Here is a 72,089-nt window from a genome sequence, read left to right as displayed (position 1 = left end):
CCAAAGATTTGTAAACGATATCACCCTGAATCACGTATCAACTGTGTGTCTATGCCCTCTTGACCATATTACCAAGGCCCCAATTCTGCTATCTACAACGGCCGACGAATGTATGACATTTGGCTTAAAATGACAATTTTCATATTCTCTTAGGCATTTTTCTACACAACAATTGGAAATTCAGTACGGGACGGTACACTCAAGGTCAATAGAATTAACTTCCAATTATTGTATTGGCAAAATTCTTAAGAGAAAAGGAATAATTTCAAATTTAATCCGATTACCATTCATTCATCGGCCATTGTAAATAGCAGAATCGAGGCCCTGTTTCAAAGTTGCTACTTCTTTGCGTATAGTTATTATACAAATACAGACAAAATTCAGCTATTTACAATTAAATACTTAATACTCAATTATAATCATTTATTGCATTCCATATGTTACAGAGATGGTAGAAAAAAAATACATATAACATAATATTAGTCGGGCACGCAAAAATTTAGGAAAGAGGAAAAGGGTGGAATAGCAATTTAGTCAAATTAATATTTTTATAAATTATTAACTGTCTTTCATTTTGTAAATAATTGTGTTTGTGTATTTTGTATTGCATAATATACACGGTGATTTTTTAGTCGTCTTACAAAAGGAGCCCAGTTCATGTATCCGATGTAAAATACCCTCAGGCGCGATTTTTTTTTATCATCAACTAGTATAATAAGTACGAAGAAAAATTAAACAAGAGAAATCTGAAAATACTCTTAAAAATGATAAAAACGCCGCCGCCCGCGCCCCTCACCATTGTTACAAGGCTCGGACCGCGCTCGCAACAGAGCTGTTTCTAAAAAACTACGAATCGCATCATAATATTGAATAAAAATTGCATTTTAAATTTATTCAAATCTCATAAATACCTATTTTTTTATCATGAACGTGTTCTAGTCATTGGATACATGAACTGGGCTGCTTTTGTAAGACGACTAAAAAAAATCACGGTGTATGTGAGCATGTCAGTGATGCAGATTTTTTTTATTTTTGCCATTTTTTCTGTTACTTTCTTTTCATTAATACTTTTATTTGTTGATAAACGTCAAGGTTAAGCAACAGATACAACCGATTAGTACCTACTTCTTAAACCTATTTTTCTACGAATCAAATAAGACTCAGACTTGACCAGTTTCAAATTTTCAAAGTATTGAGTTTACAATATCTCCTTAAATACTTTCACTAATAGAAACAGTCACAAGAAAACACATACAAGTTAACAACTCTTTGAGATCTCTCGTAAAATCAGGCGAGTCATCTAAAAAGCATGGATTTATGTTGAGACAAGAGAAAATCTTCGGAAAGTGAACATAGACCACAATTTAGTTAGACGGTGAAATCTGGGCTCACACGCGAATACATTTCTCTATAATTTGAAATACGACGTTTGTGTAAACAAGTATTTGTTGGTATTTTCTACTAAAAATCAAAATTATACTCCATTTGTTAAGGTAGGAATTTTGAGTGCACGGACGAAACCGTCGTATCGTGGGTTCGAACCCCGCGTATGACAAGCATTTTTGAGATCCACAAATAACTGTTCCAAGTCTAGGTCTTTGTGCATGTTATTTGTGTGTTTTCGAAAACGACCGCGACACTAAGATTAAATTCTGCATGAGTCGTTTTTTAAAAGGGTTAAAATAAAGTGAAAATACTACGTTAACTATATTTATAGAATCTCCATTTTCACCTGTAGGTGTGTCAACAAAATTTTTAAAACATTCATTTAAGCTTCTCGGTAGTATCAAAGGAGGTTAAGTAACTACCCTTTCGGAATTCTATCAATGACGTGATATAAAAAACAAATTAAAAAAGAGCAAGAAAATAATAAACGTTTTTCCTTTTCCAGATTCAAGAAAGTTATTCGGCGGCTACAGAATAACACCGACCTACTGCAAAGCTTCTCGAGCCGCAAAATACAACAGGGGCAACACGATATGCATGTTCAACCATGAATGCGTGCAACGCGGCGGCGAGGTCGTGGGCGCATGCATGGACGGCTTCCTATTCGGAGCATGCTGCCAGCTGAAATCAGACAGCCAGTCCCACATCCCAAAAGGCCCTGGAGTCATCATGACCAGTTACTTAGACTACCCCGAAGCCACTGAAAGTGATGACTATGATGTTGAGGAATTAAGCGCTTGGCATAATAGTTATAAGCCTGTAGTAACGCCCGGTTATAAACCAGCTGATAAATCTCCAACAACAGCCAAACCCGATGATTTAAGTACTGAAGGTGAACACGCTGAAATGATCTCTGAAGGGTTGACTCAAATAACGAATACTCTACTTAGTTCCCCACCTAAAGATAATGGTTTCATTTATATGAAACCTAAGCCTGATTATTATACGCATAGTACTATAAACCATGGTGGTCCAGACACTATCCTTGTACACACGAACGGTACTGTAGTAAACGATGTTGTTAGACCGTCAGATTTTAATATACAAGTGTCTTCAATGCAGACTAAGCCAACAGTCAGTCCTAGTACTTCGACATCGGATCCTCCAAAAACAGTATCCACACATCGTCCAGTTAAACCTATATTTAAACCTAAACCTTCGACGTCAACTGAAAATTATATTGCAATATCTACGGTGACGAAAGACTCTAAAGTCCCAGAATTGTCTTCTATTAATAGTATAATTCAGATGTTGAATGATAGTACGCCGAGTATGGGTGATGATGTCACTCCATCCATCGATGTTATGGAGACAAAATCTTCTCCGTCACCGTTGTATACTTATCCTAGCTTCTCAAGTACCGGTCATTACGTCACACTAAAGCCTACATCCTATTCTACATATAAGACTAAGAAACCAGTGCCAAGCAAAAAGCCATCTTATGACTATCTACATACGACTCCGAATAGTTTGCCTCAAGATGACAAACCTTCATCATATTTCTCTTCACCAAGCCCGAGTCAGTCTACAAGCCAAGCTATTGAAGCTTTTAACAGATATCCAACAGATCCGACCGATTTCGGAGATCTATCAACGTTTAGTTACGTTAGTTCTACTACAACACCAAAACCGACTACACCGAAAAGACCCCCGTCTACTAGCTATGTGACTGGTGCCAGCCCTGTGAGAAGACCACCACCATCTGCCAACGTACCTTCATATGAAGACACTTTCTCAAGTGTAACACCAACTGTCATTGTTCTAAATGATATCCATACAACCAAAACACCTTTAGAATCTGATGAAACCCAATTCGTCGAAATTTCTCAAGAACCTTTCAAGAAACCGGTCAGTCAGATTACTGTTAACAATCACATTGAATCCACGAACAACATTTATATGGGTAAACCGACCTACTATCCGTCATCATCATCACCAACTGTCGTTATAACTCCAAAACCAGGTCCAAATACGACTCCGTACCCAATCAAAGCATCTACAAGACCTGTATCCAGTTCAATAAGACCTTTGCCAATTTCAACTACTCCAAGTTATATAGCCGATGTCCCGACTACAAATAAACCAGAAGTTCAAACTTCACCTGATGATTCTATAAACTTCCCTCCTGTGAGGAACCCACTTCTAAACGCAACCGGTGCTAACCAAGCGCTTTACAACACTAGTGTTTCTATGTCAGATAGCGAACTTGACATTCTCCACGATGTCGAATTCACGACTCCTACTTGGGAAGTCGATGAAAAACTCGACGAGAAGATGAATGTATTCGTTAGCAAAATTGTTGGAAACCTACAAGGTACTTTCCAGGAACTACACGATATTGTCATTCTTGGCAAGAAACCTAACGACACAGCTATTCGGACGACAACGACGAAACCGAAAAAGACTCTTCCAACAACTAAGAGACCATTTTTGACGACCACGAAGAGAACTACTAAGTTTACGACGACTAAGCCTACGACTAGAAGGCCTACTGTGAAGACCACGAAAAAGCCGACGAGGCTGACCACGCAGAACCGAAAGCCGACCACAACGCAGCCTCCGACAACCACAGTAGTTACCACCACAACAACTAAAAAGACGAAGGTAAGATTGTAAATAACGTTATTTTTTCAGGGAAGAATCGATTTCGCAGTGACAGTGTCTCCCGACTCTCGACAAACTATTTGTGCAACCATTTCAACAGTAGAACCCCTCGGATAAATTTCTAGAAATAGTTATTTGTTGTAATTTATCTCGCACATAGAAATGCGTTATAGTAATTTGTACAAACATGTTGGTGTGTCCAACATTTTGTTCAGTAAGAGTACCAACATTTTATACATATTTACAAAAAGAAACCAGGAATGATAAGATAAAAATAAGCAGTTTGAATGTCAGATTTGAATCAAAATAAACGATTAAGTTTTTCAACTGATATCTACAGTAAAATTTCATCTTCTACAAAATGATAAGCAAATTATTATAATTTCAGGTGACAACCACAAAAAAGACGAAGCCGCCTAAGAAGGGGACGACCACGGTAGCCGCACCGTCGACCACGGAACTGTCAGATGAGATCACCACAGAAAACTATGTCGAAAAACCCATTGACTACAATGATAAAAATTGTAAGTATTTGTGTGATGACTAGATGAAAATGTAGCTGGATATTAAAGCTTAAGGACGTCAAGAAAATGTCAAACTGAGAAACTCGTGGCTAAACAACAACTGCACAAGCGTAACCTGTGATCGATCAACGATCACAGCTTGTGACGTCACAGGTCACAGGATCCTAAGAGTAATAATACTATTTTATTAAAAAATATCATATCTTTTGAGAAAGTTTCATATTTTTTAAGGACAAATGACAGCTATGCGATATAATAATATTCTAAGTTTGAGAAAATAATAAACAAAATTGGTCCAGTTCAAAGTCACAACAAAATAAAATACAGACGAATTGAGAATCTTCTCATTTTGAAAACCGTTTGAAAAAGCATTTGTAATAGTACCTTCATCATTGAAGTCTTTTTGTATCCGATTTTTGGCGTGTATAGGAAGTCTGCTTCCTTTGGAGAGTTTTGCCAAATATCTATAATTTTATCTCCTTTTTTCCCGTTTTCCAGTATGCGGAGTCCGTCCCCTTGCAAAGACTGGTCGTATCGTCGGTGGTAAGAACACGAAGTTCGGAGACTGGCCTTGGCAGGTGCTGGTCCGTGAGTCCACGTGGCTTGGCCTCATCACCAAGAACAAGTGCGGTGGAGTGCTGATCACCAACAAGTTTGTGACAACAGCTGCCCATTGTCAACCTGGGTGAGTTTGGAAGGTTGTAGGATGATGGTGTTACTGGATAGGAGAATTAAAGTAATAGGTTGATGAAAGATAAAGACCTAAAATCGTGTGGCACAATCATCCTCACATAATATTATGGTTGCCATTTAAAAGAAAAAAAAACATCTCCCAAACTGCGGTATTTAATACTTGTGTCGCCAGGTGTGTCACAAACATTCGAGTTACAATACATGACATCCACAAAGACACCTAGTATCTTTTTCTAAAAAAATATTCTTTTGTAGAGCTCTTCCATAATATAAACTTATATATTGTGCTAAGTCATAAGAAAATCAAAAGTACTTTAAAATTCAGGCGTTCTGTCGAGGTAACTGCGTGGTGTAAACTGCGGCTAGAAATGAGGTTAAATTACACCCAGACACAAAACAAATGACTGTGTCCATCACACAAACATCAATCCCCTGTTCGAATCAAACCCACACCAGTACCCAGTAGCATTTATCAAAAATTTAATCTACTTCCAGTTTCCTGGCATCTTTAGTAGCGGTCTTCGGTGAGAGCGACATTTCTGGAGACCATGAGCCCAAGAAGCCGGTGTCGAGAAACGTGAGGAAGGTCATCGTGCACCGCCAGTATGATGCAGCTACCTTCGAGAACGATCTCGCTCTGTTGGAGCTGGATACACCTATCAAATTTGATGCTCATATCGGTATGATTGGAGATTATGACTTTTATATTATTGTAGATATAGAAAAAATTGTATGGGATGAAGGGTTGTCACAGGGTTGGGTCTGAAACTAGTCGGGCAATCCCGATAAATACGCGTGAGTAAACCATTGCATCATCAACTACGGCGGAAGGCTTAGGATCGGGTGTTAAGGTGTAACTTAGGGGAGGGCTTTGTCTAGCAATGGACTTCAATAGGATGCATTGATTGGTGGATTGAAACCGTTGCATCACTTAATAATGAATCATCTTAACGATAGTTATTATAAAAATGTGGAGGACGAAGAGGAAGTGAAGGACTGTTTCCTTCAGGATTTACAAGAACTATTAATGTTGTAGGAAAGATAAATCAGCACCTATTGATGGCCTCCATTTTCTGCTATACTCCAAGTAAGCCCATTATGCGTTGGGTCACTTAAGTAGGCTGTCATTCCAGCTATCCTAACTCCCTTCAGAAGCACATAAGTAGAGGAAAAACAACTCAGTCAGCTTATAATAAAGGACCTCCGGTTGGTTTCGAAATTAGTCAATTATCTTATTCCTGCATTTTGACATCTTTCATCTTTATACCTTTAAATTTCACATAATCCCACATTCCCTATAGTTTCTTTAAACTTTTAGGTTTTTTTTATAATTTTCCTCATGTACTATCTTGTCATATTTTTCTCCATTTTCACATGTGTCATCTTATCATACAGTTCCTATCTGCATGCCGGCTGATGACTCGGACTTCACCGGTCGTGTGGCCACAGTTACGGGGTGGGGCCGGCTTGAATACAACGGAGTGGTTCCCGCTATACTCCAGGAAGTACAGGTAAACATTCGAAGACTTCAAATGCCCTTAAATGTGAGGTATAAGAGATTCTAAATATTGGAAGCTGAAATCGCTATTATGCAGTGAGCTAGCATGGTGATTAATGCTCAAACTGTCCCTTTACAAGAAGAGACCAGCCGTGGGTCATAAACAGGCTTGTTTTATTAGATTAATTCATATAGAGAGCCTTTTTCGTTTTGACTGTGCAGCGTTTATAAATTCGTTAATTTTCCTTCAATTGAGGACCTTTTTTTTCATTTAGCACCATGACTACGATCATAAAAAAATCTTTATTCAAACGAAAAAGAAGGTCCTCCTCTAAGAGAGTAGACCAAGTTCGAATCCGGCTGAAGTTAAGAAAAAACAGAAACTTCATCTTATTTAACTATTTCTACCCTCGTTCATTTCTAGGTCCCTGTGATCGAGAACAGTGCTTGTCAGGAGATGTTCCAAACAGCTGGTCACCTGAAGAAGATTCTTAACTCCTTCATCTGTGCAGGATATGCTAACGGAAGAAAAGACTCCTGTGAGGTAAGTAATAAGTGCAGGGGGTCAATGAATACTTCCTTTTTCTGGATTTCAAGTCATCAAATGACTTATGTCACTTTGGGTTAAGTGGAAGGGAGTGTCAGAGTTTTACCGACTACAACCTATCTATGTTCCTTCCTATGCTCTTCGTGTACCCGTGCTCCGTAACCTTTTTGGACAATCCCACTGCCCCGGCAAGCAGCAGGCGTGGAACGCCAACGCGCCGTAGCTATCACCCACCGCTCGCAGGCAGTGGCCTAGCATAGTCTTCACGTGACTTTCGATACTCGGAGCGTTTCCGCTTGTGAACGACTTAATCCACCTTCTAAAGTAGCGCTAGTCATGTGCTAGTGAACTCTACAGTGTTCTTCAGTAAAACCATCCTCAATAACTCTGTGAACACATTCATAATAGAATAGGAAACCCACTGGGCGCGACATGTCGCAGGCTCCATCCCCGTGTAGGACAAGAATTAGTATGATACACGAACGCTTGTTCTGAGACTCGACGTCTTGTGCATGTGACTTGAATGTTAGTGAAACCCAACGCGACACGAGGATTAAATTCCTTTATCATTAAATTACCTTATCTTAAATATTTTAATGCGCAGAAAGCGCTGCGAATCTGATAATAAATTGCAATTAGATACAAATAATACAATGAAAGAATGCAAACCTCAGACATTACTCGATTTGCTACTCCTCCTTGGTCAGTGACCTAGTAGCTTAGTTGTTTTAACTGGCACATACAGCCAGAAGTGGCTGGATTGAGACCTGTCTAAGCGTTGAAATTTTTTACTGTATTATTTTTTATTGTGATTGAAATCAAAATGTTGTGAATTTTTCCTTTTTTGCTTAAAAAAAAACGAAGTCCGCTGTAAGGAATTAAATCCTATCCGCGCTAGGGTTTCATAAACACACAAATCACATGCCCAAAGACATCCAGACACAACAAGCATTCCTGGATCACACAAACACACACACTTGTCCTACGTCGGGATCGAACTAACGACGCAATAACTTTAGTGTGGTGACTATAAATGCAATCTTTGTACCCGAAAGTCACTTGTTCTCAAACCCCGTTCCTCGCAGGGTGACAGCGGCGGTCCGCTGGTGCTGCAGCGTGACGACGGTCGCTGGCAGCTGGTGGGCACCGTCTCGCACGGCATCAAGTGCGCCGCGCCCTTCCTGCCCGGTGTCTACATGCGGACTACATACTATAAACCCTGGCTTAAGAGTATCACTGGAGTGCGCTGATAGATGGCGCTAGAAGCGTTTGTTGTAGCATTGTATATTTAGATTTTATGAAAATATTTGATGTAAATTTTGGTGTCTTTGTTGAGACCGTTTTCAATTCTATTAAAAACAATTGTATTATACTGTTTAAGGTAGGGAAAACTTTAATAGTATGAATGTCTGTCACTGTAAAAGTCTGAAAAATGGTAAATCTTAAGTCTGACCAGTAAAAATATAGAAAAGGAAAGATTTAATCGGTCTTTTTACTATGCATTTTTTGGAAATCTGTTTGACGGACTAGACAGATGCTTTTGACAAATACCTATTTTTCAGTGTCAATTGGATGTTTACTGATTAATTAATATTGTGTAAGAAATGGTGTTTCTTTTTGTTAAATCAAATTATAATGCTACAGACAAATTTAAATTTATAAACGCGGTTTTTGTAAAGCGTGAATGAATGGGATGTATGTATGGTGAAGTGTATGCTGTAAAAATGAATAATTGGTATTCGAATCATCCAATCCAATTGTGGAAACGGAAACATTAAAAAAAAATCCTCAATTTTTTTTCGATTATTTACCAATACATTTTTTAATTATTATTATTATAAAACAATTCCTATGTTTTTGTTTCCATGAAATAATTAACACCTAGGCTTTTGACTTGTATTTGTTATTGCATTTAAAATTTTAATTGAAACTTAATATTTTCAGTTACTTCCAATTATGTCCCACCCTAAGCAAAAAAGATTAAAATACTTTTCCAAAATAAAATACTTTGCTTCAATTAATGTACAGTTAAAAAAACATGTTACTTCCTGCATTTAATAAGAGTTTAATAATGCTTAAAATAGCGCCATTTATCGACTATTTACATATTAAAATACATAGTTATTACAATTAACAGCTCTCTAAAACACTAAAATAATGTAATTCTGAACTTTTAAATATTGTCTTATTTTATCGTTAAAAATTAAAAAAAAATTGACGCTAAACCTGCTGTCGAAATTGTTAAGGTCATTGCATACTAGAGCAAAGTTAAAGTAACGTTGTTAATTTAAACATCGTGTGTAAAATACGTATGTATGTAGATCAATATTTTTAGAGAAAAATAGTCGAGAATACTACAGAGAAAGAAATTGGATTTACCATACAAAATTGTTTTCTATGTAAGCTAATTTTTATCATATCGATTTTTTATCAGAGAAAGTTGTACATCAAAACAAGGTTGTAGGATCAGTAGTTTTTTAAATTTAAATATAATATATTTCGACATTGTCCTAATGTGTAATGGCCCTAAGTTCTTAAATAAAATTGTATATTTCTTAGTTTAATAACAATGTAAATTATTAAAAAAACGCATTTATTTATTGTTATATAATTTAATTTAATTTAGCATTTAAGACTGAATTGTAGAAATTATAAATTATTTTGTTTTAATTTAATATTTAATAATGGAGCTTTTATTTTATATTTTTGTTGTTACGCTCAAGTAATATTATTTGTCTTTTAACCATATTTTGGGCAAAGTTTGCAAATACTTAGATCAGAAAAAAAATCAAAAAAAGAAATCGTGGAATATGAGTTACCTTAAAAATATGTATAAAAATTATTTTTATAAATTTTTCCCCTAGAAGCACCCCACTTTCTTGGAGTCAAACTTCATGTCTTATCAAATATGTTAATTTATTAAATAACATAAAAAACAGGCATAAAGAAACCGACAGACAAACGGAGAGACTGTCTTTCGAAGTTGTTGCACATCTATAAGCAAAAACAATCGACCAATAACAAATCTCGTTTTTTGTTAACTATTAAATAAAGATACTGCCTATAACAATAATTGCTTCCATTGCCCAGATAAAAAGCATCAAAATATAATTAAAATAAGGAATAAACGCTCAATTAAGCTACCTAGAGAAATGTTTATACTGTCAGTTACGCATTTATTAAACATTTAAGTATTAAATAAACTTTTATTTTTATTCATTTACTATCTGAAAAAACAGTCTCTTAGTGTTTTATCAGTACCAGCTTTAGGTGTCGCGTACCTACCTACCTTAAATGGGCAACACATTATACCCAATGTCAAATATCTTGATTAGCAATAAACCAGTAAACCAATAAACCAGAAAGAAATAATGACCCCTGAAGTTATTTCTGTGTATATTCTGTGGCGCGATGGCTTCACAAACTAACAAGTCATGATAATAAGCACTGAGATGGACAGACTCAGAACAGGCGTTAGTGGTCGTTTATTATTATTAATAGAAAGTTCATCGAAATATATTTTGAACCAAGGCGAATAAACATAAAGAAGTTTCCTAATTTTTACGGCCTTATCCAAGTATTAAAAACTGAGAGAATTCGCTTGACCTAATGTGCGCCGATCCTTATACTTAATCATCATCGGCCTAGCCTTTTCCCAACTATGTTGTCGGCTTCCAGTCCAACCGGTTTCAGCTAAGTACCAGTGTTTTACAAGGAGCGACTGCCTATCTGACCTCCTCAACCCAGTTACCTGGGCAACACGACACCCCTTGGTTAGACTGGCTGTCAGACTTTTCAAACTTCTGAATACCTGTAACGACTGTCAAAGCTGTGGGAATAACAGCCGAAACTCACAATTTAACGTGCCTTCCGAAAAACGGAATTTTATACTTAATCTTAATACAAAAAATAAAACAAAAGCTTTCAATGCTGCATAACATATTTATTGCATACCAATTAAAACTACAATACATTTATTATACATCACCTAATCTATGAGTACATATGATACAAGTATACATTTTAAAATAAATGTATTTATAAACGAAATAATGACGGAATGTTAAACCGGTGTTTTACAAAAAGTAAAGCCATTATAATACTTTGGTTCAACGTAAAAAAGTGGTTTTATAAGAAAAATAAAACTGATATAGATGAATGGGCACTTAACACTTTAATCCATTGATGGGTGATCATTTAATTTGTAAGAAGATACCACTCAAGTTGCTTTTTAAATACAAAAAGTGAATAATAATTTTAACAATAAAATTATAAACCTAATTTAGATAAAAACTACAACCGAATGGCAGCTTTTTCTCGTCAAAATGAAAAAGACAACAGTATCGGTTTATCTAATTCGAAGTTTTCTGTTAACAAACATGTAAAATCAAATATAGGTAAATTGAGAACCTCCTTCCTTTTTTAATCGGTTTAAATATATGTTTCAAATTATTTCTATCTAGAAGCAAAAACTATATTTTGATGTAGGTACTTTAATTTACCTTTCTCTATGCATTTTTAATGTTATAATCTCCTACTCTACTAGTTTTCTATTAATTATTTATAATAATTATATATTTTTAATACACTTTTATAATACAATGTTTAAAAGTCTACGGCGAAAAATTTAAGCAAACATTTTTTATTGAATTTGCACAGCAGTATAAATGACTTTTATTTTATAATCTAATCTAATTTTATTGATATTTTAATTGCATCTTAATATCACAAATAAGCGCTTTATTTGTATTTGATAAATATTTCTTTTTAACATAAAAATATTTTACATATGTAAGCAAAGCCATTTTATTATAAAAGCAAAGCATCAACTCTATATTATGTATACTAATATTGCTATAATTTACAGAAAAAAACACACAACTGCAGTTTAAAATATTTGAAAGCCGCGAATATATTTTTAAATTTTCACACCTAATTTAGAAAGTTACATTTTAAACATATTTTGGTATTTAATTATGAGCTTCAAAGTATAATATTTTGATTTTAAAACTACCATGAAACAAATATATTTTTATCTTGAAACCAATAATAAATAATTATACAAATTTCTGAATTTCAAAACGATTTTTGAAACTTTACCTCTAAATTGAGTATTTTATTAAATAAACTTAATTTATACAATAACTGTATCTCATATAATACAGGACGAAAAATCAGACACAATTATTTAACGCGAGCTGGCAACGTCGCATTTGATGTTTTTTTTTATTTGTACAAAATCAAAAATATATCTTTAAATATACGGTACCCAATAAGAAGAATCTAATGATTTTCAAAAAGACTCATATTTTATTTCCATTTGAAACTTTTCTAGCAAATGTGTAACTCAATGATAATAAAAAAAAAGCTAGAAAACCATCGAGTGAATATTTTACAAATAAGATGTGGCCAGCACGACTTAGACAAACGGTTTTTTTAACAATTAAATTATTGTGCAAAACTTATACAGAATCGAACAACAAGCATTTCGAAATCAAACATTACAAGCACACTTAAGAACAAACAAACGCAAACACATACATACATATTTTATCGGTAATTCTGACGTTTATAATCAAAGTGACAAAACTCCGACTTAGTCAACTGTCGACTTTTTAAGTGTCAAATCTACCAGCGAAGTCGAAAGACAAGCTTTAATTTAATAAGCATTATTACTATCTGATTAACAAATACTAATTTCTTTTTTAAATTGCACAACTTTGAATTTAGACGCTTGAGATTATGAAGTAGGTTTAATCAGAACGTGATTTCATCAAAGTTATATGTGTGGTCTTAATTATTCAATGACACCACAACGGAGAAGGTAAACATCTTAAGTTAACTTGGATGCTAAATAGTTAGCTTGATGATCAATGCTCGCTCAAACCTTTGCTATACGAGAAGAGTCCTGTGCCCAGCTGTGGGCTATATTGCTTTTGTAAATGGGAATATAGAATATTCACTGTTGACGCTTCGAATACAGTTGTACGTCACTAAGACGTTGAAGAAATGTCACTTTCATTATAAACCCTATTTTAACTAAGCTAATATAATTAGTAGATACCTATATACAAACATGTTTCACATACTAAAGCAATAAGCTCCTTAGAAAATTGTCATTTCTACAAAAACGGATAAAATTGCCCAAATGTGTAGAAGTAAGTAGTCTAACTCTCTTATCGATGCGAAGTGTCATTTCGTTATCTGAGTAACTTATACTTTTATTGACGACTGTAGAAATGTCACTTGTCTAAGGGGCAGTGTATCTAACATTTTTTTTTCTAATATAACATCTACTTTAAACATTTTAAGAGTCGTTCCATTCAGTATTAGCCAAATCTGATATTTTGATCGCATTATTATACACGTTAACTTAATTTTTATATGAGATATACCGTTAAATAACTAGCTTAAATAAAATTAAAATTTAGCCTTATTTAAAATCATCACCTTTAAATTTGAGAGCACAAAAGAAGCACTTCAAAACCAAATTAAAAATCCATCAGAAAATTAAATACCACTTCGCCATTTTGTATGGAATTACTTGGAGATCTTCCCCTTGTAATGCAAGCACTTTTTACAAATAGCATCAGCCCTATCCTTGATAGATTGAGTCGACATCGCCCTCTCTCTCTCTGACTCAGGTTTAGCATCTTCTGTTTCAAATGGTCCTTCACTGAATTGTTGAATCAACTTCTTGATGTAGCTGCCAGGACCCCTTATAGTCAGTTTAGTATTGGAATCCTCGGTTTTCTCAGCGTTGCTTTTATATTCACTCAACATTTGCAATCCGTCTTGAAAATTTTCAAAAGCTTGAGTGATTTTATCTCCAATGTTCAATTTTTCTTCGATTTCATCATAAGCTTTAGAAGTCGACATCTCTGCCACTACATCTTTGCATCCAGTTGGCGTGATAATGATCTCATTATTTTTAACATCAATTGTGATTTTAGCGTCATCTAGTGTTAATCCCGAGAGAGCAACGTCAACTGATTTCGACCTGAATTGCCTAGATGGCGGTAGTGGGACTTGGAGCTGGTTTGAATCTGAGTTAGGGTCTTGCTTAATGGTCCCGATAGATGTCACTGGTGATGAAGAGAGTGATGACTTGTCTCCCGGGCTGGATCCTGGAGTTTAATTAACTTTGTAAAGGAAAGAGAATATTTGTTTTATTATTTTTTATAGTTAGACAATGGTGATGAAGTTAGTTAAGGAAGTGATTAAATAATGAAGTTAATTTGTAATTTTATTGTTTGAGAAAAATTGAGATATGTATGTCAATAAAAAAGAGCAGTATTCTTCTTCATATTCAGATCTGACTTAAGGTGTTAATAAAAGTGGGTATTTTTTTCAAATATTGCCATGGCAAAATTATTACTAGAATATTTTAATGAAAACCAAAAACAAAAATGGTGACTTGATCCGTTGATCGGTATGTAGCTTTATTATAATTTAATTTGGGTCATTGAAATCAATAAAAATGCAATGTTAGTATGAACTTAAACATAAATTATACCCAACACCCAAAATAATTGTACACAATTACCTCTTATTTAAAAAAGAAAGGCGATGGGGTATTCGATCCTAAAAAATAAATAAAAAAAATATTAAAAATTCTCACTTTCAAGATTCCTTCAACATATTTACTTTACCTAAACGAAAAAAATGAGGGATGAGTTAAAGATGAATTCAACCCCTACAACACAATATTCAACCCACCGTTAGAGATATCCTCCCTTTCGTCTTCACAGCACTGCGGCAGAGACTGTTCCACCATCAGACCCTGGACCATGTCCATGCAGGAGTCCAGGGAGAACTTCTTCCCACACATTTTGATGCCCCGGATGCGTCGACGCATTTCTGTTAGTGTTTAGTGAGTTAGTGGGGATGAATATGAAATGAGTGTGTGTTAAGTGAGGTTGAATTTCTTATTTTGAATCTATTTCGACTGCATGGAAAGCTTAGTGGTTGAGGTCACCACGCCAAACCCACTTTGTGTGACATGCCATTGGATCAAACCCCCTTCACGAGACTACGTGTTTTGTGTATGTGACTTGAATGTTTGTGAAATTACCCGCGAAACAAGGATTAAATTTTTAAGTATCACAGGATTTATTTAAAAACAAAATATATTAAGATGAGAAAATTTACATACCTAATGTTTTTGCTTATATTTATAGCAGTGCGGTAAGTTAAATGAATAATGAAGTATGTTTTAGATGCGTCGAGAAGTAATACTTACTTACTTCGAATTATTTTTTTGTTCAAACACATGTAAATCGTTATTAAATAAGTAGGGCGATAAGTTAATAGTGTTGTAAAAATGATGTATTAGGTGTGTAAAAGCACCGACACTTAGTCTCCAAGGTATTCATATCCATACCACGTATTTTCTTAAAACGAAATGATCAAAAACCATACAATATTCAACCCCCATCATTCTACAACTAAAATTGACCATCCTTTTCAAATTCCCCTCAAAATTTATATCAAATGACTCACCAGGACTATCTTTCGGCTCCATCTTAAGTTGCGCGAAGGTTTGGGCGCATGACGTGAGCACTTGCTCGTAATCACAGATAGCGGCGTGGGTGCCGTTCACGATCTTCGGGCTCATTGGACTGTTGGCAAGGAGTAGGCTCGTACCGAATGTGGCGTTCAGTTCTCGCGTTTCTAAAGAAGAGAAAGATGTAGATAGTATGGATTCTGATGATGATTCAGATGTAGGAACATATAAATTGAAGATGGCTTTTGATGGAATTATTATAATAATAATATAATTTTTCCTGGGACAACTCACACACGGTTATCTGATCCCAAGCTAAGCAGAGCTTGTGTTATGGTAACCAGACAACTGATAAACTTACTTATATATTTCTAAATACATACACATTATTGTAGATAAATTACACCCAGACACCAGAACAAATGATCATGCTCATCACACAACATTTGTCCTGGGCGGGAATCGAACCCACGACCTCTGGTATAGCAGTCAGGGTCACTAACCACTAGACCAACAGGCCCGTCAAATTCCGCAGTATGTATTAAAAACATCAACATCTGATCAATTAAGGGTTTGAAATATAGCGTAAGATTATTAAATGGTAATTATAAATACTCATGGATGGCGTATGTACCGGGATTGTTCGACTCGCGACCCCACGGCGTCAGCTCATGATTAAGGACTCCGGTTGAGTTCGGAACTAGTCGGAAAATCCCGATTAACGCCGTGAGTAAACCGTTGTATCATTGAATAGTGTAGAATGATGATAATATATCCATCAAGGTTGTTTTTAAGGAATAAATGATTTTTTTTAATGTTGTCTCAATTGATGGAAAATAGTTTTTTCTGAAGATAAAGCCATTAGACTACTGGTATACCATTTTACCTTTTGATGTAAAGGTTTTCTTTTCTTAATATTTCGGCTTCCAGTTACAGAGATTAGTCAAATATATTATATTGTGGAGCGACTATCTGATCTCAATCAACAACCCCTTTTACGTTACTACCACAATTGAAAAGAATACCAGTGACAGATATTTCCGGAGTATCACGAGTTAAAAACTTTGTTTTTACTTCTAGGCTTGGGTAGAAATTATTTGAAAATGGATGGACTAAAATTTTCGAATTTTGATACCAGGTTAGTAGTGGCACTGATTCTGTTAAACTCGAACTGAATGTATTGCTATCTTTCTCTAATCTACTTAATAAGAAAAGGATAGAAATAATTTTGAAAGTTAATGTTTAAAAAAGATAGCAATCTTCCAATTAAGTTTCCAATACGAATCAGCGCCAAAATTTTGGTTAAAAACATAGGTTAAACACATTTCAAAAAAACTTCGGACAGTTTTCCATCCTGAATAGAGTTAGTGACATTAGGGCCCAGACAACGTTACATCGCATTAGCGTATCACGAATAGAAAGGGCACGTGACTTGTATGAGATTGACATTCTCTACAAGTCACGTGACTTTGACTTGTCAGTTCAATACATTGAAGTGATTCGTCTATCGTCAGTGTTAGCGCTCGGACGAATGTAACTTGTCTAAAGGCCTTTATCCACCTCGGAAGTCGCTTTTCGACTATTTTTTTTAGTAGTTCCTCTACAGCTAGGGTAGCTTCCTCAGAGAATGGGTCCGCTTGGTATAAAACTTCGTAACGTTTTAGTTGCTCAGCGTAATCACTCGATAATCCTGTAATTTAGTAAGTCCGGTTTCATTTTTGATGACCACTAGTGATGTACTGAACCACTGGTTGTGTGATGTGGTATCATCAGCTAATGTCCGTATTCAGTAGAAGAAAAAAAAATGTTATAAAGTTAATCGAAAAAATTGTGTTCAAAAACTAATTTTGTCTGACTAAGTACAAAATGTATTGAAATTCCAAAAAGGTGCATATAATATCAGATAGATCTAATTACAAAAATGATCTTTTAGATTCTTATACAATTGATTAGAAATTAACCAGTGACCAATATAACTAGGCCCATAGAAAAAATATTTTTTCGTAAAGTTAGCCCTAATTTAACAGCTCACAACAACACAATTTTACAATTTGAGTCAGCGTTAACACTCGGCAAATGTCACATATTTTTGAGTCAGCGTTAATCCTCGGAAAATGTAATTTATCTACAAGTTCTCGACAGTTGAATCTGTCGATCGCTCTCATGCGTTTCCAGTTTTTTCACCTGTTTGTTTCTTCTCCAAACATTCTGCTTCAATTCAACCTATAAATGTATAGTTAGCAACAAAAGTCGGTTAAATTTAGAGTCACGCTATGACTACACCACGCCAAATAAACTGAGCGCGATGTGTCGCATTTTGAACACTCGACAAGCAGTTGTGTCCTCAAATATTTGCTCTGTCTGGGTGTCTTTGTGCATGTGACTTGAATGTTTGTGGAACCCCCGCGATACAAGAATTAAATTCCTTAATGCGAGAGTCAACCTTCAATTACAAAAATACGTAAGTATACCTGTATTCAATCAGGCCACATAATAAAGCCACAATATTTCTTGAACACATTCCTCCAAATCACAACTTTAGAAGAACTAAACTTTTTGGTGTTTTGTATATCTCATTGTGTTAACCAACTTTTATTGCTGACTATACGTAGACATCTGAAGTTGGAAGCATTATAGACATTACCTTTGAGAGAAATCCTGGGTCTCTTGGGCACCGCAATGTTCCCATTCTCAGAGCCGAAGACATCCATCAGTATTTCGCCAGCTACTGTCTTGATTTCGTTCCAGTCATCTGCAAAAAGTGTGATTACGATAAGTTCGAGATCTCCGTACTCTACGCCGTCTGGTAGTACAGAAATGTAATCAATCAAAAGAACTTGGCAACTATCTGAACTTCAGGTTTGTTTATGAAAGTAAATTTCTCAAAATTCATTTTTTCGTTAATTTGTGTTAAGCCTGTGCTAAATAAATATTTTTGATTGACCTGGACTTCGTTAATATTTTTAGCAAGGCTGGCAAGTCACTTATATCAATATGTCCTTGAACAATCGGACAGGGATTTTCATACATCCCTACTAATATTATAAATGAGAATATTTTTTTGATAATTTCAATACTTAACCGATCATTATGAAATTTTTTATCTTATGCTTTTGAAAGGATTAGAAGAGCATAGGGTTTACTTTAGTCGAATTAAAAAACAGGATTATGGTTTACAGCGATATACCACGCGAGCGGAACCGTGGGCGAAAACTAGTACTGTTTAATTATTTTCTACCAAATCACTGTTAATCTTCGCAAACTTACCCACAATATCTTGATTGGTCGTCCTCTGTGAGGTGACAGTGAACCTAATGACGTAGACACCTTTGAAGCAAGCTGGCACAGCGTGGATGTATCCACGTCCATTCAGACGCTTTAGAAGACATTCGGTCAAGGTATTATCACCCTTAAGGCGGAAGACTACCATACCTGAAAGATAGATAGAAATAATTACAGAAAATAAGGAGTACATAACTGGTAGTAGATAAAGATAGGTAAAACTGCACGGATAGCCAAGTTGTATAACAACCAAGTAATAGTGGATCACACAAGCATGTGATCCACTACTGAAGCTTTTTTTTTGAGAACGTGGTCAAAAACCTTCGTTAATCAAGTTACAAACACCACATTGCGTCAAAAAAGTTTTGGTTGCTAACTGTAAATCGTAGAGGTACGGGTGTCGTTTACTTAAAAAAAAAAGAAACATGAATTTTAAGTGTAAAAAAAGGGAAAAAACAATTAGGAAACTGTTAAAAGATAACAAAACAAAAATCCTAATTATTTTACCTAGAAGTTCTTAATAAACAAACTAATACCAAAGGTGATGAAATAGTCTTGTTAGATGATAAAAACATTAATGTGGATACAAACCAAGGTTCCTTGTCTGCGGGATCTCAAACCGAGGATCGGCAAGAACTAAGGCTTCGAACTTCTGAGCGAGACGAACACCCTTTAATAAAATAAAAATAACCTCCAAATTACCTTGACATCTTGAAATAGTAAAGCTATTTAATTAGGTAATAATAATCTTACTTAAAATACAATTTGGAAAAAATAGAGAGGGTTTTTCAAACAGTAAAAAATGACATAACCAATGACCATTTTGTGAGAACATTTTTCAAAATTTTACTTTGCGCCTATACGTAATGCCTTTCAAAGTATAAATATTAATTTAAAGTTACCTCACGAATATGCTTCTGGATGCCCGAAACACCGTAGTTGCGAAGTACGAACCACAATTTCAATGCCCTGAAGCGACGACTCAGCGGTATTTGCCAATGCTAGAAACAAACCAATATTAATAGAAGAAAGATTAACAAAAGAATATTTGTACTATGAGTTCTTTAAGCATGGCCATTGCTACTGTGGAAGCAAGACATCTATACGCAGTGCAGATCTCTATCTCATTCTATCTTCGATTCTCGGATAGCCGAGAGCCGATAGCTTGAGGTCAAGCCCGAACCAACTGTGCGCGAGGTGTCAAGAGTTCAATTTCCTAACGCAAATATTTGTGTGGTCGTCGAATGCTTGTCCTGGGCGTCTTTGTGCATTAGACTTGAATGTTTTTGAAACCCCTCGCTATACATGGATTGTATTGCTTACTACGGGTGTCGTTTTTTTTAAAAAAAAAGGAAAAAGAAAACCTCATTTCTGTTTAAAGAACTTATAGTACACAGACACTTATTATCATGCAATTCTTATTTCAGTGCAAACCCACAACCATTTTCAACGATTAAACAATCACCACCACCACCACCACCAGAATCAAATCACCGACACTTAACATAAATAAACTTCTGCCGTCACCAAAGGTTTCTGAACAATCGGTATACTTGCATCTACATCCATAGTTAGATATATTTTCTCTTTACCATCATCTTTTATATTTTCTTTAAATACAAAAAAAAAACATAAACACTTATTAAATCAATGCATCAAAAAATTCATCGGCATCGCTGCCGGCTGGGAGTGTGCCCAAAAGGCTGGCAGCATTGCCACGTTGAATGGCAATTCTAATCCTCTGAGCGAGGTAAAAGCCAGCCTTTGGGTCACGAGAAGTGTCAACGAGACGCTTTGCTAGGTCTTTAAAAAGCGTCATCTTCAAATTAGATTGACCTCTAGAAAGCCAAATTTCAGATTGTGATATAGTTATTTTATAGTATTTTTGTGAGGATGGTCCATTATCTGATGATGCAACACGTATGTATCGGGATTTCCAGACTAGTTTTGGACTAAATCGGAGTCCGTTGGGTTAGTTTAGTTAGATTACGGTCCGAAACTAGTCGAGCAATCCCGATAAATACGCGGAAGAAAACGTTGCATCGTTTAATACTATAATAAGTGCCTTAAGCGATGTTATTTCCATTGTAAAAGCTAGATTCTGCTATCCCGCTTCCAACACCAGCGGCGGGACTCAAGAACCCCTAAATGCAGGTACTTATTTCATCACACTAGCATCTATACAACCCATTAATTCCTTTCCCCATTATGACTTCCACCAAATCATTTCTAACAAAAAATCTTACAAGTAACTCTCTTTTATTTGGATCTTCGAGCTGTATCTTCTCACTACATCCCGGTGATATCTTATTATACCCATGGAGATTTCCATCATCATCATATAGATCATCACTTTCATGATTTGCATCAACTTCATCATATTCAGCTGCTTTTGGACTCTCTTCATCACTGATCTTATCACCATTAGTGATGTTTGTGGTTTCAGTACCAGTTATGTTGTTATTTATCTTTTTTAAAGGTTTTTGCTTTATTTTTGTCTTTCGCTCGCCGTCCTATTGTGAAGTGATAGTTTATAAACACATGTTTGGTTATTGACATTTTAAGTGCAATTGAAAAATAAGAAGAAGATTTACGGAAACTCCAATTTCAATGGAGAATTATTTTTATCATTAAGATCTACTTATTAATCAATTTTTAACACAGGAATTAGGGTTTTGCTTTTATTAATTACGTAACTTTTTAACACATAACTTACATTTTAGTTAAAAAACAGACAAATTGACAACAACAAACAAAAAAAAAACAATAGAAAAAACTGTTATTAAAAAAAAACATACAGACCCAAAAAGACAAGAGACACATAAAACATGGACTAAGTATATTTAAATTAAGTACTTACCATATAGTCAATGGCCTTGCCTGTAAAAGAAACAAAATAATTAGAAAACAGAAAACCATTTCACATCATACAAAAATTAAAGTTAATTTTTTTCTGGTATCGTGTTGCCTGGGTAACTGGGATGAGGAGGTCAGACAGGCAGTCGCTCCTCGTAAAACACTGGTACTTAGAGGCATCCGGTTAAACTGGAAGCCAACCCCAACATAGTTGGAAAAAAGGCTAGGCCGAAGGCGAGGTCGAACAAAACTTTCTGCACTTAATGCAGTTTATACAGTAAATGCGGACAATAATAAATAAATAAATTCGGACAACATCACATACATTGTTTTGAACCCAAAGTAAGTTGCTAAAGCACTTGTGTTATGGAATTCAGATACAACGAAGGTACCACAAACACCCAGACCCGAGGCAATGCAGAAATGTGAATTTTTACATTGACCCGACCGGGGATCGAACCCGGGACCTCAGAGCTAGCGACACCTTGAAACCGGTGCGTACGCCACTCGACCACGGAGGTCGTAATAAAAGAGCCAGCACGGTTAGCCGAATGGTTACGTCAAGCCTACTGAGGGCGACATGTCGCCGGTTCGATCAATAAATGCTTGTCCGAGTCTGGGTATCATTGTGCATGTGACTTGAATGTTGTACAACGCGACAAGAGGATTAGGCCCATACCTAAGGAAGGAAGTCATTTGAAATATATAATACGTTTGTTTGAATCTTGTGACGAACATTTGATAGTTTAGCCAAGTTCCTAATTATAAAAAAAAAATTGTTACCTGAATTCTCATGCCTCAAGTAAATAGGATTGACGTTGAAAGTCCTGTGAAGAGCTGTGCTGTCGCGAACCCTGAAACAAAGAAAAAGAGTACTTTATTCTTAATCACTTTGCAATAAATAAGCAAAAAATCTGGAATTATATTTAGGGGTGATAAAGAAGACTTATTATAAGCTTAAATATTTTAAATGATTTTATTGAACAGAATGTATGAAAATATTCATTATATTGTACATACTGTAAGATGCTATTTTGGTCAAGATTTTTTTCGAAACTAATATTGTTGTAATACTTACCACATCGCTGTACAGTCAAAGTTGATCATTAGCCATTTTGAGGGGTTGAAGGCGAAGGAGTCTGCCTTTTCGATGCCAGCCATCCAGTGCCTGAAAAAGACATGGAAAAAGTGTTAATATGAAATAGTATGGAACGATTCTAATAAAATTCGTTCAAGTTGCGAGTCAGAGACTTCTGAATAAAAAAGGGCAAAGAAAGTAAATTTGTCACAAATCAAATTTTTAACCATTAAAACCAATATGTGTCTATGTTTTCATCGCGGTTTTTCAGGGGTGTCTGAGAATAGTGTCTGACTGAAAAGTCAAAATGGCATTTCGTAATTAGCACATCGTGTGTTCAGATCCACTTATAGTAGGAAGTATTGAAAATGCCTGTATAACGGTCTATTGGAAATAAAATCTTTTGATTTTGATAATTAAATCTAAAGAACGAGCCTATTTTTTATAATAACTTTCGAAAGACTAATTCATTATGAAATAATAAAACGGTTTACTCACGCGTATTTATCGGGGATGCCCGACTAGTAGAGACAGTTCGACTCGCGATAACACCGCGTCAGCTCATGATTAAGGACTCCGGTTGGGTTCGAACCTAGTCGGGCAACCCCAATAAATACCCCTGAGTTAATCGTTATACCATTTAATAAAGACCCTTTTTTAGTATCACCTGAATTCAGGGCATACGAAGGCACTGCCGGCATACGCGGCATCCACATGCAGCCACGCGCCGTGCTTCTCACACACCGCACCTATCTCACGAAGGTTGTCGAATGCCACGGATCCCGTCGTGCCGAGAGTAGCACATACCTGTGGAATATTAAAGATTATGTAAAGTATATTATGACAAGTAAATAAAATAGGGATGATGACTGGGTATAAAAAGAAAAAATCTCATTAGTCCCTCAGTTATATAATTAAAAAGAATTAGACACGTATTTTTTCCTTTTTCAGAAAAACTAGAATTGACAAAGATTAACTGCTTTAAAGTTTAGGAGACCCCTCTCCTCTCCGCTTGTGACGTAACGATATGGTAAAATTTATACTCAATCGTGACGTTACGCGTAAGTTTCATTCACTGTAATTTGGTCAATTTATGTTTGCGGGAAAAATTAAAAAATACGTATCCATTATTATACAAAAAACTACAAGATGGACACTGCAAAAAAAAAATTGTCATCATCCCTATTGTATGGGAGGTGAGGGACGATCTATATCAATACCGCATGGGTTGCATATGGCCCAGGATAGAGAATGGTGGAGGGATTTGGGAGAAGCCTTTGCCTGGTAATGGCACTCAGTGGGCTACATAAGGTAGAAAGGTTATTTAATACAAAATTTCAAAAATAAAATCTCGGGAAGAATGGATTTCACTAAATAATTGAGAACTTTAAAACAAGAATCAAAGTTCCGTGAATTATAAGAAATTTCAATCCATTAAGTCAAAATTATTTAATTTGTTATCTATATCTATACTAATATATAAAGCTGAAGAGTTTGTTTGTTTGCTTTAGGCTATAAAACATCACGCTGCGACTAATAGGAGCTAAGATACAATGGAAAATGTGAAAAAAACCGTTCAGGTATACCTAAATTATAACTTATATCTTCTACCCACGGGGACGAAGTCGCAGGCAACAGCTAGTTGAATATATAATAATGAATCCGCCTCACGGCAATTAGCCATTTTGACCTGTCCAAAATACATCAGCGTCATCAATACCGTCTAAACACACCTCTGCTTACCCCGAAAAACCCCGGATTGAAGATGGATGAGTGTACAATACACTTATGGAGCTAATGAAACGAAACACGAGGGCTCAGCGTAGGTGCGCCTATTAAAACTTGATCGAAATTTAAGAGTTCCCTCAGTGTCTATAATCAGCTTATAAAGGAAGTATAGATGACTAGAAGCGACCAAATTTGGGATTTAAGACTTATTTTTTGTTTTGTGTAAATTCAGGTTTAGAGTCCCACTAATGTTGATTTTTGATCAATGCTTTAAAAAAAAACATTTTTTTTCTATTAGTTTCGCCGTGAATTGCGTCTGTTTGTCACATCGTACCTCTGAAACCGTTGAACCCATTTCGAAGACAAAATTATTTTTTTCTTGTAGGTACACGTTTTAACTCCAATATCCATAGATTGACTCCTAGTGAAATTCCTGCAGTATACATAACAAATAGTAAAAGTTGATCAACCCCTGTCAACATTGTTTTGAAGTCCGTTCTGAATTTAGACATCAATTTCCGGACTTCAAAAAATAAGTTTAAGTTTTAGCGGTGAATATATTTTCCCTATTATGTTATAAAGAGTCTTCCATTTTTTTATTCCCTCGGATACATTTTTTTTTATCTCAAGGTTTGAAAAAAGATTTTATTAATTATAGTATTCAATACTAAGGCCACATCTAGTATTAAAACCTCTTTGGTTGATCTCTCGCGTTTCACGTGTCAATAATTACATGAGTATCACAGTAAGTAGATTTATAACTTAGGATACATCTCAATTAACCTTTAAGAGGGCTACATAAAACGGAAGATGATTATAATTAAAGTTTATAATTATAACCGATAAAAGTAAAAACATTAAAGTTTATTTTCCGAAGGCGAAACGTCTCTTGCAATAAGGATTCTTTGCCTAAACATTTAAGTGACATGCCAAAGATATTCAAAAAGCTGCTAATTAATTAATCTATACTAATACATAAAGCTGAAGAGTTTGTTTGTTTGAACGCGCTAATCTCAGGAACTACTGGTCCAAATTGAAAAATTCTTTTTGTGTTGAATAGACCATTCATCGAGGAAGGCTTTAGGCTATAAACCATCACGCTGCAACTAATAGGAGCGACGATACAAAGGAAAATGTGAAAAAATAGTGCAGGTGTAAATCATAACTTATATCTTCTACCCACGGGGACGAAGTCGCGGGCAACAGCTAGTTAGTCATAATTTGAATCATCATCATCATCGAATTCTGATCCTTTAGTAGTCCACTGCTGGACATAGGCCTCCCCCAATGCTGGATGCGGCAAGCCGAAGACAGGGCGCTATGGCGCACATTGGGGGAGGCCTATGTCCTAATTTGAATACATGTTAAAATATTAACTGGCAGACATCTACCATTTCATCATCATCGGCCTAGGCTTTCCCAAATATGATGGCGACGGCTTCCAATCTAACTGCATGCAGCTACGAAACCTTGTTTTACAAGGAGCGACTGCCTATCTGACCTCCTCAACCCAGTTACCTGGGCAACACGATACCCTTTGGTTGGACTGGTTGTCATACTTTCTATAATAGCTTTTGACTTTTCATAATGACCGACACACATGTGTAAATAACAGCCGGGACCAATAATGTAATGTGCCTTCCGAAACACGGAGGAACACGTTATTAAATTGATGGTAACCCATTCACGGACCGACTGTATCAAGTGTAGCTTAACTTGTGATCGTTCAACTTCTGAAGTTATAACTTAGCCACAACATCCTTGTAGGTACTAGAAGTCTACTATGTCAAAACAAATAAACAAAATATTAATTTGAATAATAAAAGCAAGCATTTCATTAAAATATTGTAATTTATTTCTCTTGAGAAATAAACTTGAGTGAATACTAAATAAAAGTGGTACTTATTAATAAAAGAACAATATCATTACTGAGGTTTTAAAACAAACGTAGGAAACAACAAATTGCACCGCAAGGAGCGTGGTCCAAGTTAAAAGATTTTGGGGTACCCTGATTCGTTTAAATTATATGAGTTTCTTTTGAATAGGGGTGATGACTGAGTATGAAAAGAAAAAATCTCATTAGTCCCTCAGTTAGATAATTGAAAAGTATGAGACACGTATTTTTTCCTTTTTCAGAAAAACTAGAATTGACAACTTTAAAGTTTAGGAGAGGGGCTTGTGACGTAACGATATGGTAAAATTTATACTCAATCGTGACGTAACGCGTAAGTTTCATTCACTGTAATTTGATCAATTTATGTTTGTGGGACAAATTAAAAATACGTATCCATTATTATACAAAAAACTACAAGACGGACACTGCAAAAAAAAATTGTCATCATCCCTATAATCTGTGGTTTGATAACAATGCTTCGAGCATCTTGTTTTTGGAAAGCTTTGATTAATATTTCATTCGTGTCCAAAATCGGAAAAGGCAGCCAGTGTCGACTCGCAAGACAACAGCCAGTTGCACGGTACTATAGCTGCAAAAGGGTTGATTTATAAACCCAACTTTGATTAATTTATACAATTGAAAGTCATGCAAAGATATTACATAGAAAAAATACCTATAATAAAACGTTGTGTTAAGTTAAAATCATCATTATTTATCCGATTTATAAGAAAATAATAAATACATTTGATAATTATCGAACGCAACTTGTTCAAATGATTAATTTCAATATCATTTCAAACCTTATACCTACTACAAAAGAAAATATCAAACGCAAAACCATAAAATCTCTTCCGCTTATATCTTAGATCACATTTTAAATCTTTAAGCTGCTTCCGACCGATTTGTTGGACGGGACAAATTGGTCCCAGCGCGTCCAATCCGACTTAAAAATCAGACAACTAATCTTAAGATAATGAATGTTATCATTTGAAAGGATTCCGCCATATTTCTTCGTCTTACTAAATGAAATTTAAATCTATAGGGAAATAGTAAATAATTGGTTGTTGTATAAAGAGTTTTTTTGCTTTGTAAATTGATTGTATATCTCTTGATTGCACGGAATTATTAAATACAAACGGTTTGTCATAACTTTATCCATTTGGTTGAGTCAAATGATTTGTCCTGAGATACTTAAATACGAAACGACGATAATCTTATGTTTTAGAAATTAAGACAAACTGGTACTTACAAGTCAGAATCAGGACGCTTATCACTAGAGAAAAATAATTTTGCAAAATATCATTGTCATAGCGACTACATCATACGTGAAAACTTTAATAATCTAGTTATCACGGTTCATGGGATAGAGCATTGTGTCGGACGGATGGACAGAGGACACCCAGTAGAAAAGTTCCGTTCTTTTTAATTTCCTGTTTACATGCTTGGGTACGAAATCCTAAAAACTATTTTAAAAAGGATTTATTGCATCAGATCAGAATTCGGCGAAGAATAAACTCAAATTCATATTTACACACTACATGTGCAATAAACTTAATAGTTTCAAAATTCGCAAATGATTTTAAAGTCGGGCTATTCCGGAAAATTAAAAGTTTTCCAAACTTGTTGCTTCGGGCAGTCAAAATAAATGACATACAATAAAATATGAAGACCGGACGATTAAAAGTTTCGAGAAAAGCAAATATGTAAGTACTTATTTAGTTTTTGATTCTGGATCGATTTTTAAAGGAATCTTTAAAAAAATCATTGTTTTGTTAGTGGTGACTTCGTGATAGATCAAATTTTATTTTTAAGCCAATTTTATTTATGGCATTGGTTTAGAAAGGCCCGACAAAATGCAATGCAAAATGCAAAGCGCGCAAATGGATTAAGCGATCTTAATTAAGCCTGTTATTTAAGTGTGATAGTTTTTAGACAAGTTTGATAAAGATCTTTTTAGTGTCGGAGGTTTATTATTTTGTAGTTTAAATACATTAAAAACCTTTTGTCATAGCGTATTTTTTATCGACGCCAATATTTTTTTTAGAACGAGCAACCAAATATTTATTTTAGTCAATCTATTGAAAAATACACCTATCTCCATTTTTTATTTTGTATTTCTCAAAATGTTTCTTCTTATAAATCCCATCACCCTTTTCCCGACTACAACTGAAAGAAGGATAAAGTTAAACACTTACCCAGAACGGAACAAGTCCCTTCTCCTTGTCAGCCGCAATGGCTTCCTCCAACTTGTCTCCACGCATGCTCTGATGCGTATCAGACTCGATGTACCGCATTCTAACCAGACCTGGACAGAAAAGCAAGTTACTCAATTTATAAAGCTAAACCCACGGCTTCGATCCCCGCGTAGGACAAGTGTCAAGGTCAAGTTTGTGCAATCCATGAATGCTTGTTCTGAGTCTAGGTGTCTTTGCGTATGTGTTTTGTATGGTCGAAGAACCCCCGCGCCACCAGTATTAAATTTCGCAGTGCGGGAGCTGTTTTTTTTAAATACCAGTCTTATGTTGTCCTAGCGTCACCTTTGAATTTATGAATGTGTTTCTTCTCTCTTAACCTAAGCGCAGACTTGAACTGCTTCACCGGTTTCTCTACTCACCAATTAGCCCTGCCTTCTCCACCGAGGAGTGAGCCTGGTCAGAGCAGTAGCAGATGAGATGCCCCAGCATCTCCGCCGACTGGACCTCTGGGTTTAACTTAGAGAGCTCCATCAACGCCCGAGTACGAGCCGCTAGCAAACTCACCAGGGTCGCTTCACTTGCCGTCGTCTGGTGAGGAAAAGGGATGTAAATATATTGATATAGGAGAGGAAGCAAGAGGGCACTACAATCCAATGCTTTTACGCTTTCATGAACACAATAATAGATGTATTTTGTTATAGGTGATAATGATTTTATTTTGCATCAAAGGTGAGATGTGGTTATTTGTGTATAATTGTGGATAACTGTACTAGGAGCAACGCCTGTCTTTGCCTTGGAAACTACAAATCTGTTATTGCGTTGAAGTTTCATTTAAGTTTTTGGAGAGAATTAAGGAAAACGACTCTTCCAGTCCTATCAAAACGACGCTCATCAATATATCACCTACAACTGTCATTTATCATTTTCAAGTGGAATACAAAGACAAAAATACATTTAAAAACGATACCATTGTGAGAAGAATATTTCAGGTCGCAAGTCAGTTCGACTCGAGACTCGCGAACCGCCGCGCCATGTTTATGATTTAGGACTCCGCTTGGCTCCAAAACTAGTCGGGTAATCCTCACGACAGTACCTATAAAAAAATCTAAGAATAGTTCTTGGGTCAAGTCTTCCTACCTGTATAACTCCACCGCCTGGACTATCATTCTTCTCGTTGAGGAAGCAGTCTGGTAGGCCAAGCAGCTTGCCGAGCCAGTTCATGGCGATGGTTTCCAGCTCAGTGCCAGCGGGAGAGGAGGCCTGGACGAGAGGTGGAATGAGTTAAGTACAGAGAAATAAGAATATTTTGGCTTACTCCGGACCGATTTGAGTTTTATTTTATGATCGATTTGCTACTGTAGAACCTGATACTAGCCCAATTCGTGCCATAGCAGGAGTGCGAACTATGCTCGACTGAGAACGGTTTCGTCGCTGTGAACGCTCAATCGCAATTCGATCTTTAGTTTGATAGTATCAAATTGTTAAACACACAGTAAACACTTACTACTGTTAGTGGTTTGACTTTAAGAAAAGGCAAACAATATTCAAATAAATATTTAAATAGCAGCCGATAATTCTTGAAAAACCTAAAGTCACAACATGAATCACCGAAATAAATCAAAAGTCGGTAAGATAGTTTTTCCCTTGCAATTGAAAATTTTAAAGATGTTCACACTTACCCAAGTAAAGCAAAGAACGTTGAGAGCACTAGCTAGCATGTCCCCCATGATGGAAGGATATGACGTCAGAGCTGGGAAATATGCGTGCATATGCGGAGACTGCCAGTGGACCAACTGAAATAAAACAATGCGTCAATATTCTGAATAAACAATAGCCAACGCCATAACCATAACGTGAGCAAGGTGGGTTGACGATATAAAGGTCTCGGGTCAAGTCTGGATGAGGGTGGCACAGGATCACGAAAAAGAAATAGAAATTGTCACGAAAAAGGGGAGGCCCATGTCTACCGGAGGTAGAACAAAAGTCAAGGCAAGGTCTAGGGTTTTAATCCCTTTTTGTTTTCAAACGGATAGCAGAGTGGTTGAGGTCACCATTCATTGTGACGTGTTGTGCGCGGGTCCGAAAGTTTGTGAAGAATTTATTTTATCTGGACTTTATGTTCATATTCATTTTGTTAACCCCACCCCCCCAAGGGGAGGAAATGGGTAGTGTCAGACTCTTACTACGCCGTGCTACGTCATCCGCGTTCCATACAAGACTTGATGTCCCCCTGGGATTTATTCCAATTTGTAGTGGACGGGCCTTATAACAGGTAGTATCTTATTCCTTACCCCGGGCATAATATGCTCATCTACATCCTTGATGATCTGATCCCACTGCTCCGGGTTGGCCGGCGCCTCCTTGGGCAGCAGCTTGTGGAGGTACCCGGGCTGCACGCTAGGATACACGCGCCTCTCCCGGATGTTCTCCAGGTAGTCTGCTATGTAGTCCACCATCTCCTTGGCTGTGGGAGAAAGAGGTATTTAGAAAGATAATAATATACAGCTTCTAATATGTATATGAAATTCTTGTGTCACAATGTTTGTAATTCAACTTCTCCGAAACGGCTTGACCGATTCTCATGAAATTCTGTGTGAGGTCTGAGAATGGGACATTTTTTACAGGAGAGACTGTCTATTGGATCTCTTCAACCCGGTGTGGGCAACACGATACCCCTTACTCAAACTGGTTGTCAGACATTCTTGACTGTCAAAGATGTAAAAATAACAGCAAGGATCCACAATAAATGTGCTTTCCGAAACACGGAAGAACTCGTTATGGCATAGATAGGCACCCATCCATGGACAGAACGTGTCAAGTGTAGCTTAGCTTGCATATAGAATCGACCAACTTGTGAATTTGTTGCTTAGCCACGAGCTCTTTCTTACATTAAGTCCAATCGAAATATTTATTCATTATTTGTCCAAATGCGAAAAAACATCACTACCAACCTTTTTTTTATCCCTACTACATTTCTTTATCCGTTACACAGTACAAAAAAAGTAAATAATTAAAGTCAATTCGTTCGAAGAATCTCATTGGTTCTCACAAAGACTTGTGTTGAATAAGAACGGTAAGGAGTCCTTGTGTCTGTCCACACTCAAAGGATTAAATCACTTCCAGACATGGAGCATAGACATATGTGGAAGTGCCTACAATGGAAGAGTACTGGCACCAGTATTGAAAATTGGATGAATAAAAAAAGAATGCTTGTAACTGTTACACGCGATTAAAGTAAATCTTTTTTATGATTTGTTAATAAACTATATATTTTGATAGAAACTATCGTGAGAATGATTAATTATTAAATTATGTAATGGTTTACTCACGCGTATTTATCGGGGTAGCCCGACTAGTTTCGGACCCAACTAGAGACCCATCATGAGCAGAGGTGGCGGGATCGCGAGTCGAACTAGTTGGGTCCGAAACGGTCCGAAACTAGTCCGACCGTTACTACTCCGATAAATACGCGTGAGTTAACCGTTACATCATTTAATAAACTTTCTATTGACAAAATCAAAAATATTTAAAACCCGAATGGTACAGAAACGTGACGCCATATTGCCGTGACGGACTTCCGTTGCATAGGCGTCCAGTTACCTCCTCAAAAATTATATAACACTAGCTGACCAGCATAGGTGGTTTTGCCTAATAAATTATTTCTAGTTGTATGTATTTTTAATGCCACATTATAAAAAAATAAAAACAAAAAATAAATAAATATATTTTATTGTAAGCAACCCCACTTAGGGGTATGAAAAATAGATATTGTTCTATTCTCAGACCTACCCAATATGTATACAAAATTTGGAAAAAATCGGTTAAGCCGTTTCAGAGGAATACGGTAACTAACATCGTGACACGGGAATTTTATATATTAGAAGATTAGATTATTGTATTTGACTAAAAAAATATATTCAGTTATTAATGTAAATGGGAAATAAGGCAATATAGTTCATTGAAATAAGAAGAAACGATATTTGAAATAATACCGGGTATATATAATAGTACACAAAAACAGTTAAATATTATAAAAGTTGAAGTAAATGACGGGTAACTAAAGATAAAAAAGGTTTACGATACGTAAAAAAAAGTAATTTGTAATAGATTTAAAACATCAAAAAACACGTTTTTGGATGTCCCTCCATTTGAATTTTATCAAAATCGTTCCAGCAGTTTTTATGGTTGTAAATTAAATTGTCATCGGGTCTGAAGCTACCTTTAAAATTTCAGCCCGCTAGCTTATCGGGAAGTGCCTCAAAATTAAGTTGCAAAAATCCAACCGGAACGACAAACAAACAAGAAAAGTGAGGATACATAACTGCAGATGAAGTACATATTTCTAAAAATCGGTTCAAAATTGACTCTACATCCAGATTTTGGCTAATTACAAAACTTATTCAAAATATGCGGAATATAGGCATACAACAATATTTGCATCTAACTCAACGACGACCAAATTAAAGAAAAAACAACTACCAATGTATTCAAAAGATTTAGACGTTTAACAAATACAGTACAAGATATTATACATTGCCGGCAAAACCCCATCACTTTCAATTCAAGATCAACGCGACTCCGCAATGCAAAACAACTCACGCAATATTCCCGACATCGAAACAAGCCTTTTTCTCGTTCAGCAAGATTTGTCTCAAACAAAAGACAATTTCTTCGTAATATCAATAAGGCTAACAATAAAAGGGGTTTTACACTAACTGGTATGAGGCAGTAAAAAGCAGTTTACAACGAATCGACCGGGATCGAATGATTCAATAAGAACGCGTGTAAATCCGAAATGGGTAAGAATTGTTGGATTCATTTTATTCGTTGACTGTGTTGGGGTAAACAGCTCATTTGTTTCATGTGTTTCAATTCACACTCATTTAATAAACAATGAATTGAGTGAGGCAGTTGGTTACGTTGCATTGCTTTAGCAATCTCGAATTTAATAAGAAACTTCAGATGTATGCGTGTGACTTGCTTTTGGGACGAGTGATTTAAAAAAAAACGATCCCCGCATTAGAGAATTTAATCCTTGTGTCGCGGGGGGTTTAACACCCAGATTATTGCAAAAAAAATGAACACCAATATTAATAAAACTGATCAAGTGCGAGTTGAACTGTCGATACGGATGGATCCGTACAAATATGGCTGGGGAAATAGCGGAAAAATAAATTTGTGTGACCCTAAAATTATTTATCATGCGCAGCAAGTCTATGAACGTAACAATACAATCCTTACTTTGAGTATTTTTTCTTAAAGTCATCTTTAAACATGAAATATAATATTAACTATAACGGTTCATGAGATACAGCCTGGTGACGGACGTACAGACATCGGAGCCTCAAGAATTACATTCCGTTTTTACCCTTCGGGAACAGACACTTAAAAATGTCTTAAAGCAATTTGAGCTGTTCTTAAATTTGAGTTCCTATCATCATCTCTTAAAGTAACGGTATTACAGTAAGGAGTAAAAGAGATGCCGCTCTACACTCTGTATTATTGTTTCTCCCTCTTACAATATTGCTTGAACGGTAATCTTCCAAAACTTATTGCTGTCAATGACATCATCATTGGCCTAGCCTTTTCCCAACTATGTTGGGGTCGGCTACCAGTCCAACCGGTTTCAGCTGAGTACCAGTGTTTTACAAGGAGCGACTGCCTATCTGACCTCCTCATCCTCTCATACGATACCCCTTGGTTAGACTGATCGCTGACAATGACATATAATCAACAATTCACCATGAAAACAAGGGGAAATTCCATACTAACATATTAATATTCAAACCGCGTACAAATAAAATAATCCAATTATTTTGTAGTGTTGCAAATTATACAATAATACACAATAATTGGAACTAAATTATATACTAAAATGTACTGTGTCTAGATAAATAATTATTTAAGCCTATTTATACATATTTCTATCATTTGACCATGTAAATACCTTTATTATTCTTGTAATGCTTTTTTATGCTAATTAGAAGAGACAGCTCATGATTAAGGACTCCGATTCGATCCGAAACTAGTCGGGCAATCCCGATAAAACAATTACATCATTAAAATATCAAAGAAAGAATCATCCTTAAGTTTAAATTATTTTTAAATGACAAAATAAAATATTGGTTAGGCTGGCGGACTGGTTTTTAGAGTTTCGCATCCAAAGAGAAAAACGCAACTCTACTGAGGCTACGCTGTCTGTCCTTCTGTCTGCTCGTCCGTACGTCTGTCACTAGATACCACAAAAATCTATACTCTATACTAATCTATAAAGCTGAAGAGTTTGTTTAATTGTTTGTTTGTTTGTTTGAACGCGCTAATCTCAGACACTACTAGTCCGAATTGAAAAATTCTTTTTGTGTTGAATAGACCATTCATCGAGAAAGGCTTTAGGCTATAAACCATCACGCTGCGACTAATAGGAGCGAAGATACAATAGAAAATGTGAAAAAAACAGGGCAGGTATAAATCATAACTTATATCTTCTACCCACGGGGACGAAGTCGCGGGCAACAGCTAGTACTAAAAATAAAGCTCGAGTAAAAGCAACGGATGTTTAGGTCAAAAATTTGACACACAACCGATTTGTTTACATTTCGGCAATTTGTACGAAACCATCTATATGACGAGTCCGACTCTTACTTAACCGTCTTTTCCACTTGCGAATATTCCAATTATTATTTCTACATATGACAGAAAAATCAATCACGGCCCATTCCTGATAATCAGTTAGTGTGCAAGTATCGATCAACCCAAATTCTTAAGCGCTCAATTATTTGGCGCATCGTTTAAGATACAGGAATTTATGATATAAGTTGTTAACACATTCTTACCCTTTACTCTGAACTCTTCGTGCTGCATTTTAATTTAGTTGATTTTTACCTGTAACAATGGAAAATTATATTTGAATTAATGTTATAGAGGAAAATTTTAATTGCTACTTAATTTATGCACGTAAGAGAAAGTAATTTAATGAATAATTATAAATATTTATATACTTATAAACGTAAATTGTTATCTATACTTCTACACTAATATATAAAGTTGAAGAGTTTGTTTGTTTGAACGCGCTAATCTCAGGAACTACTGGTCCAAATTGAAAAATTATATACCATATTTATAAACCATCACGCTGCGACTAATAGGAGCGAAGATACAATGGAAAATGTGGAAAAAACAAGGCAGGTATAAATCATAACTTATATCTTCTAACCACGCGGACGAAGTCGCGGGCATCAGCTAGTATTACATATGTCTGTATTTAAAAATATAATTATGATTATCATTTATCTAGTTCTCATAACACAAACTTTACTTTGCTTGACACCAGTGTAACGTCATATTATTTTTTTACATTTATCACCAACTAAAACATATTTTAATAGAGTACATGAATAAAATGATACGCTTGCCAGCGGCTACACAAATTAGAAGTATTGACTAAGCACTGATGTGGCTTCATAAACGTCGGGACGGCAAGGATTATCGATAATTCTACGAGGCAGTGTGACTGACGCCTAAATTAACAAGTTTTTTGTATAAGTAAGTTTATTGGAAAGAATTTTGAAGGAGAAAGAGGTTGAGAATGTTAAGAAATGTTTGTATTGTTGGTAAAGGGCTCAAATATAGTAGGAAAATGAAATTTAAAAAGCCTACGACATAAAAGTTGTATTGAAATCGTTTGAGCTGTGTAGGAGCCCAGGTGAAACAGAATAACATAGACACATAAGGTCTTACTCATAATACCCGTCTTAGAAAAAAGTTCGTGATCTTGAAACGCCTGGAGCAATTTCGGCGGAACATGTATTAGAACCATCGCCACAAAACTGTATTTCAAATGATAAACTACATCCAAATCGGTTCACCCTTTTAAGAGATATAGATGATGGCTACACACATTTCCTATTTGCATCGGGGTTTGAAAGGTAAATATAAATTCTAATTCTAATCAAAAAACTATATGAAGCCAAGTGTAAACCTGCCTGGAAATCGAAAACAAAAATCAACCTCAAAAAATACAAAAAATTAAATAAAATTATACATTATCTACGAAGCGTCAAAAAATATTTAAGTTTTCACCTCTGTAAATAGCATAAACTTTTAAGCAAATTTAATTTATAGTTAAAAGAAAAACTCTAAGATATTTATAAACAGAACCGGTCAAGTGCGAGTGTGACAAACAACACTAAGGGTTCTGTATGAATAGTCAAAAAAAATCGGTTTGGTGCTACGTTTTTTACCCACCATCTTTATTTCTAGTTTCTTTAGTACATCATCTACAAGACTATTACTGGTTAGCCTCCCTAATTATTTTTTATAATAGCGACAACAAATACACTTTAGCTATAAAAACTTCTGTCATGGTTTATGAGATACAGCCTGCTGACAGACGGACGGACAGAGAGCGATGCCTCAGAAATAGAATTACATTTTTACCCGTTTACGTATGGAACAATACAATAGGGATGATGAGTGGGTATAAAAAGAAAAAATCTCATTAGTCCCTCAGTTATAATAATTGAAAAGAATTAGACACATATTTTTCCCTTTTTCAGAAAAACTAGATTTGACAAAGATTAACTGCTTTAAAGTTTAGGAGAGGGGTGACGTAACGATATGGTAAAATTTATACTCAATCGTGACGTCACGCGTAAGTTTCATTCGCTGTAATTTGGTCAATTTATGTCTGCGGGACAAATTCAAAAAAATACGTATCCATTATTATACAAAAAAACTACAAGACGGACACTGCAAAAAAAAAATGTCATCATCCCTATTGAAATACAAAACTATATTTTCTATACTAAATATAACGCCCATATTTAGATCAAAGCCTTCATTTTTTTATAACAGCCTCTTACTCCATTGTCCAGTTTCAAAGAATCTAACGTACGATAAAAAACATTGAATACGAGACAAACTAATGATACTAAGGGTTCCTATCATTAACTTAATTTTTCAGTAAACTTTGGTCCCCCATCAAATCTATGACCGTACCAATTTTTACTTAACTTCAATGTTTATCTTTCCTATTCGTTGTTGGGAAACAGAAATATATCATCAGTAAAAATATTGTCTGTCTGCATACAGTCCCGATTTTCCTATTTAAAATGGCCGATGAATGAATGGCAGTTGAATTAGAATTTTCAAACTATTCATGTTCTCTAAGCATTTTGCCAACACAACAATTGGAAATTGTATTGACCGTTAGTGTACAATCCCGTTCTGAATTTCCAATTATTGTGTTACAAAAAGCTTAGATTAACACGAATACTGCCAATTTAATCCAATTCCCATTCATTCATCGGCCATTGTTAATAGCAGAATTGGGGCCTATGTGACAGACAGACACTAATGGCTGCCGATTTTACCCCTTAGCTAAGGAACCCTAAATAATATTATACATAAAAATAAACCCTAAGATGTTTATAAAGCAAAGTAAATATAACCTTCATAAATAGGCCAATAGAGGCGTTAAAATAACAGTACAGTCAACGTGACAGATTGTGACGTATCGGTATAGAGTAAATAGTTATTATTGGTGTACCTTAGAAATGTCCTTATAGTTTAGCGGTTAGGTTGAGAATATGTTGGGGTTGGGATTCGGGTTTGGCAAGAAATATAGACGGTTTAGGTTAGGTTAGGTTAGGTTAGTATTTTTTAACAAGAATGCTATTATTATTTTAATTGTATCTCTTTTGTTCACGGGTTAACTTCATGAGAAGAGACCCGGTCCTTTTTAAAGGCGTGAACGGGGACACAGGTCCAACATGTAGAGGCCTTGTTGAGAACTTTAATCTAAAATGTGATGAGGTATCTACCAGAGGCCATGCACCCCTGCTCTATAAAAGAAAAACATTTTTTTATGTTAGACCGACTCGATCTTGACCGTTTGTTTTTTTTAATTTTGGGACCCGATGGTTAAAATGGCAACCCTAATAATAAGGCCACAATGACAGACCGTAAGTCTGTCTGATACCAAGCTGTATCTAATGAAATGTGATAGCGAAGCAGTTGAAATTTTGGAAAAATATGAAATCAAATAGGGCTAAGCCATAAAGCCTTATGGTAGCGTCACAAAATTTTATGGGTCACCAATTTTTTACGCATTTTTTCCATTAGTCAGTTTATTCGAAAAACTATGGCTCTTTTCTACAAAAGAAGTAAAATAAAAAAAATCTTATATTGTCTTTTACAACCCAAAGATTAATAATCTTAAAAAAACTAATAATTACCTGTCAGCATTATTGTTAAACGTAATTGAAATACTTATAATTATTGTTCTACCGTACACCTTTTAATTAATTACTCAACTAAAGAAAGAATTACTTCCTCTTACATTAATCTATTATTTTCTTTTATCAACAACTCTTTTATCAAAATAAAAAAGCATGAAAGAAATAACACCCTGTATTTTTCACCATTCACCGCATTTTTGGTGGTCTAGCTGTGGTGACTTAAAAATGGTAGAAAAACGACCTAATCGAAGAAATAGTGTACTTACATTTTAAGAAACGGTGGACTACTACCCTATACGGTAAAATAATACCTAGTGCATGCGCACAAGCCACAAAGATAAAGTTTTTAGCCATTTGTAGTGGCCTGAAACTGGTGATTTAAATAAATTAAGTATGTATGCTGGTTAAGTCGAAAATGGTTGACACTTCATAGCTACCTCATTTCGAATGTTCATCCAAATCAGTTCTGCCGTTCTGGAGTTACAAATAGTGTGACCAGCACAACTTTATTTTATATATTACTAGCTGACCCAGCAAACGTGGTTTTATACTGAATACGCATATAAAATTTGGTAAAAATCGGTCGAACCGTTTCGGAGGAGTACGGTAACTAACATCGTGACACGGGAATTTTATATATTAGAAGATATAGATAGCTATTGAACCATATTGGAAGTCTACACTTGACGGAGAAATCAGCTTTGTAAAAAACCTCTTCTTTTGGGACTCGGTTAAAAATATTAAATTAGACATAACTGACTTTGAAAGCTAAACAAAAATTAACATGTTTAGGTCAATGTTAAGAAAAAATATGAAAGGTGATTAATATATTAAAATTAGTAAGAGCTCGCTTCACATTCTGAAAAGGTATCTTTATCTCTGCATATCTTTTATGTAGCTTTAATTTTTAGGGTACCGTAAAAACATGGTAAAAACGGAAACGTATTACTGAGGCTCCGCTGTCTGTCTGTTTGCTTCCTAGACTGTATCTCATGAACTTTAATAGCTACATAGTTGAAATTGTTACTTATTATAATGTTGCCGCCATAAAAATAAATATCGAGGTTAAGCAGCGTTTTTTACGGTCATAATTAAAGATATATAAAATTAATAGTTTGCCTCCATCCTTATTTATTCATCCTTTATGTACAACGTGTACAGAGGCGTTTATCCTTCATCCAGACTCTCGGCCATTTTGCTAGTGGGTATTTATGGCAAAGATATTAAAACTCTACAAGAAATAAACCACCACTGTTTTTCCAATGAAACGAAGTTAAGAACTCTCTCAATTAATTCATCAATAAACTATTTCAGTGCTTTTTCATTTGAATCCCCACCTGAATATATTTGCATGTTGGTTATTCTTGCCCATTATCACCCACAACTTTAAAACCGCTGAACCGATTTTGATCAAACATGTCTAAAAACACGCACTTAATTCACCTTTCATAAAAAACAGACTTAATTAAAATAGCTTAATTCCGAGAGCTAATATGACACAGACAGACAGACACATTAAACTTTAAACACCCTTTTTTGCGTCGGGGTTTAAAAACAGCCGCAATTCGCTTGGATGAAATCTCCAACCACAAAAAATAGCAAATGAAACTGGGTGCCTTTACTAGTGTTTCAATAAAATAATATACATTTAAAGATTCTGATCGTAATGTAATAGATGTAAATACATAACAATTGAATTATACATTTACAAAAGATCATAAAATATCAATAATACTAGTGGACCTGTTATTAATTTTAAGCCTATATGGTACGACACTATTTTTCAATATTAATAGATTATAATAAAATACCTAAGATGGCGTGGCGTGTATTTCGGGAGGCCTATGTCCATCTGTGGAGGAATCAGCTCATGCTGATGATGATGATGATGATGAAATAAATATATGATGATAAAAAATAACAACGATGTTCTATTATTCAAACAAATCATAAAGAGAGGGTTGGAGTGGTCATTCTGAGGGAGGGCAATTTTCATTCTTCAAATTTATAGATTTAACATATGTTTTTTAATTCGTTGTTATAGCAGCAGGAGAAATAAATCCGAGAAAATTTATAACAGCCTAGCTATCACGGTTCTTGAGATAAAGCCTGGTGACAGACGAATGGACAAACTTACAGGAAGCGATAACTTAGTAATAAGGTTGAGTTCGTACCCTTTAGGTACGGAACCCTATAAATTGTGTTTTGATTGTAGTTGTATTAAACTAGACTCAATATAATATAATTAGTTTGATTTGAGTGGTACAGTTTAGAATTTTGTCTAGCCTTAACTGTCCCACAGTTGGGAAAAGACAAGGCGTGCGATAAATTCTTGTGATCTATAATTTTTTTATATTATATTTCTCTTTAATATTTTTTATCTTTATAATGAAAGAAAAATTTAGCCGAAATATTCACAAATGAAGGAATTACAGTCCGATACCCATGTTGAAATTTAGAATTATGTATTTTTTTTTTCTAAAACGGTGTGACAAAATACTGTGATAATGTTTCATGAAAATATTTTAATTTATCAAATAAAAAATAAAAGATTGAAGTATTCTTTACCTCACTATTTAAAACCTCGACCCTAATAAAGTTTAAACTAGAGCAATATTATTTATTGAAAAATGTTGAATATCAAAAACACAAATCCAATAATTTCATCATTTTTAACATTTAAATTGACTACCAAAAAACATTAAATAAAAGAACAATATTTTTAAATAAAAATCTTATTTAAAAACATACCATAAAAGCAAACAGACCAGTAAATAAAAATAATAATCTAATTATTTTTTAAAAACTTACGTCAATTTTGAGCACTGGCACTTTATTTTATTTTTTATTGATTTTGAAAAGAGAACGAGCCTAACACAGGGTGTGACAATACTGTCCGGTTGGAGCGTAGTGTAACGTTTATATAGGGGTGTTCAGACGCGACGAGCATTAGGTTGTGAGCTATGTCATAGGCGGAGCGGGGAGCGGACCGATTTTGTTATTACGTTTAGGTTTTTGAGTCTAAATTGTTCAGGGTTTGTGTTATGTTTTCAAAGAGTTTGTGTGATTTTGAGATTTATAAATAAATTTGAAAGAATTGACTTGTTCGATTTTAGAAGGATTTCAGTTATCGAGTATTTTTATTATTCATAATGAAGTAAAAATTTAGAATCATAGCCCTATATGGGATTTATTTAAAATTAAAATTAAAAGCGTAAAATTTTCAAAACGTTTATTTTTTTTATATTCGAAAATGAATGAAGCTTCGTATTCCACATTCTTGTCGTCCTGTCACGTCATAATCGCCATTGTTTCTCCATCCCTTTCGCACACATCCTTCTCAATCTTCCATTAGCTGCGTTCCATTTCATTGAACTTATTTTATCACACGTTTCGAAAAAAACTACATTCATTTTATATTTCCTATGGAAGCTAATAATTATTGTCCGTCGATCAAATGTATATATGTCTTTTTCTTTTTCATAAACATCTCCCGCACTCAGGAATTTAATCCTTGTATCGCGAGGGTTTCAGAAACATTCAAGTCACATGCACAAAGACACCCATTCATACTCAGGACAAGCATGCTCCGATCACACAAACGCTGTTGTTTTACTCACACATATCTTAACACTATGGATATTATCACACACACAATAATGAACGGGTGAGTCCGATTACCTTATTGTCTAACGTTCAAGGTCAAAGTCAATAAGTTAGGGTTAGGATTTCTATCACTTATATCACTGATGGTCTAATCACATGCGTCTGCGCTGACGCAGTCAGACAAATTCCATGACAGGTCCTCATGGCGTAAGCGGACTAACGGTCTATGTGTCTTTGAAGTGCGCACTCTCGCTTCCAAAACAGCTAGAATTTAAGGCAATTTACATACAACCCTTTCGTTGAGTGCACTTGTAAAATGATGAACCCACGCGTTTACCTGCAGATCACACACCTTGAAATGGTGACAAAGCTTGAGAGCATCAACACCAGAACGATGCTGGAGATCTGGTCTCCCACAAGCAGGCGCGTCGGTGCGTTGATGCGCGTGGTGCGAGACAGTGAGTTAGGAGATAGTAGATACAATGGTTTCAAGGGCCCCGCCTGGTCTGTGGTCTTCAAGCACATCAGTAATAGTCCATGTAATAGGACGCGAACAAAAAAGTCTCTACGCAAAGCAAAATAATTGCGTTTTATAATATTTAAGATTAATGATTTCCACAATTGTCCCTGCAAAGTAATTTTTGATTCAATTATGCGTCAACACCGAGTTTGACACCTGAAATTTAGAACCACGCTCAGGAAATTGTGGTCTTTCGGTGTTGTTGTAAAATACTCGCTAAAATTACGCTTAGGTAAGCTGAATTTCCCTTGCAAGATTTTTTTTTGGTTGCAACAGCCACTATCTGTTAAAAAATATTGTGCTATTAATTGAATTTAAAAACCTATATAACATTACTAGCTGTTGCCCCGACTTCGTGCGCGTGGTTAGAAGATATGTGTTAGGAATTTTTGAACGGAAGCCCTCGAAGATGAATATTTTTCCCCGTTTTCGCTACATTTTCCATTGTATCTTCGCTCCTATTAGTTGCAGCGTGATGTTATATAGCCTAAAACCTTCCTCGATGAATGGTCTATTGACACAAAATATTTTTTCAATTTGAACCAGTTGTTTCTGAGATTAGCGCGTTCAAACAAACAAACAAACTCTTCAGCTTTATATATTACTACAGACTACAGATAAGAGCGTTTCAAAATCGCTACCGCCTATAACTAAAGCCTAAACCCTAAGAGGATGTATGAAATAGAATAAAAATCGTTCGCAGATACTTTTAATAGATTTTCCGGGTTAAGTTAAAGATCTCGTTTTTATTTAATAATCGGTCTATATTTATTTTTATACCAATGTTGGCTATATTAGTTTCAAGAGGTTTTTTTAATTACAATTTTTTCAGATTATAATAAACGTGATTGATAAGGAAAATGTTTAATTTCCTTGATAAGAAATATGAAGGGTCTACAAAATAAGTGCATCATACCTTAAGTTAGATGGTCTATCACCTTCTAACTTGAAGAGGGTAAAGGAGTAAACATGGCGGTGGGAAAGAGATAGCAAGAAGTGGCAAATGCATATATCCTAATAATATTATAAACGCCAAAGTTTGTAAGTATGGGATGGATTTTTGTTACTATTTCACGTCAAACTACTGAATCGATTTCAATAAAACTTTACAATTATAGCTTCCTAAGGCGTGATAATATTATTGACTTTTCATTACTTTTAGATGTCGTTTCTTTACTCTTAGATACGTGTGTTATTATTATGTTTAAAATAAAATTTGACAAACATTCACGATTTCCAATTGAGCTGAAATGTTTAGTAAATGAGAATATAGGATGACTATGCAATAGGGATGATGACTGATCTATAAAAAAGAAAAAATCTCATTAGTCCCTCGTTTAGATAATTGAAAAGTATGATACACGTATTTTTTCCTTTTTCAGAAAAACTAGAATTGACAAAGATTAACTGCTTTAAAATTTAGGAGAGGGGGCTTGTGACATAACGATCGAGTAAAATTTATATACTCAATCGTGACGTCACGCGTAAGTTTCATTCACTGTAATTTTGTCAATTTATGTTTGCGGGACAAATAAAAAAATACGTATCCATTATTGTACAAAAAACTACAAGACGGACACTGCAAAAAAAAAATGTCATCAATATTTCATGGTGACTTGCAGCTGATCTGATGATGGAGTTAGGGGGTGGAAGTTGTAGTTTGGCAACAAAACGCAACTACTTACTATTCTCCATAATATTTCCTTGAACATTTCAATTTTGTTGTCATTTGTCATTTTTTCTTGAACTTTTTTTTTATCTAGCCCACTGTGTCCCACTGCTGGGCAAAGGCCTCCCCCAAATCCTTCCACGATGCTATATTCTGGCCGTCATGGAACCAGCCCGTCAGCCCGTTAAGGTCGTCTCGCCGCTGCTTCCTAGGCCTCCCACGGCGACGCCGTCCATCCGCTGGCTCCCATAGTGTGGTGACTTTGAACTTTCTTGAACTAATATGGAATAATCATGTCTTTGAATACTTCGATCCTATACTAAAATTTTGTTTAACAAAATACTTGTTAATTTCTTGATTTATTGATGTCTATGCCACTTAATGCCGGGTCGAAGTAGAACTACGGATTTCCTTATTTTTTCACTTCCGTTATTTTGTGGTATTTTTCCCTAGACCATTTCTAGTTTTTGTTAATTTGCGGTATCGTTAAAGACGTTATAGGTACTATTGCTAATTGTTTCTCAAAAAAATGTCGGAGTGCGGGCAGAAGTGAAAACTTGAATATTAACGTTGTGTTTTTTTTTATATTTTAGAATAGTTAGGGAGTGTGCACGAATTTCTTTATTTTCACTATATAAGTAGGTACTCTCATTTATGTGGTAGAGTACGATATTTGTTTATTACGCTATCGTGAACAAATGCGACAATTTATATTTCAGGATTTTTTTTTATTTATATAAACTTTAATTTAATGTACAATTGTGGTTCATAATGCGGACTTAATGTTTATCTCTTAGCAAACTCAACAAGTATTTATAGGTATATGTATATACTAGCTGTTCCGGCGAACTACGTACCGCCTAACAGTCGATGATCACAGTGGAGACAAAATATTAAGGGTGGACAACCCTGATGGCCACTTAGGGTTATGAAAATTAGATAGTAGCCGATTCTCAAACCTACTGAATATGCATATAAAATTTGGTAAAATCGCTAAAGCCGTTTCGGCAGAGTTAAATAGTAATACATATATGTATGTACATACATCGCCGCTAAAGAAAACGACCAGCAAAACGAAAAAGTATAAAGCAGGTGTTCCTCAGTTATTTGCCTGCCCTTTCAATACTTAACCGTGAAATTTATTTAAAATTTTCAACTTAAAAACTCTACATTCACAAATTCTTCCTGGCATTCATCAATGAATAGACAAATACATAATTAACGCGAAAAATCACGTTTTGTCGTATCTGAAAAGAATTAATTACTAATTGTTGTTCAGTTTTAAATACACTGTAATTGTCCCACTGTTGGACAATACTATTTTAAATATGGAAAGATTATCGATAACTATTTTTGTATTGTGCAGAAATATCATAATGACCTTGTGGTTCTAAATATAGTTTTGTAGGTTTAGTATAGGTTTGATACTAACTAAAAGCAAAGTACCAATGCTCTGAAGAGTTAGAGCCTGATGTCTGCCGGGGCAGCGGGATTGTCCGAAGGGGTTACCGTTTCTCCGTTACACGAAGGGCAAAGAAAGAAACATGAGTGGGTTTTAGTCCCCGCGGTCGGTGTATGAAGGATTGCAACGCATTGCCATACACCGACACAAAAACGCGGATGACGTAGCACGGCGGTTCAGGTTTAGTCAGTAAAAGTCTGACACTACCCATTTCCTCTCCCGAGGGAGTGGGTGTCCATGAAGATTCCCCCGCCTAACCAAAAAAAAAATGGGTGGGTTTTAGTCCGTAGAAGTCTTCGATACTCCTTCCGTTCAACTCAAAGCTGGTGAAGTCGTTCGATGATTTCCCATCCGAACAAAAATCAACAAGGTGATGTTTTTTAAAGGAACTTACTAAACAGTTACTTTCTTAATTATTCATATATATAAGACAGCATTTAAAAATGGTGATGAATAACAGATTTTCAAATATTGGAATATAAAATCTCCCGCAGTGAGCTCGCTATTTTGTGCTATTATATTATTTGAATACACGGATAGCCGAGTGTTTGAGGATTTCTTTGTGCACCTGATTTGTTTCTGAAACCCCCGCGACAGAAAGATTATATTCCTTAATGTGGGAGACGTTTAAAAATAACTACTAAGATTTTTGGGAAAGGGGAAATTCTTCACTTTTTCCCCAATAAATAGTCACAAGTACTTGAACATATTTAGCTAAACAAAGCCCTTAATTGATCGAACATTTTTAATACATACTATACTTAAACACGACTGAGTGAAAACAGTCAATATATAACTCCACATAATGATTGCAACGTTGTAAACCAAATTAAAATATAATAGGTTTTGATATAGCACAATAGTTTTTTTATAGCCTCCGAGATTTTATCCAAGATAATATTTGCCAGAGGACTGATTTAAATCACTATAATGTTTTTTTCAAATGTATGGAAGTGGCAAAGCTGAAAGGATCCTGAAACAATCTTCTTTTTACTTAAACACGAATTTTTTTGGGTTTTGGACCATAAGAGTTAGACGGGACCTGTATTGCTCCTCTCCGCTTTCGAGTTGTCGATGTTACTATAATGTAAGCCATGAACAGATAGCCCGTGATAGTTAGTAGTAATTTATACAGATGATGAAATTGCAACTGCACGGACAGCCGAGTGATTGAAGTCACCACACCAAACCCACTGAGATCGACGTGTCGCAGTTACGATCCCCGCAAAGGACTAGCATTTGTGTGATCCACAAATATTTCTTCTGAGACCCAGAAGAAACATAATACGTGCACAAAGACTTGCGACTTGCGAAACAAGGATAAAAATCTTTAATGCAGGTTTAGTCTTTTCCTCAGCAAAATGACGTTAACATCATACATTTGAAGAGTGGGCAATTTTTCTGGTTTTTTTACCTCCAATACTTAAACTTGCCTGGTTTTATGTCTGTATATTTCTTCCTTTTAGCGCAAGAAGAGGCAATTGGTATTACCTGGGTTAATTGCGAAAAAAATTTCAACGGAAGGAAGGTTGGTTTTTTTAATTAATTCCGTATTTATTTATTAATTGAATCCTTGCGTTGTGGGGGTTTCTTAAACATTCACGTCACAAACATTCAAGTCACAAGCACAAAGACACCCAGACTCAAAACAGTATTCGTGGATCACACAATTACGCAGAGCATGGCGTCAAAAAAGATGTTCTTAAATTGGACAATCTCTATTTGCACTGCTGCGGAGTAAGAGAGATAAATATAGGACAATTTACCATCTTCCTTTCTCCACTTATCTCCGTTCGGCGTCAGTAGAATCGCACCCTTTGATTCCCACTGCTGAGCAAAGCCTCATTTCCAATCCCTGTCTACAGCTTTCGTTAATGCTCAAATCTTCCCTTTAACAGAAAAAAACCTGTGCTGGAGTGGGATGAATACACGGTAGTATTATTTTGAATTCCCCAGAATGAAATACTAACAAAATCTTCAAAATATTGACCTAATGATATTTAAAACTCTTCGTAAAAAAAAAACAAATTTACCCAAACGACACAGGATGCTCTATAACATAATTGATTTAATATTAAAACCAATAAAAATATTATTTTTGTTACAGATGTCCTTAATGATAAAGTTTGTTATGTTCATAAATATTTGTACATAAATATTAAATGTTTATTACAAATACCAGAGGTAGTGACGTCATCAATATTAGTTAAAATCTGAAACGAGATTGTTTTGCGAATTTCGCAGTATTAACGTGCTATGTCGCAAGATCTTTCTGTAATAATTTATTTATGAAAGAGTAACTTATGTAGTTTCTTGCCGGTTCTTCTCTATAGGAATGATATTTTGGAACCGTACACGTAACGATTTGAAAGTGCTTGGAAAACGGCCTATTTTAAATAAAAACTTTTCACTCTCACATAAACAAGACGAGGAGGTCGTCATGACCTTGAGGATCTATGTATGGATTTGTTTGCATGAGGTACAGGTTCAATCAAAGTTTCAAAGTTCTTTCTATTTTAGGTTCCACGCCCGTTTTGAACCCCGAAAAATACCAATGTCTTTTCAAAGTAATTATCACAAAACAAAACGTTAAAGGAAAACTTCGTAAAGTCATCCAATTCATGAGAATTTGAGCCACGTCTTTTTTCCTGATGAGAAATTATCAAAATATGATGTCTTCCGCTTTGGGTTGAGCGGATGGGAGTGTCAGATTTCTTCTGCCTTACCCACCGATGTTCCTTCCTTTACCCTTCGTGTACCGGGGCCACGGTAACCCTTTCAGATAATCCCCCTGAACGTTATAAGCTTACGGCTCGTCTAAACTCTGACACCAGGTTATGCCAAAACCATCCATTTCCCCGAGGGAGTGCCTGTCCATGAGGATTCCCTTCATCATTCCCCTGCCCTTATCAAAATTATTTTATTTGAGGTCGGCGCAATATGTCCTCTTCTTCCATACCTTCCTATCGGCCGTCATCTCACAAGAAACACTTTTTAGCCATCCATCGTTTCTTTGGTCGTCCTCTTCCCTTGCCTTAACAAAAAAAAGAGATTATACATTTAATAAACTTCTGAAAACAGTTTGTGAAAAAATATAAGTATTTTCATTCCATTAAGATAAAAAACAGTGAGAGTTAAAAAACAAACTATTAATATCATTATCTTCAAGTGATCTAATCTTAAAATGATATCTATAACTTAATTAGACTAATTATGCTCTCCGGATACGCCTGTAGGTAATTATTATATTTCTAATGTTATATCAAATGTTAGATGGTATCTCATTATATTTCGTCATTTTAGGAAGCGGTTTGTATGTCTCAAAGTGCATTTATCTTACAAACAAGATTGCATTTTGAAGTGTTTTTAAGCTTCCATACATTATATTATGAAGAGGTATTTTTTACATGAAAGGAAAGATATAAATCATCATCATCGTAACCTTTTCCCAACTATGTTGGGGTCGGCTTCCAGCCTAACTGTATTCAGCTAAGTTGATACTTAGCTGAATACGAAGGAGTGACTATCTTTCTGACCTCCTCAACCCAGTCACCTGGGCCACACGATACCGATACGTTATCAGACTTTTTAGCTTCTGACTACCTGTAACGACTGTCGAAGATGTTGCCGGGACCCATAATATAAATTCAAAATTCTCAAGAAAGAAGAAAAATACAGCCAACGTAGTGGAAATAAAGATTTCAAATGATGAAAATGAGGCTGAGCTAGCGTGGTGATAGCTCAAACCTTCCCTACAGGGGAAGAGAACTGTGCCCAGCTGTGGGACGTGTATAGGCTTGTTTTTATATATTTATTATTTTAAAAATGTCGTAGAAAGTCGTTTTGATTAAGACGATGCGATGGTGTATCTCAAGCCAAAAATACACGTTATTGGATTGAATCAATCCCAAATAAATTTATGAGTCACGAAGGGAAACATCTTAAAATAATGTAAATACGCATTCAAGTAAAACTAATCAAATCGTTTAATAAAAAACTCATTAAGAGATCACGAGTTGTAATCACTAATTAAAAGAACACTAATTGAAGCGAAATTTGCTTTATTGGTGTGTGTCAAAATCCATCCAAAAAAAGTTAGTCCATTAGGAAGACTTAAAAAAAATTTTCGTTAATCACATATTAAAAAAAAAATAGCTATACTAATTTTAAAAAGTAACTTATAAGTGGCGTTTACGAGATTTCAACTTACTGTATTATCATAATTTTTCAACCGATTCGAAAAAAAAGGTGTTTCTCAATTTGTCTAAATTTTTTTTATAATTCTGACCTCAGACTTTTTCATTTACCTAACGTGAAAAATCTGTCATTTGGTCCCATTTTATACCATATTTGAAGTTTAAATTCAAAGGGGTTTTTCACTTTAAAGAAAAGATACCTTACCTATTGACTGGCCTGTTGGTCAAGTGGTGAGTGACCCTGACTGCTATACCGGAGGTCGTGGGATCGATTCCCACCCAGAACAAATGTTTGGGTGATGAGCACGATCATTTGTTCTGTGTCTGGGTGTAATTTATCTATAATATGTATGTATTTAGAAATATATAAGTAAGTTTATCAGTTATCTGGTTACCATAACACAAGCTCTGCTTAGCTTGGGATCAGATAACCGTGTGTGAGTTGTCCCTGGTGTTATTATTTTTATTAGCTATCTGTCTGACTCATTAAATTTTATCGAACAAATCAAAATTTCCAATTTTATTCTACCTTTGTTATACATTGAACATAAATTATTAACTCTTATTCTATATTTACTTCTCTTGTCTCTTATTTTAGCGACAGGGCTAACAATGCCCCAAAACGAATGTGATATACATTGGCTTTGACTCATTATGAGCCCTGCTTATTTACGGTAGGTATACACCGTGATTTTTTAGTCGTCTTACAAAAGCAGCCCAGTTCATGTATCCAATGACTAGAACACGTTCGTGATAAAAAAATAGGTATTTATGAGATGATTAAAATGCAATTTTAATTCAATATTATGATGCAATTCGTAGTTTTTTAGAAACACAGCTCTATTGCGAGCGCGGTCCGAGCCTTGTAACAATGGTGAGGGGCGCGGGCGGCGGTGTTTTTATTATTTTTAAGAGTATATTTCAGATTTTTCTTGTTTAATTTTTCTTCGTACTTATTATCTTAGTTGATGATAAAAAAAAAATCGCGCCTAGGGGTATTTTACGTCGGATACATGAACTGGGCTGCTTTTGTAAGACGACCAAAAAATCACCGTGTATAAATAAGCAGGGCTCATAATGAGTCAAATACCAAATAAGTTCACAATATGAAGTGTAATATACTTATTAATTATTTGAAATGAAGACGACTCAAGTACAAAAGGGTTTTATAAGTTTGCGTCCGTGTGTGTCTGTTTATGCCGTCGTAGCTGTCGAACGGATAAACCGATTCTGATTTTGTCCTTTTAGGGTTTCTTACGTAAAACATTAAAACGGAACACTACTGCTAAGGCTACGCTGTTCGTTTGTCTGTCAGCAAGATGCATCTCATGAACTGTGAAACGTAGACAGGTGATCACAGATTATTATTTTATTCTTGTAGCCGCTGAAACAACAAATACTAATAATTAATATTAAGGTTAAGCAACGGTTTTAGCGTTCATGAACTTAATGGGTCACCAATTTTAATTTCTATTTCTTTTTCTTTGTCGTTTTTTATACAGAACCCACATTTTTATATAAAATCCAGAACAAAAATAAAAATTACTCCGAAAGAGGCTTTTGTTTTCAAAATTAAAATACTTCTGGCCGGAACTGTGGCAAATGTAAAGTAATTAGCGATTACCAATTAACATTTTCAAAGAATCAATCAGACATTTTGTTTACAAGAACTCAAAATAACTATCAGTAAGATGGGTCGACGACCATTGTTTTTATGCAAGGTTGTTTATACACGGTGATTTTTTAGTCGTCTTACAAAAGCGGCCCAGTTCATGTATCCGACGTAAAATACCCCTAGGCGCGATTATTACTTTTTTATCATCAACTAAGATAATAAGTACGAAGAAAATTAAACAAGAGAAATCTGAAATATACTCTTAAAAATGATAAAATTGCCGCCGCCCGCGCTCCCACACCATTGTTACAAGGCTCGGACCGCGCTCGCAACAGAGTTGTGTTTCTAAAAAACTACGAATTGCATCATAATATTGAATAAAAATTGCATTTAATTTTTCTTCACATCTCATAATTACCTATTTTTTTATCATGAACGTGTTCTAGTCATTGGATACATGAACTGGGCTGCTTTTGTAAGACGACTAAAAAATCACGGTGTACAACAACCTTGCATTAATATAAACAACTAGCCATTACACGCGACTTCCTTTCATAGTTTTAGATTGCACTCAACTTATCCCCTATTTTGTACATTACTGCGGTCCTACTAATATTCATAGCGTTATAGTGATTAAGCCTTAAAAAATAATGGGGTATATAAAACAGAATCATTTTTTTCAATTTGGTCCTGCAGTTTTTGAGATAAGCGTATTTATTCAAACAAACAAACAAACTTCAGCTTCATAATATTACCACAGCTTGTCATATATTTGACATTTTCAAATGTTATGTAGAGACAGAAATAGCCAATCGCGGACTTTCCTATAGACGAAATACGCGGGAAAATTTAGTTTTTTGTAAAGAAATAGTATTAATGAAACAAGAAGGACGGAAATACTTTTTTGAAATAAAACCCATCAAGTGCTAGTCGGACTTACTTCACAGAAGGTTCCGTACAAACGGGCTGAAGATATCAATTAGTTGAGTAAATATATGAAAAGTCTTAACTATCACGGTTCACAACACAGCCTATCTTCTGGTGACAGACAGACAGACGGACTGACGGACGGACGCACAGCGGACCCTCAATAAAAGTTAAATAATACAGCAAACTAAGTGTTGCACGTTCAAATTGTGAATTAGTTTTCCAGTCAATAATTCAAATCATCAATATATGAAAAACACAACACCCTTTGTCACGTTTCTTTGATAACAAATATCATAGACAATCAAATTACGTCTGATAACAAAACGTGGATTAATTACCTTGACATACTCCATTAGATAAGGTACTCAAAGGTCAATGTTGGTGTGTCTGCTTATCTAAAAACTCGACTAAAAGTGAATGTAACTTAACTATAAAGATCACCAATTCCATTTTTTATAGCCTATTTTAGATCCTACTGCTGGGCAGAGGCCCCCCCCCCTTTCTCTTTCAAACCTGTCTATCTTTTGCGAATTTTGGCCACAATCGCCCCGCTTATCTCTTTTCTCCGACATCTGTTACTTGAGTTGAAGCTAGACTATAACATAATAAGCTGCATAAGTGGATCGATCACAGGTTAACCTACGCTTGACGCGGTTGGTTCGCAGATGGGTAACCATCTTTGTCATAACGAGTTCCTCCGTGTTTCGGAAGGCACGCTAAATTGTGGGTCCCAGCTGTTATTCATCTTTAATAGTCGTTAAGGGTACGCCTTAATGTCTGACAACCAGTGTGACAAAGGGGTATGGTGTTGCCTAGGTAACTGGGTTGAGGATGTCAGATAGGCAGTCGCTCCCTGTTAATCACTGGTACCAAGCCGAAGCCGGTTAGACTGGACGCCGACTCCAACATGGTTGGGAAAAGGCTAAGATGATGATGATGATGACTACGTGTTGATGATACTACATTCTAAATCAATTCAAATATACTTCCAAAATAAATCAGACGATTATTTATTTGATACGTTATTGTATAAAAAGATTTAGATTCACTATTGTTACATTGTTTACCTGCTTTGAGCAAATGAAATATAGGTTAGTAAAAAGAAAACCTAATTAGAGGACAAAGTTTAATACCTATGCTCTGGGCCCCAATTCTGCTATTTACAATGGCCGATGAATGAATGGCAATTGGATGAAGTGGCACTAATCGTAGTAATCCAACCATTTTCAATGTGTAAGGATTATATACTTGCAGCGCCATCTACGTAATTAATTATGTACTGTCAAAGTTGCCTGGTCTTTTTCAATAGATGGCGTTGTGGCTATACAAAATCTGATTAAGTAGTCTACTTATTAACTTCATTGTTTCCAAGCTAATGGATAGATGTCGCTAGTAGCAATAAGTATGTGCAGCAGACGTCGTTTTATAATTATAATCGAATGAAAAAAAAGTCTCTTAGGAGTATGAAAAATAGATGTTATCCGATTCTAAGACGTATTTAATACATACACAAAACTATATTTCAGTATTTTTGACGTTTAGGCCCAAGTGCAAAATTAGATAGACACACATCGAACATGTGTAGCCGATGTCAGCCGATTTTGATGCATTTTTACTGCTTTGCGCTGTTTCAGCGCATTCATTCACAAAACCTATCAGAGAATTCTAACAAATCTGTCAGCAGTTTGCCCTTTCCTGGGATCGAACCCTCAGCAATACACGCCATATTAGTGCTATCAGTTACAAGAAAAATAGCACAGATTACAATAGGAAGGCTTGAAGTCGCGTATTCATTAAATCGAGATTTCCCGGCTAGTTTTGGACGACAAACTTGTCAAAGTTCCTGGGTTAGACTAGTCGCTTCAAGGTTGAATTATAATTGACGAAATGCAAAGCCATTTCTTTACATTTTGCATTTTATCATCATCATCAACTACACGCTAGTCTTTTCCTTACTATGTTAGGGTTGGCTTCCAGTCTAACTGGACGCAGTGTATCTGACCTCCTCAAACCAGTTACCTGGGCAACATGATACCCCTTAGTTAGACTGGTTGTCAGACTTCTTAGCTTCTGACTACCCGTAACGACAGTCAAAAATGTGTTAATGACAGCTAGGATCTACAATTTACCGTGCATTCTGAAAAACGCAAGAACTCGTTATGACATACATGGTCACCCTTTCACGAGCTGACAGTATCAAGTGTAGTTTTACCTGTGATCGATCAACTTGTGCAGTTGTGGACGTGGTGTGGTTACGCCACGAGCTCTTCAATTTTAAGTTTTCTAAGCTATCCGTGCACTCGCATTATATCATAATAGGACAATTATATGACAGCCATTTTTTTTTCTCAGTCGGCCAAGGTTTTAATCCAAGCGAGCCCACAATTTGCCACAAATGATGATTTTTATATCATTACATATCACTAGCTATGTGGGTGAATGTCATTTACACCATTTACAATAAAAACAAGAATTTAGTCTCTATTCACATAGTCATAAAGTTCATTTTTGTACATCGTGACTTTTGGACAAGAATGAGATATAAGATGTAGTAATTTACACCTTATTTTGTAAACAGGAAGGTTTAGTTTTGTAATTGTGGTATGAGTTATTCTCGAAAAGTATATTTCGAAAGTTCTTTTTTGAATTTTGGTTTTCCTAATCGACTTTTGATGTATTTTCTTTGCGGTTTTAACTTTTATTAATGGAGTTTTTACTCGTTAATTTGCTTGCTATATTTCGTAAACAAATTGCTTTCAATAAAATGTGAATGCCAACTTATTCATATATAATTTTTCTAATAGTAATATTATACAGAAACCATCGTCTTCGGGCTAGCGGTATTGTCCGAAAGGGTTACCGTGGCCGGTACACGAAGGGCAAAAGAGGGAGGGTAGGTTTTAGTCAGTAGAAGTCTGACACTCCCTTCCACTCAACCCAAAGCGAGGATAATAGTTTGATGATTTTTCTGTTTCTCTGTTTTTTACCAATTCTTGTTAACCCTTAGTGCACTGTTTCGTTTCCACAGCGAAGTCTGCCCTGCTTTCTCGTAGTACGAGCGTGAAGATGATTAAATAGCACACATAAATAATGCAATACAAAAGATTACAAAGAAAATTTGCAATAGGTAAATAAAACGATAGGCGATTATCATAGAATAAGTTATATTTAATATATTCTTAAGCCTAAATATAACAATAATTAAAAGAGGTAAAACATTTTTATATCAAAAAAAATTGTTCTGTAATATATTGCCATAGGTATTTCAAAATAAATATGCAAGTCCATGAAAAATGTCTAAAAATCCATGTAAATTTGTACGAAATGTAACCTCTTCAGTTTTGAGCAAATTTTAATATCATTTGAACGATAGTTAGCTTCTATAAATTTAGATATTAAAACACTATCATCTAATAAATCCAAACCCCTCTTTATATACATCATTACTTACTATAATTATCTATCTAAAAAACTTCACAAGGCATAATATAGGCAGACATAACCTAAAAATGAGTTTCCAAAATTGACATCTTTTAAAATAATAACAACAAAAATGAAAAACGATCGAAGCAACCATTTTAGATTTATCTTATCTGTGTTGTAGAAGTGAGATGAAACAATACACTATGACGTAGCGGTATCTCTCTCCCACAACGACAGCCTGAAAGACCTTATCTCATAGTACAAGGATATCTTTCTAAATAAAATTAGAGATATCTGCCTCAGTATTAAAATGCCCATTCAAAAAACATTCAACGGATTTTTTATAGTAATTTTCGTGAGATTGATTCATTATTAAACGATGCAACGATACTCACGCGTATCTATCGGGATCACCCGACTAGTTTCGGACCCAACCAGAGTCCTTAATCATGAGTTGAGAAAGTGTCGATTTTAAATCGCAGAATAAAATTAGAAAGTATTGATCAACTTTTTAATCATATCCACAGATTCATTCTGAGCAATCCCCTCAATATATTCCGTTGCTTTTTTAGCATGCTCCTCATACAATTTCTTAGTCTTATCACAAGCATCAGTTTTAAGGATATTAAACTTCAAATCTTCATAATCAACGTCCTTAACGTCGTTTTTCGCTTGAGCTATAATTTTGTATAAATTAGGGTTGTTATCTAAAGCGAAAAGTACAGGGGCACTTGCTAAGCAAAATTGTTCTTTACTGTCTGATGTTAGCTGCTGAAGTTCTGTGGCAGCTTGCCATGCTAGACCAACGTGACAACCGAACTGATATGCTATGTTCTGAGTTTCCCTATTCTGTTTGTCTAACACCATAGCTGATTGGCAGCCCCTACCGAGTAAGCTTACGCCATTGTACACCGTCCTAGCCGTCCATTCCTTCCTAGGTTTCCCCAAAACGTCGTCCACAGCGATAGAGTTTGTATCGAAAGTTATTTCGTAATCTTGGGCGTTGATTTTTGGTTTTCCTGGAAGAGGCATGTTTTGTTCGTCTCTTTCCCCGAAAAACTCACCTTCCGAAAGGTCTTTTAAAGCTGTTGAAATTATGTAAGACACATCTGAGTTTCGAAGATTAGCTAGCATACCATTAGCTGTTACCAAAAGGTAGTCGCCTAGAAGGATAGCAATTTTGTTGCCAAAGATAGCTGATTCTGTATTCTTGGATCGCTTTGCAAATGGTACGTTGACGATACCTCTGTGTATAAGATGACCAGTTCTCATCATTTCTGTAAGTTCTGCTAGCACTCTTGTCTGCTCCTCATTCTTCTTCATTTGAGGAGTGTAGGTTGGGGTCTTGACTGATTTTGAGAGTAAGAGGATGATGAGGCCCCAAGGTTGTAAGTTCTTGGAGTCACCGTAGAGGACGTTCTTTGCTGTCTGCATCACGAGGTGGTTGCTGCCAACCTGAGAATTAAAATGGGGGGATTTAGTATACATTATATTATAGTATGTAGGCCTTTTTTATTCTAATCCAATTCAATTTTATTATATAGACATAAGACAATCAAGAAGTATTAAAGTACAGAAGTTCTTAAATTTTCAATGTTTATACCACATTGTATTTTCTTTTAGAAACGATAATAATTATGACAATTCCACAATTCTTATTAAACCTTGGCAAAAAAAATACCGGCAATTTCTATTATAATAACATTTTTCATCTTCTAAAAAACACTTTCTCTTTGATTTTGCAAGTTAGATAATACCACTTTTGGTTTTTAAACCTACTTTACTTAGTTCACAAAAAGGATGTCACATTCATCTAACTAGTTTTATTAAAAACTACTTGGACTACTTGACGTCACTGCTATCGTGAAAGTTTTAGTCATAATACTTTCCCTCTTAGACCGGTTCATATTAAACTATATAGTAGTATGATTCATCACAAGTATGTCTATTTCACCTCAAAACTCAACTGGGGGCACAGCAGTGGCATCGGCCAAGTCGCGTATTATTGGCCGATAAGTCGAACAAAATGGCGCATTTTTTTTTTGGTCTAAGAAATTTAAGTAGTTCTTGTGTTTTATTTGTAAATGATTGCAGTTATGTCGAGGCTTAATAAGACAATAATTATAATCGGATGTGTATAATAAGGTCGAAAGTCGAACGAAAAAGTAATATTTTCATAGAAGTTATTTTTCATTTTGAACCAAATTAAAAAAGGAGGGAGTTTTAATTCGGTTATTCTTGTTTGTTACCTCACAACTTCGGCCTGGATGAACCGTTTTTGTTAATTCTTTTTTCATTCTTCTAGCTATCATTTGGTCTCATATACCCGACTCAGAAGTATTTCTTTGACGTAGGTTGTATGTTTACTTGTGAAAAATTATAAAGGTGGGCTTAATACCTGAGGCATTCTTTACCAGTCAAACATAGGGTGATGCAGAGATAGCAAGAAGTATGTACGTACATAGGCTTGGCAAGTTATATTTGTATCTGTAGTGTCTCTGGTCCGATCCGAGAGTATGAGCCAGCAATATTACCCACGAATGCTTGTCCTGAGTCTCGGTGTTTTTGTGCATGTGACTTAAATTCCTTAGAGCAGAAGTTATTTTCAAAAACCAACAGGAACATTCCAATTTCATTTGCTTATAGCAAAGCATAAATCTTTTGCAAACTTGTATGGTACTGACGTTATATTCTAGACTTCCTAATTAACACATCGAATAAGGGAAATATGTTACGTGTGACATAAATGATAAACATACCGCAAAACGTGTGAAACATTACCATACAAATACTAATTTATCTAACTTATTACCAAGGTTTACTTATGACTTCAAATGGCTGTGTCATTTTCACCTTTGGTACTTTTTGATGTCTGTGTTATTCATTAAATTTGATTTTATTTGGTACTTTCGGTAATGTCCCAATGGGGACCGGCCTCCGTACAGGCCCGAGGAAATGTTGAGGTAATTTTGGTTTGATTTAATTTTAACACAAATATAATTATAGTGATATTTTAAAAAGATTTTAAATTTGTTATTTACGGCGAAACCAAATATATAACCTATCAAAGAGGTTTATCCTTGCAGGAAATTATATGTGCTAAAAATATCATCGAATTCAGTTCTGCCGTTTTCAAAGTTATTCGCGTCAGAGAGTCGTACGACAAATACAAAAACTATAAGGCAAATGTTTGTTTGATCCACGAATGCTTGCCCTGAGGCTAGGTGTCTTTTTGCATTTGACTTGAATGTTTGGGGAAACCACGCGACACAAGAATTAAAAATATTATATCATCATATTTTTTAGTCTTTTCCGAAATTTGTCTATATTTTCTCACCGTTAAAACCTTCCCTGGGCTGCTACGTATATTTCCAGATTAAAATAAGCCAAATCAGATCAGCCGTTCTCGACTTTTAGCAAGACTGACGAACAGCAATTAATTTAAAAAAAAAATGAAAAAAGAAGTAGAAGATCAGTGCTGCTTGTGTGTAGGGCAGTCATTTAGCTACCTTCTTTTAGATTGAGTGGAACTGTTAGCACATTAATTAAATGTACTCGTACAAATTTTAGGTAAACAATATCATGTAAAAAAGAGCGGTATTTCCTCGCCAACAAACAGCTTAACGATTTTTTGACTTGTGTAAAATTGTATACCCTCAATTTCAAATCAAATCAAATCTTTATTGCATACCATAATGTTACGTAGGTGGTAAATTATAACAAGGTTCACAGCTCATTATGGACCCTGTCGAGCACAGCAAAAGTATAAACAAATAGCCATACTTTCAACCTTGACTATAATAAAACTGAAGGTCTATACAAAGGTACTGAATAAATGTCCTAATATATGTACATTGAGGGCCATAATAAGACCATGTGGTAGCCGACCCCAACATAGTTGGGAAAAGGCTAGGCCAATGATGATGAATGATGAATAAGACCATGTGTCTTCATATGAGCATCACGTGTGTTTATACAAGTAATTTTCTATATAAACATTGATTTTTCAACTTTGTTATTAATACCTTATACTTCATACTTTACGTAACATATAACAACTAGCTATTTATTTATTTATTAGGTATACCAACAGCATAACATACATATTTAACAAATTAGAAATTAAATAACATAGTGTGTCGTATGCATGCCTATTATAGGTACACACAGCATTTATATTATAGGTGTACTAAGGTAAGCGTGTAAGGTGTATTATGGCTATGGATAAATAACTTGCATGGAAATCATTTCGCGACTATAAATTGAGATTTAAGCTAGCCTATCTGTCAGGTTGGATTACACTGTGCTAATTTTAATGAAATCATTACGAGTACCATCTTTTTAAAGTAGGTTTAAAAAAGTTTAATTTAAGTTTTACAAGATTTGGGCAAACTGACGCTTATAAGCATTTTTTTTAAATACATAGATACCAATTTTATGTGTTTGAGAAAGTAGATGTCGATTTCGAAATAGTTTTGCACTAATTTCGTACCCACAACCTTGTGCATGTTAATCCGGTCTCTTAGCCACTAGGCCATTGCGTTATGATTAGATTAACATAGAAACCTGTTGACACAACTCTAGTAACTAATGTTGAGTGGTAAAAGTTTAATCTTTTAGAAAATAGTGTCGATTCGAATCCGAGAAATTGTTACCTACTGCTACCTAGTGTTTCTAGCTGACCTAGCAATCGTTTTGCGATGCCACAAAAAAAAAATAGGTATATATATACATATACATATACATAATATACATATACGAATGAGAAATTCATGAAAATCGGTCAAGTCGTTTCGGAGGAACTACAAACTTCAGCTGACTCGACCAAAAAATTTTTTTATTTTTCTGTCTTTGTAGTTCTATCGATGAGACCTCAAATACAAAAAAAGACGTTAATAAAAAATAACACTAGCTATAATATTTTGTTGGACGGCAAAACCAGTCCTACTTGTAATAAAGAGTCTATTGCGATTATATTGAGCACAATATCACAGACAACATGGTCATCTCTTTCGTAGAAAGAAAGTATCTAAGTAGAACTTAAAAAAAAACACAACAAACGGGTTCGACTTTACCTACCTCATAACGCACTGAAAACTAACCTTTAAACTACTAAACCCTAACGACATTAGAAAGTTAATATAAATAATTTATAATAAAATTGTTTACTCACCAATTTTCGTAGATACAACGCCATATTTGCAAATTCATCACTAAGAAGACACCGTAAGTTCATAAACGATGTTGGATATCCAACGACTTTCTCCGCATCACGTATAATATTACTCCAATTTGTAAATGGCGGTCGTAATAATATTAAAATTTCATCTTTTGTCAAACTAGCGACAGTAGATTCTAACCTTTTTTGGTAGAAAAAGGGCGAAGCGCGCCTAAGTACGCGCGAAACCGGCGAAACTGCATACGAGACCGCCATGACAGTTTTGTTTTTTTTTTAGGCACAGGTATCGTCTGTTCTGTTTGACGGTTGAATGTGATATGCTGTGATTCGGAATTTAGTCGTGGAAGGCCGTATGCGTTTCGAAATTTGCCTATTTTTTAAATTTTGTTGAAGGTTGTTTTTTTAATGAAATGTATGAGAGATTTAAGCAGTTATTTGAATTTTCTTCGCACAATTTATTATTTCAACATATTTGTAATATTTTTAATTTATTTATGTGAATAATTCTGCACAACTACTTATTCAGGTTGAAAAGCGCAAACTAACGTTAGCTTTCTGAATCATTTCATTTTAATGATTACAAATTAGTTTTAAGTAATCGTTTTACTACATTAAGAAGTACTGAAACATTCTCACTCATCAATAAATACCTATATTCTTATTATTTACTTCACAGAATAATTAACCTTTTACATTAATTAATGACAAATCAATTACCTAATTACTTTACCTTCTAGAAGCATTACCCGTAAAACAGGGAAAAATTACAAACTGGCAACACCTATGTTCTTGACCGTGAAGTGGAAAGTAGCGTTGGACTAGTCTAGAGACCGCGATACGTTTACACTTACTTTCTAAAACACACTGAAAAACCGACTTTAAGTCAAGGTGATAAGAACCAAAACAAAAATTTACAGCTACAAGAGAAATTTGTAAAGACTACATTCCGACTATTTAACATAGACCTCTATTACTGTATGTAATGTAGGTGTAAATAGGTCAAGTTACGCTAGTTACTAACGGATTCTTAAGAATATTCTTTTTCTTTTAATGTTGAATGAATTTCTCCTTGCCGACCGGTTTGTGATAACCTGTTTAGTTATTTAGAATATTGCTTCCGTAGTACTATTATGCCCTATAATAATTATCATTATTTTGATAGCATATTTTTAAGTAAAAGTTATGCCAGCAACTTCGCTTGGAAAAGTGAATATTATTATAGTATTTTTGTATTTATCTTTTGAACAAATTTTCTACGTTATTCTCAAAATCAGCGTTACTTACAATACAAATCTTTAAATACATCAAGGAATCGCAATTAAATCAGATAAGCTGTTGCTGAGTGTATCACACACAAGGAAATAAACGAAGATTGTAAATAGCTATATTTTTGACTTGGTTTTAAGTAGACCGCGGCACCGCGCAGCAAACATTGTAAAATTAAAAAGAGCTTTCTAAAAGCATCTAAATCAGATCACCCGTTCATCAGCTATGGTGTCACATGCAGACAAACACAGAAATAAAGATCAAACTTATAATAAGATTGTGTTAGCGTCGGGGCTTAAAAAGCTGACTTTGATTGAAACTGATTCGTTCAATAAAATAACCTGTTTAATTTACAAATTCATTTATAATTATCACATAAAATACATTTTCTTATAAAATAAATCTTATTCTAAATAATATATTCAACCCTATTTATATAATTATTTACAATACAATCCGGGGCTTTGGGATAATCAAAAAATAATCTCCGAAGAAAAGTTTGAAAAGAAAATAAGATTCCTGAAGAAGTTAAAATGAAGGTTCAATTTTAAAGAGAAATCAAACTAATTAGAAAAAACTAATTCTAACTGTGATTGTTGTTTTTCTATTAGAGATATTTAAACCAACTAAGTATAGAAACAGTGCGTCATACGATCTGCCAGTCGACTCATTTTTTTCCACGTTTTTATACACTCACTTTCTTGTTTGTTTGTCGTTCCAATTTTGAGGCACTTCCCGATAAGCTAGCAGGCTGAAATTTTCAGGGTAGCTTCAAAACCAATGACAATGCAATTTAAAACTATAAAAACGGCTGGACTGATTTTGATAAAAAGTTGTATGGAGTGACAAATGCGACAATAGGGATGACGCCAATTTTTTTGCAGTATCCGTCTTCTAATTTTTTGTATAATAATGGATACGTATTTTTTAATTTGTCCCGCAAACATAAATTGACCAAATTACAGTGAATGAAACTTACGCGTGACGTCACGATTGTGTATAAATTTTACCAGATCGTTACGTCACAAGCCCCCTCTCCTAAACTTTAAAACAGTTAATCTTTGTCAATTCTAGTTTTTCTGAAAAAGGAAAAAATACGTGTCTCATACTTTTCAATTATCTAACTGAGGGACTAATGAGATTTTTTCTTTTTATACCCAGTCGTCATCCCTATTAAACTAACTATTACTTAAATATTATTCCTGTTCATCTTTCTTAGTATAGTGACCAGATGAACAGAGCCAACTTTTAAAGTAAGATTGTTGCCGCTGAGAAAGGCGTCCAATATAACTTGGCACATCGCAAAAGAGGTAAAAGTTTATTAGAGCGAGATCAAAGTATACAAGCTAGTTATGTGAAAAAGAGACAGGGATATTTTGTCGCTGTTTCCCGACGTACCAAGTTATACTGGACGCTTTATACACGTTGTAGAGTGGTAATCCCTTCCCAAAAATGTTGATTTATCTGTCAGGCTGTCAGTCTATCAGTAGACTTTCTTGGTCTTTTCCTTCGGCTCCCATATCATGGAATTAAAGGCCCATTGCGAGTAGTAGATGACAGCTAACATGGCTGCCACGCAGACGAAGAATAGCGGGAAGTATATGGATCCCATCAGGATTCCAAATATGGGGTAAACCCAGACACCACGCGTAGCATGGACGAAGAGTAACCTGGAAAAGGAAAACAGTTCTGAGAGTCTGTTTTATTCTGATAACTTGCTTGATTATTGTCTGACAACGTGTAAGATGTTGCCAACAGCCTCTGAAACGGAATGGACGTCAGTTTTTTTTTATCTAGCCCACTGTGTCCCTCTTCTGGGCAAATCCTCCCCCAATCCTTCCACGATTCTTTGTTCTGGGCCACATGGCACCAGCCCGCGTGGTAAGCGTTAGGATGGCCTAACACGGCAACGCCGTCCATCCGCTGGCCCCCATAGTTTTTTGACTTTGGCCCAGAAAAATAATAACCAAGGAATAATGTCGTATACAAGCTCCACACCTCTCCAGTCATTGCTAGACCGGAGATCATGGGTTCAACTGTCTCTCAGGACAAAATTAAATGTTATTATGATGAACAGTGACTTATGTCTTAAAACACAAGTTTTGCTTAGTTTGAGACTAGATGGCGTTGTGGAATATTATTATTTAGGTATACTTACACAGAAATATAAACGGCTTCCACCATCAGCACACACAGTAGATGCCAAGTGTGGTTCCTCGGAGGCTTCTGAGGTCTGAACATGACCTCCCAGAGGGTCGCAGGCACTATGTAGGTATGCATGATGTGGTTGGAAGTGTCTGTGATGACCAGGTCGATATCTTTCGGGAACAGGAGGCTTCGATCAAAGTGGAAGAAGCTCCAGAAGACCAGGAAAACCAGCTGGAAAGAACGAATCAGTAATTGGATGAAAATAATGGAAGTTTTTGTGTAAGTAAACAGTACTAGAAGATTATCAATTTTTTTCTTCTGTTTTTCAGAACCAGCTGTTGCGTAAATGATACCAAAGGAACAGAAAAACGGGATAAAAGTTTCATAATGTATTAATACTGGTTATAAACTATCTGTGTCCCAAGTTTCGTCTAAATCCGTTCAGTTGTTTTTACGTCAAATAGGTACAAACATATTATGCATATGTTACATACAGTAATCAAACTTAAATTGTATGTGCGAATGTTTGCTACCTCTACACGCATAAAAGCCTAGACCGATTTCGATGAAATGTGGTATGGAGGTAGCTGAAATATTAAATTTGCATTTTAGCTTTCATCGATTTTCGTTATAGGAATGTAATATTTCGGCAGTCGGTCGATGCCACAAGCGACAGCTAGTTAAAATTATACAAGATTCATATATATAATATTAATTATTCAAAAACGATGTGATGATTATATTCATTCATTTAAACCAGTTATCCAAATAAATACAGGTTACTAAATGTCAAATAATTTTATCGATTAATTATGTCATAGGTTAAAACTTCGGTATAGGAGAACCGAAATAGAGTTAACCTTTATAATTGTTATCAAAAATTATTATTGATAAGAAACAATATAATATATTATATGAGCCAGACAATTCAAAGACCAAAATAATCGATAATTTGTAACTCAAACGTACTTTATAAGTTATTTTTTCTACTTTTCAACTATTTGTCTAGTAGAATTTAATGCGAAAGTAATCTGTCTTTCCGTTGCGCTTACAGTCCAGAACTGCTGAACCGATTGGTATAAATTTTGTTACACAGATACTTATGCGAAAAAATGTGTTGAAAAGGGAGGTAGTTTAAAGTAACTAACTTTAGAACTAAAAGTGAACATGTTTAGGTTGTTGTTTCAAAATATGACATTCAGTTTGTATATAGCCTAAATTATGTAAAATAAAAATAGTAAATAAGGAAGTTTGTTATTAAAAAATGTAAGGAATATTAGAATGGTTTATAGGTAAGCTGCGCTTTTTAACAGGGCTATTTTAACAGATATTTAACTGCCTCCTTTGTGTTGAAATGAGAACTTGAACTGAAAGAAATAAGAATTGAATACGTTACAGATCTTATGACGTCACACGGCATTAAAAACCAATGTTACGTCTTCAATTTTGGACTGCGTGACACAAGAAGGATTCAAGTGTCTGAATTTAATAAAAAAAACATTATTCAAACAGTTTTAGGTGGGCGACCTAGGAAGCGGTGGCGAGACGACCTCAACGCTTACCAACCAGGCTTGTTCCATGCGGCCCAGAATAGAGAGTCGTGGAAGGATTTGGGGGAGGCCTTTGCCCAGCAGTGGGACACAGTAGGCTAGGAAAAGAAAAAAAAAAGTTTTAACATTAATTACTTACCAATGTTGCTGGCCAGACGAATATACTGAAAAATCCATCTCTTACGTTTTCCAAAATTTTTGGAGGTTTGTAGTTTACATTTTTAGAGTTCTTTAATGTCAAAATGTCACTGGTGAGTCCAATGGCTGCGTGTACCGTTTGGAACATCTGGAAATAGAGACAGAAAATATGAAAAAGAAGTTCAGTAAAGTTTAAAATTTAATTACGTCAAAACTAGGTTTATTAGGTAGATATTTTTTTAATTCGAATATATCTATCACTTAATTATACCCGTTACAAATATTTAGTAGACCAATAGGATAGACGGAATAGGATTTTTTGCCGTTTCCTTAAAAAAAGAACTAAAGAATGTCACTCACAAAAGTCCAGCAAGTGAAGAAGAAGAACTGCATCTCATTGAAGTGCCGCACGTAATAATTCTTCATGGGCTCTCCATGGAAGGAGCCCATCATGACCGTCATGTTGGTCATGTGCATAGCTATAGTCGTGACGTAGGCCAGGATGCGGAAGTATATGTGGTGGGTGGCCGCACCCATGGTGCTGGAATCAAGAAGAAGAAGAATTGAGAAGTTGGTACAAGAGTTGAAAAGAGGTTTTGCTGTATATGTTGATGGTGATACAAGACCTCGAATATCTATACTAATCTATATCTATACTAATATATAAAGCTGAAGAGTTTGTTTGTTTGAACGCGCCAATCTCAGTAACTACTGGGCCAAATTGAAAAATTCCTTTTGTGTTTCTTTTCTTGAAAAATTCATTGAGGAAGGCTTTAGGCTATAAACTATCACGCTGCGACTAATAGGAGCGAAGATAGGTACAATAGGAAAAAAACAGGGCAGGTATAAATCATAACTTATATCTTCTACCCACACCCACGGGGACGAAGTCGGGCAGAGCGGGCAGCAGCTCGTTATATTATACTAGCGACCCGCCCCGATACGCTACACAATTTCTTTAACGTTCTTTATTGTTAATAAGCAGTCATACCATCGTTATGATTCTACGACTTCACACAACGCCATCTAGTCTCAAGCTAAGTGAAGCTTGTATTATGGGTACTAGAAAACTGCTAAACATATTTATAAATGGATATGACAGAAACACATAATCTGTAAAAATGTCAACTGTCCAACATTTACTTTTCATAAGATACTTGTGACACACAGACAGACAGCGGAGCCTCAGCAACAGGTACGGTACCCTAAAAAGTATAAGAAAGACACTGTATCTATCAAAGTTCTAAAATACTGTACTTTGAACTTGTAAGACAAGGCTGGCGATATTGTGGAAAAGAGATGCCGCATTACAAAGTCCATAGCGAGGACTCACTTCAACAATGACTTCATTTCTATACATCATTTGTTTTGGTACCTACCAAAAAATGACTGCATGGATAGCCAAGTGGTAAAGGTCACCACACCAAAATCCTCTATGCACGTCGTGTCGCGGTTTCGATCCCCGCGTAGGTCTTTGTGTGATCCACGAATGCTTGTTCTGAGTCTGGGTGTCTTTGTGCATATGACTTGAATGTTTGTGAAATCTCCGCGACACAAGGATTAAACTCCTCAATCTAGGAGTCGTTTTTGTTTTGTTTTGTAAAAGATTCTTAACAAAAAGTAAACTACCTTCGCGAGTGACTTTACGTAAACACATCGCTACTAATATTATAAATGCGAACGTAACTCTGTCTGTTACGCTTTCATGTCTAAACCACTAAACTGATTTTAATGAAATTCGGTACAGAGATAGAGTTGACCTTTAGGAACAACATAGGATAGTTTTTATCCCGGACTTTTGAAGAGTTCTCTTGGAAAGCTAGTATTATATAAATAAACGACTGCTACATGTCAAGTTTAACTTTTAACCGATTTTTAGATATTTTTTTTGTTTAGACTAATATTTGTGTTATGTCAACTTAGATAATAAGTACGAACAAAAATTTAACAAGAGAAATCTGAAATATACTCTTAAAAATGATAAAAACGCCGCCGCCCGGTCCCCTCATCATTGTTACAAGGCTCGGACCGCGCTCGCAACAGAGTTGTGTTTCTAAAAAACTACGAATTGCATCATAATATTGAAAAAAAATGCATTTTTTTATTCAAATCTCATAAATACCTATTTTTTATCATGAACGTGTTCTAGTCATTGGATACATGAACTGGGCTGCTTTTGTAAGACGACAAAAAAATCACGGTTAATATTGTGTATGTTTTTAGAAATATATAAATTTATTTATGAGTTGTCTAGTACTCATAATAAAAGCTTTGCTTAATTTGGGTCTAGATGACCTTGTGTATGCTATAAAATCTCGTTATGTCTCTTTGCTATGTTCCTTTTGACCTGAGTCAGTATAAAAACTTAGTTTTTCCACAGTTATTAAATATCTTGGTTTTATTTTAAACCAGTCATGTTTTATTACCCACTAGTTGTCGCCCGCGGCTCCGCCCGCGTTGAATATCGCACTACAGCATGATCCTAATTTTAAAGTTAATTAAACAAACCCTGTACCACATCTAATCCCTCCAAGAACAAAGTGCAAAGTTTCATGACGATTGGTTCAGTATTTTTTAAGTAAAAGCGTATCAAACAAACTTACATTTTTACACAAACACATATTACATAAATAAACAACTGATATATTTCAGTGGTATATTTCATTTGGTAATCTTTATTGTTGTTTTACGTTTGTTTTAGTCAAGATTTATTTTTACACTGAGTTTTTAGTTAACTACCTAAACAAATCGAATATAATTAATAATTTACATAAGCGTTTTTTGTAGACACACCAAGTAATATTAGAGCCATGCCAATGGATATTTAAAACAAAATATTACAAATTTAAATATACAACAACATTTAAAAAGAACAGGTCATTCAAATATATCTATTTATATTTTTTTTAATCAAATCATTATGCTCTGTCTAGGCGACGGCTAAGTAATAGCCGCACGTGTCAGTTGGTCACAGGTCAAGCAACACTTGGCGTTGTCGGTTCATGGAAGGGTGAGCGTTGAGCATAGGGTAGGCCGAGGTTGACTATGATTTAGATTTTTATTTATAGGTTTCCGAATCCAAAGAGTGAATTCAGAACCCATTTAATTACTAAATAACAAAATCATAAAGTCTTTATTTTTCTAGATTTTTCTCATCATCGGAAATTGGTTACATAGTAAAAGTGTTGTACATGACATAGAGACTGGAGTCTGTTTTAGGTAAAACCTGTGTCACAGATCACCAATAATATGCAGGGTCGGATCTAGGGGACCAGGGGCCCCGAGGCAACAATCGAGTGGGGGCCCCTTGGTTCAAGTTAAAGTGTTGTAGTTCAAGTGTTTTCATTCAGTGAAAAAATTTTTTACATGCCTAGTTTGGTGGTGGGCCCTTGGTCATAGTGGGCCCCTAGGCACTGGCCTAAAGTGCCTTATGGATAATACGGCACTGGTAATATGCATACCTAGAAATTTTGTTTGCCACTCAACTGTTATTTTTCTTAAACCTTTTCGTTCAAAACCCTTGGCTTCGCAAGTCTTACAAGCACTAAACCAGTTAATATACCATAAGTAGTAATACAAAAATGTTCATAGCCTATTTTGAACACGTTGATTAAGTTTTTATTTAAATACTTATGAATAACCATAGGCTAAGCTCAAGTTGACGACTTTATATTGAGAAAACTCTTATCAGACCCCTAATAATATACAAATTAACAAAATTTTTGAAAATACTCACATTATCCCACTATAATTCCTTTTAATCACAAAACTTAACACTTATAGAACAAATGAAATATTAAAACCTCCTTTGCCTAAATTCTTTAAAAATTGCTTAAAACCACGTCTTTACTCAATGATGTATTTCTAGAACTAAAAACATGAAACAGAATACAATCAAAGCTTGACTTTATGTAACCTGCATAATTATAGCAATAATAACTTGTCCGGTTGTCAGTATGTTAATTCAAACGAGTTTTATCAAAAAAGACGACATACCCTTTAAGTAGGTAGTCTAATATTTGAAATATATTGATTAAAAGTAAACGTTATTGCTAAAGAGGTAAGAGTGATTTTTGTGGTCTATTTTTTTGTCTTTCTATCTACCGTGCAGTATTATAATCAGATTGGTATTTTCTAGTTTCGGATCTATTTTGATGATAAGGCTTTTGAAAAATTTACACGATATTTGCGTAGCTTGTATCTGTACGGAAATGTTTTGGTAATTTAGCGTTTACGTTCACTAGTACGGGACCACATACCACACAAACTATAATTTCTTAAATCAGACTAACTTAGAATCGACTAATACTTTGAGCCGTTAACAGTAACTTTGAATTTTTATAATAACTATCGTGAGACTGATTCATTATTAAACTGGCGGGCGCGAGTTCGACTCGCGATCCCGCCGCGTCTGCTCATGATTAAGGACTCCGGTTGGGTCCGAAACTAGTCGGGCTACCCCGATAAATACGCGTGAGTAAACCGTTACATCATTTAATAGTAACTTTGAATGGGAAAAACAAACCCTGTAGCCCGATTTATCATCATCATCATCCCAGACTTTTAGATTAGAATACTAATTATTGGACACCATGGAATTACCAGTGTTTTACAAGGAGCCACTGTCTATCTGACCTTCTCAACCCAGCTACCTGGGTAACACGATACACCTTACTCAGACTGGTTGCTAGTCTTCCTAGCTTCTAACTACCCGTAACGACTGTCAAAGATGTACATATAAATAACAGCTGGGACCGATAATTTAATGTGCCTTCCGAAACGCGGAGGAACTCATTATGACATAGATGGTCACCCATCGTACCGACCGTATCAAGTGTAGCTTAACCCGTGATCGATCACCATGTGCTGTTGTTGTTTAGCCACTAGCTTCTCTTCTCAACAACTAATTGATAGCATTGTTTTTATGTCATTGTACGGTCCTTATTTGTTAAGGAGCAAAAAGTTAATGAATTCGTCTCACATAGAGGGTAAGCGTTTGGCATTTGTCAGACTTGCACCGTATTAAAAACTCTCCCTCATGACTTTGCCCCGTCGTATGCTCTGCGAGGTACCGGCAAGTCTACGAGAGACCTCTTATGGGTGGGTATAAGATACTTATCTCTACTTCTCTTCTCTACTTCTCTACTTCTCTACTAATATATAAAGCTGAAGAGTTTGTTTGTTTGAACGCGCTAATCTCAGGAACTACTGGTCCAAATTGAAAAAATATTTTTGTGTTGAATAGACTATTAATCGAGGAAGGCTTTAGGCTATAAACCATCACGCTGCGACTAATAG

The 72,089-nt window shown here is 35.3% G+C and overlaps 4 protein-coding genes across 4 annotated transcripts; 1 reads left to right on the top strand and 3 right to left on the bottom strand.

The window, feature by feature from the left end:
* Positions 1-1,830: 1,830 nt before the first annotated feature.
* On the top strand, positions 1,831-9,906 carry LOC113504309 (serine protease lint; the record flags this gene model as incomplete). Its single annotated transcript, XM_026886565.1, has 7 exons — positions 1,831-4,050; positions 4,439-4,574; positions 5,073-5,259; positions 5,763-5,947; positions 6,663-6,778; positions 7,190-7,309; positions 8,398-9,906. Coding segments are annotated over 7 exons (3,129 nt in total), but the record flags the coding sequence as incomplete, so codon positions are not given.
* A 3,332-nt stretch (positions 9,907-13,238) lies between these two features.
* LOC113504121 (histidine decarboxylase) lies at positions 13,239-42,025 on the bottom strand. Its single transcript, XM_026886256.1, has 18 exons — positions 41,901-42,025; positions 35,685-35,733; positions 31,143-31,315; positions 30,531-30,644; positions 29,989-30,111; positions 29,271-29,439; positions 28,852-28,961; positions 23,702-23,841; positions 23,035-23,124; positions 22,740-22,810; positions 21,961-21,980; positions 20,003-20,101; positions 19,692-19,770; positions 19,086-19,250; positions 18,463-18,570; positions 15,815-15,985; positions 15,032-15,172; positions 13,239-14,439 (listed from the first exon to the last, which is right to left on the bottom strand). Exons 2-18 carry the CDS (start codon positions 35,710-35,712, stop codon positions 13,853-13,855), a joined length of 2,388 nt encoding a protein of 795 aa, XP_026742057.1. The 5' UTR covers positions 35,713-35,733; positions 41,901-42,025; the 3' UTR covers positions 13,239-13,852.
* A 14,899-nt stretch (positions 42,026-56,924) lies between these two features.
* LOC113504267 (decaprenyl-diphosphate synthase subunit 2-like) lies at positions 56,925-62,278 on the bottom strand. Its single transcript, XM_026886485.1, has 2 exons — positions 61,684-62,278; positions 56,925-57,965 (listed from the first exon to the last, which is right to left on the bottom strand). Exons 1-2 carry the CDS (start codon positions 61,942-61,944, stop codon positions 57,000-57,002), a joined length of 1,227 nt encoding a protein of 408 aa, XP_026742286.1. The 5' UTR covers positions 61,945-62,278; the 3' UTR covers positions 56,925-56,999.
* A 1,840-nt stretch (positions 62,279-64,118) lies between these two features.
* LOC113504262 (androgen-dependent TFPI-regulating protein-like) lies at positions 64,119-70,791 on the bottom strand. The gene is made up of 5 exons (XM_026886478.1): positions 70,528-70,791; positions 67,152-67,332; positions 66,793-66,939; positions 65,114-65,334; positions 64,119-64,625 (listed from the first exon to the last, which is right to left on the bottom strand). Exons 2-5 carry the CDS (start codon positions 67,326-67,328, stop codon positions 64,439-64,441), a joined length of 732 nt encoding a protein of 243 aa, XP_026742279.1. The 5' UTR covers positions 67,329-67,332; positions 70,528-70,791; the 3' UTR covers positions 64,119-64,438.
* Between the last annotated feature and the right edge of the window lie 1,298 nt (positions 70,792-72,089).

This window comes from Trichoplusia ni, chromosome 21 (assembly GCF_003590095.1).
Source record: "Trichoplusia ni isolate ovarian cell line Hi5 chromosome 21, tn1, whole genome shotgun sequence".
Taxonomy (NCBI): Eukaryota; Metazoa; Arthropoda; class Insecta; order Lepidoptera; family Noctuidae; genus Trichoplusia; species Trichoplusia ni.
Note: the sequence above shows the minus strand (reverse complement) of the source record. Positions and strands in the feature narration are given on the sequence as shown.

What these genes read in the sequence shown, in the direction of transcription:
- LOC113504121 (XM_026886256.1), bottom strand. Translation starts at nt 35,712, where the DNA reads ATGCAGCACGAAGAGTTCAGAGTAAAGG. An exon ending in GGAGAAGGCAGGGCTAATTG is followed by an intron (nt 28,962 to 29,270) that starts GTGAGTAGAGAA and finishes TTTTCTGTCCAG; the next exon opens with GTCTGGTTAGAATGCGGTAC. An exon ending in ACCCAGGATTTCTCTCAAAG is followed by an intron (nt 15,986 to 18,462) that starts GTAATGTCTATA and finishes TCTCTTCTTTAG; the next exon opens with AAACGCGAGAACTGAACGCC.
- LOC113504267 (XM_026886485.1), bottom strand. Translation starts at nt 61,944, where the DNA reads ATGGCGGTCTCGTATGCAGTTTCGCCGGTTTCGCGCGTACTTAGGCGC. An exon ending in CGTTGTATCTACGAAAATTG is followed by an intron (nt 57,966 to 61,683) that starts GTGAGTAAACAA and finishes TTTAATTCTCAG; the next exon opens with GTTGGCAGCAACCACCTCGT.
- LOC113504262 (XM_026886478.1), bottom strand. Translation starts at nt 67,328, where the DNA reads ATGGGTGCGGCCACCCACCACATATACTTCCGCATCCTGGCCTACGTC. An exon ending in TCTTCACTTGCTGGACTTTT is followed by an intron (nt 66,940 to 67,151) that starts GTGAGTGACATT and finishes CTCTATTTCCAG; the next exon opens with ATGTTCCAAACGGTACACGC. An exon ending in GAAGCCGTTTATATTTCTGT is followed by an intron (nt 64,626 to 65,113) that starts GTAAGTATACCT and finishes TTCCTTTTCCAG; the next exon opens with GTTACTCTTCGTCCATGCTA.